This window comes from Ylistrum balloti, unplaced genomic scaffold (genome assembly GCF_031769215.1).
Source record: "Ylistrum balloti isolate Yb309-2 unplaced genomic scaffold, AGI_CSIRO_Ybal_v1 Utg370672, whole genome shotgun sequence".
Lineage (NCBI taxonomy): Eukaryota > Metazoa > Mollusca > Bivalvia > Pectinida > Pectinidae > Ylistrum > Ylistrum balloti.
In genome coordinates this window covers 61562-133650 of record NW_026782406.1, presented here as the reverse complement: position 1 = coordinate 133650, position 72089 = coordinate 61562, and the positions used below count along the sequence as shown (strand labels likewise).

At 34.0% G+C, this 72089-nt stretch overlaps 1 protein-coding gene across 2 annotated transcripts; it reads right to left on the bottom strand.

The window, feature by feature from the left end:
- Positions 1-13195: 13195 nt before the first annotated feature.
- LOC132557451 (phospholipid scramblase 2-like) lies at positions 13196-38140 on the bottom strand. Of its 2 annotated transcripts, none has more exons than XM_060221936.1 (11): positions 38063-38140; positions 36552-36728; positions 25999-26049; positions 22649-22801; positions 21853-21930; positions 20623-20699; positions 20232-20362; positions 18457-18571; positions 18027-18129; positions 16743-16801; positions 13196-14321 (listed from the first exon to the last, which is right to left on the bottom strand). In XM_060221936.1, the coding sequence occupies exons 2-11, from the start codon at positions 36712-36714 to the stop codon at positions 14280-14282; spliced, it is 972 nt and encodes a 323-aa protein (XP_060077919.1). In that variant the 5' UTR covers positions 36715-36728; positions 38063-38140; the 3' UTR covers positions 13196-14279. The 2 variants fall into 2 exon arrangements, with proteins under 2 accessions (XP_060077919.1, XP_060077920.1); XM_060221937.1 differs by lacking the exon at positions 38063-38140 and adding an exon at positions 37792-37846.
- Between the last annotated feature and the right edge of the window lie 33949 nt (positions 38141-72089).

The following is a 72089-nucleotide window of genomic DNA, read 5'->3' as shown; positions in this document are numbered from 1 at the left end:
AGCTTACAAGTATATCACACTATATAGCTTACAAGTATATCACACTTTATAGCTTACAAGTATATAACACGATATAGCTTACAAGTATATAACACTATATAGCTTACAAGTATATCACACTATATAGCTTACAAGTCTATAACACGATATAGCTTACAAGGCTATAACACGATATAGCTTACAAGTATATAACACGATATAGCTTACACGTATATAACACGATATAGCTTACAAGTATATAACACGATATAGCTTACAAGTATATCACACTATATAGCTTACAAGTATATAACACGATATAGCTTACAAGTATATAACACGATATAGCTTACAAGTATATAACACGATATAGCTTACAAGTATATCACACTATATAGCTTACAAGTCTATAACACGATATAGCTTACAAGTATATCACACTATATAGCTTACACGTATATAACACGATATAGCTTACAAGTCTATAACACGATATAGCTTACACGTATATAACACGATATAGCTTACAAGTATATAACACGATATAGCTTACAAGTATATAACACGATATAGCTTACAAGTATATAACACGATATAGCTTACAAGTATATAACACGATATAGCTTACAAGTATATAACACGATATAGCTTACAAGTATATAACACGATATAGCTTACAAGTATATAACACGATATAGCTTACAAGTATATAACACGATATAGCTTACACGTATATAACACGATATAGCTTACAAGTATATAACACGATATAGCTTTCAAGTATATCACACTATATAGCTTACACGTATATAACACGATATAGCTTACAAGTATATAACACGATATAGCTTACAAGTATATAACACGATATAGCTTACAAGTATATAACACGATATAGCTTACAAGTATATAACACGATATAGCTTACAAGTATATAACACGATATAGCTTACACGTATATAACACGATATAGCTTACAAGTATATAACACGTCGGTTTGATTACATCGAAGGCTGATGTATGGAGGTTTATAGAATATCCAGTGTATTAAAAAAAACTAATGTAATGTGTCTTGTCTCTATTTCGTAGATCCACAAGTTGGAACTGTTGTCAACTACACCTTTCCAGTGGGAAGCCGTATAGCCTTTGTAGACGGAGATACATTCGGATGGTGTGTATGTTCCCAATATACGGAGATACATTCGGATGGTGTGTATGTTCCCAATATACGGAGATACATTCGGATGGTGTGTCTGTTCCCATTATACGGAGATACATTCGGATGGTGTGTCTGTTCCCATTATACGGAGATACATTCGGATGGTGTGTCTGTTCCCATTATAAATAAATCAGGACAGTTCTATGAAACCATCAATGCTTTAGCACTTCTATCTTAATATAAGTGACACAACTTCAAAAGAAACAAGCTCAGAATTATTTGTTTTATGTGTTATAATTTATTTTATTCTTTATTTGATTAAACAGTGGTATAACGTATCATTCTATCATATCTGTGTCTTTCCCGTGTATTTAGTTGATATTTTCCATTTAAGAAACGTTGATAGTGATTGCTTATTAAACACAAAAGTAACAAGAATCCTCCGATATTTAAAGAAAATGTTTGACCAAACTGCTAAAATAAAGACTAGACTTAGACAGAATAAGAATAATGAGAATACCCAGACGTCCCAGGAGAATAGTCGGCCCCTGCATCACCGACAATACATTGTATATATATTATGTACAATCCTAGTAGGCAATGTCACGTTCTCAAATAACCACATCTCAGTCCATATCACAATCATATGATTCACAAATGACACACAGGTGTCACCTTTCTATATTTCAGATTTAGATACGGTACAGTCAAATAAAGAATTTAACTGAATCCTACTTTTATCCTTTAAGGACTCGTCACTAAGTTGTTGAAATCCTCCACCACGTAACAGGTGTATCTAACATCTTACGACAAGCACTTTGTTTTGGTTCCATAGGTATAGTAGCGGTGCAGTAAACCCAGCCTATGCACTGTGTGGGGATGCCGCCACGTGCCCAGGGTCCTATCTGAGAGATACAGTGACGTCACTTGAGCCAGGTGTGATGTCAGACTGGGGAAGCTCTAGTGTATCGGCGGTGTCTGGTCGTGTATATCACTTCCGAATACACTCAAGTAACAGTATGTATCAATGGTTTCGTATCAAATCTCCATGTTCTTCGTCACATATTGTTTTATTTGGATGTACTGTAAAATTACATACCTTAGCGGGCTCAAGTTTTCGTGGTTTTCAAAACAGTTCTCTTTCGTAGATAAATATAGCTCAATAAATCTACGTGGACATTCGTAGACATATGAAACTAAAGAAAATAAATCCCCACGAAAATTGATTATCTTACAGCACATCAAGTAAAGTTTATACTGAGGATGACACAAGTATTTAAACTGGATTTGAAACAAACGATGGATTTAAAAAATGATTAATAAAATGAAGAAGGAGAATTGTGAATGGGTTTCGCTATGTGTATCATATAGTTCAAACTGAAAGCAAGTCTCATACAACATATACGGGGTTAGGGTAGTTTTGAAAACACATTCTTTAAACATAGGAAATACACCTTGTTCATTAGATAATTTCTTTCACAACATTTTAGAATAATAATGTATGTCTTAAATGTCTGTAATGTGTATAATCAGATACATTGTTAAAGCCGATATTGTTTTGATTAAAACTACAACGACCTGATTCAACAGACTCGGCTCCATCACCTCCTCAGCAGACGACAGCACTCATTCCAGATCACCTCAAGGTTGATGACGTCGTGATGACGTACACACCAGATGATCCAGACAGGGCGGAGACCTTCACACATGTTCTAGATCATACGTACTTCTATTATGATATGTCTACAGGTTAGTAAACAAACTTGATGTCTAAACACGATTTAAGGTGTCTGAGCGGCTTTCAGCTAATATTTATCTGATTTCTAATTTACATTGAACACATGTTCTGATATGTTTCCTTTTGTCCACTGAGTTGAGATACATAATTGATTCAACATTCAGATTCGTTAAAGTGCCCTAGTTTATTTATTTATTTTTTTTAACTATTTTAGAATTATTACAGTTCATAATTTCTTGTTTTCATTTACTATCAGGTGAAATTAAAGTAAAATCCTCGCTACCCCGTTCTTATGCAAAATATCCGGTGATGATTTCATCCACGGACTCGTGTCAGCACACCTTAAATACAACAGTTACCATCACGACGTATAATTCAGTAAGTTTATGTAGAGAGAAGCACTCCGCAGTGTATGTTATTCCATTTGTTGCTTGACAATAAATCAGAACATAACAGTATGCATGCGTATTAAAAATATACCCTTCTGTGTCTTTTGTACAATAAGTTAGAGGTGGTAAACACTGCCGATGGACAATCGTTCCCAAGGTTTGCCATAACGATTATACCCAGTTTTAATTCATGTGAATAGCGGCATGGTTCAAAATATACATGTTACGTTATTTTAAAATGATTAAACATTGAAAAGTCATGAAATTTAATGAATTTTGTGGTTAATGTGCCACCATATCTCGTCTTCGACATTAAAAAAAAAATTAACGGTCACATCTTAGGTTTCATGGTTTAGGCCATTCACACCAACGCCAAGTCCTAGAATTAATTCATTAGTTGACTTTAATGTATCTAATTCTAAATCTAGATACATTGGTACTGCACACTCCTGTCTTTCGTACAGTCTCTAACTTTGAAAAATTTCCGCGTTCATTTTAGTTATTCTGTCATGATTTAGAGAAGGCGGGACAGATCAGCCTCGAGAGTCATTTTAGGCATTATCGAAATAATGAAACGGGCCCCGACTTTTCTAAATCATGACAGAATATTTGTAATCTTTTGTAAAACAACACATTGTATTTCTGAGGTAAAGAAACCAAAAGCGGAAGTTACTATAACACAAAATGTATTATTTTGGCGGTTCGTGCACCTCTCCATCAAGGCTTCAACAGTTTAGGCTCTTTGTATCGCTGTATGATACAACCGAATTCATTCTTTGGCTCTACCGTATCGTCTTCTAGATTTGTGAAAAAATATTTAATGTCCATACCTTATCAACCAATTTACATTGGAGTAGAACAAGTGTCTCACTGCCTCAACGACCACTGTAAAATTCTTCAAACATACCACCATACCATAGTATGTCCAGTGGTATTTTTGTTGTAAATCTTGATCTAATTTGGTAACATTACATCATTTCCCTAAATTGACCACTTGCATGGCAGATATAGTCAATAAAGCAGAAGACGTTTATCCTACCGGAACAATCGGTCTTATTTTCCCAGATTCCATGTAAATCTTTCTTTTGTTCATATTTTGTCCTAGTTTGATTGATCTGAGTTTAAATGAAGGTTGTGTCGATATGTTAGCATTTTCTTGATTCGCCTTTTTTATTTTCTTGCCCACTCTAGCCTCCCGTTCTCGAAAACCTGCCAACGGTGATATTTATTACCGACAATATCACTGAAGGAGAAACTGTTTTCAATCTACACCTTACCGACAAAAGTAATGATACTGTCTGCTGTCACCTTGCCGGTGTAAACCCTCCGTCTTCCAACTTCTATTTCGACATGACTAACGACAGTAAGTACCTAAAACTGTGTTATCTATATTCACCTCATGAGTTTCTGGTATCACTGAAGGACGAATCAGCCGTATGGTGCAGCTCATAGATACATTAAGTGTGTCTAATTTATACTGAAAGATGCTTACTATATATGTGTCTGTTGTAAAATACACGTATTTAAATGTGTCATTCGCCTGTGTCTTTTGTACAATTCGTGTATTTAAATGTGACATATGTCTTTTGTACAATTCCTGTATTTAAATGCGTCATGTTTCTTTGTACAATTCCCGTATTTAAATGCGTCAGGTGTCTTTTGTACAATTCCTGTATTAAAATATGTCACGTGTCTTTTGTACAATTCCTGTATTAAAATGTGTCATTGACTTGCGTCTTTTGTACAATTCCTGTATTTAAATGTGTCAGGTGTCTTTTGTACAATTCCTGTATTTAAATGTGTCATGTGTCTTTTGTACAATTCCTGTATTAAAATGTGTCATTGACTTGCGTCTTTTGTAACATTCCTGTATTTAAATGTGTCACGTGTGTCTTTTGTTCAATTCCTGTATTTAAATGTGTCATGTGTCTTTTGTACAATTCCTGTATTAAAATGTGTCATTGACGTGCGTCTTTTGTAACATTCCTGTATTTAAATGTGTCACGTGTGTCTTTTGTTCAATTCCTGTATTTAAATGTGTCAATGATGTGTGTCTTTTGTAAAATTCCTGTATTTAAATGCGTCACGTGTCTTTTGTTCAATTCCTGTATTTAAATGTGTCAATGACGTGTGTCTTTAGTACAATTCCTGTATTTAATTGTGCCTTTTACGTGTGTCTTTTGTACAATTCCTGTATTAAAATATGTCACGTGTTTTTTGTACAATTCCTGTATTAAAATATGTCACGTGTTTTTTGTACAATTCCTGTATTTAAATGTGCCTTTTACGTGTATCTTTTGTACAATTTCTGTATTAAAATGTGTTATTGACTTGCGTCTTTTGTAACATTCCTGTATTTAAATGTGTCACGTGTGTCTTTTGTTCAATTCCTGTATTTAAATGTGTCAATGATGTGTGTCTTTTGTAAAATTCCTGTATTTAAATGCGTCACGTGTCTTTTGTTCAATTCCTGTATTTAAATGTGTCAATGACGTGTGTCTTTAGTACAATTCCTGTATTTAAATGTGCCTTTTACGTGTGTCTTTTGTACAATTCCTGTATTAAAATATGTCACGTGTTTTTATTAAAATATGTACAATTCCTGTATTAAAATATGTCACGTGTTTTTTGTACAATTCCTGTATTAAAATATGTCACGTGTTTTTTGTACAATTCCTGTATTTAAATGTGCCTTTTACGTGTATCTTTTGTACAATTTCTGTATTAAAATGTGTTATTGACTTGCGTCTTTTGTAACATTCCTGTATTTAAATGTGTCACGTGTGTCTTTTGTTCAATTCCTGTATTTAAATGTGTCAATGATGTGTGTCTTTTGTAAAATTCCTGTATTTAAATGCGTCACGTGTCTTTTGTTCAATTCCTGTATTTAAATGTGTCAATGACGTGTGTCTTTAGTACAATTCCTGTATTTAAATGTGCCTTTTACGTGTGTCTTTTGTACAATTCCTGTATTAAAATATGTCACGTGTTTTTTGTACAATTCCTGTATTAAAATATGTCACGTGTTTTTTGTACAATTCCTGTATTTAAATGTGCCTTTTACGTGTATCTTTTGTTCAATTCCTGTATTTAAATGTGTCACGTGCGTCTTTTGTACAATTCATGTATCTAAATGTGTCACGTTTGTCTTTTGTACAATTCTGTATTTAAATGTGTCACGTGTCTTTTGTATAATTCCTGTATTTAAATGCGTCATATTCTTTTGTACAATTCCTGTATTTAAATGTGTCAATGATGTGTGTCTTTTGTACAATGCCTGTATTTAAATGTGTCATTGACGTCTGTCTTTTGTACAATTCCTGTATTTAAATGTGTCACGTGTCTTTTGTACAATTCCTGTATTTAAATGTGTAATTGACGTGTGTCTTTTGTACAATTCCTGTATTTAAATGTGTCATGTGTCTTTTGTACAATTCCTGTATTTGAATGTGCCATGTGTCTTTTGTACAATTCCTGTATTTAAATGTGTCACGTGTCTTTTGTACAATTCCTGTATTTAAATGTGTCACGTGTCTTTTGTACAATTCCTGTATTTAAATGTGTCACGTGTCTTTTGTACAATTCCTGTATTTAAATGTGTCACGTGTCTTTTGTACAATGCCTGTATTTAAATGTGTCATTGACGTGTGTCTTTTGTACAATTCCTGTATTTAAATGTGTCACGTGTCTTTTGTACAATTCCTGTATTTAAATGTGTCACGTTTGTCTTTTGTACAATTCCTGTATTTAAATGTGTCACGTGTCTTTTGTACAATGCCTGTATTTAAATGTGTCACGTGTCTTTTGTACAATGCCTGTATTTAAATGTGTCATTGACGTGTGTCTTTTGTACAATTCCTGTATTTAAATGTGTCACGTGTCTTTTGTACAATTCCTGTATTTAAATGTGTCACGTTTGTCTTTTGTACAATTCCTGTATTTAAATGTGTCACGTGTCTTTTGTACAATGCCTGTATTTAAATGTGTCACGTGTCTTTTGTACAGTTTTCTGATTTATTTACAATGATGTTAAATCTGCTGTGTTTCGACCTACAGATGACGTGTTTTATCTTACAGATCCGCGTGTTGTTATTGCTAATAATTCACAATTTGACAATCGTTTGATAAGCAACTACTACAAGCTGACAGTGTGTTGTTCTGATGGACTCATCGCTACACAAAACTATCTGGAAGTTTCTGTCAAAGCTGCCAAAAAGAAGAGTTCTTATGTACCACCAGGTGAGCTACTTATGTCGAAAACTTTTAAGCTATAATTACGACAGCTTATCAATTTCAAATCGACGAAGTATTTAATTTCTTTCTTCCTTCCGAAATGTTTTTGTACAAAAGATTGTAAATGTCTGCTGCGGTGTGTGATGAGTTCAGGTCCGTTGTCAATCTCTGACCCTGAACCCAGAATGACATGCAGAGTTTGAATTCACTCATATAGTATTATGACAATTTCACTTTGTAGGATGGTTTACAATAGCTGTTACCATGAGTATGCTCCCTATCTCAACACTTCTCATGTCTGCCTGCGTCATTATGGGCGTGACCTGCACGTGCGACAAAGAAGGACGGGTCTCCACGAAATCCAGGTCGAAATCAGAGACTTAACTTTTTTATAACATTTTATGCATCTAAATGATGTCAAGGTCACAAGGCGATTATCTGATATCTTTCTCACTCCTGTGTGATGATCCTGTTACCGTACTTCATGTATAAATGATAAATAAAAGATACAAGCTATGTGTTTACCGTCCATGACATGTTTTACATGTTTTAGAGTTAGTGATTGGTGCAGGAACGAAAAATAATTCCGCCACGTCGACCGAAAGATTTACAACCCTGAAAAATACACCAAAAAGACCAGGTGTTCCAGAAGAGTAAGATCCATCTCATCCATCAACCGCCATGTAAATCTTCGTCAATCCAAGAAATAAATATCATATTTCTTTCCTAATGAAATAAAGGTCAACAACGACGGAACCAGCCAGTGTGATAACAGGAACTAACATGTCCATCTTTACATGGAAACAGAATATTTCCAAATGAGATAATTTCGACGACCATAAAACTTTGCCAGATACAATGTTTTGTAAGGTTATCTGTCAGCTGTCATAACGGAAGTCTTGGTATCGGAACTGTCTATTGAATAACGAACCAGCTGTGAAAACTGTAGCTTGAAGAATCCCTCTATACTGTACTAGACATATAACCCTCGAAAGTTTAACGGTTTTGTTCACCGGTCCAAATTTACTGTTAAAATCGACTGTTGACCGCTTTACGGAAACATACGAGTACGCCCGAGTGAGAACGATGTTTTGTTTACATTAGAGTTATCTTCTCTCATCGTCTGCACAACAAAATGGCAACCAGTAGGCCCAGATTCGGTCTAGCATCGGAAATACAGCGAATCTTAGACGATCGTGACAGCAGAAATACCAAGAATGTTATAAAGACTGCCGAACATATCCTCAGCGATTTCTTGTCGACATTAAGGAGTTTCGGACAACAGATGATCTGTTGGACCCTCAGCAAACTGTTGCCCAAGGCCGAACAGTTTGCCTTCGGGTTCAACAGATCATCTGTTTCCCTCGACCTCAGTCAATAACTGTATACTGTTGTTATCTCCCTACACTGTACTAGACATATAACCCTGACTGTTGTTATCCCCCCTAAACTGTACTAGACATATAACCCTGACTGTTGTTATCCCCCCTACACTGTACTAGACATATAACCCTGACTGTTGTTATCACCCCCTACACTGTACTAGACATATAACCCTGACTGTTGTTATCCCCCCTACACTGTCCTAGACATATAACCCTGACTGTTGTTATCCCCTCTACACTGTACTAGACATATAACCCTGACTGTTGTTATCCCCCCTACACTGTACTAGACATATAACCCTGACTGTTGTTATCCCCCTACACTGTCCTAGACATATAACCCTGACTGTTGTTATCACCCCCTACACTGTACTAGACATATAACCCTGACTGTTGTTATCCCCCCTACACTGTCCTAGACATATAACCCTGACTGTTGTTATCCCCCCTACACTGTACTAGACATATAACCCTGACTGTTGTTATCCCCCCTACACTGTACTAGACATATAACCCCGACTGTTGTTATCCTCCTACACTGTCCTAGACATATAACCCTGACTGTTGTTATCCCCCCCTACACTGTACTAGACATATAACCCTGACTGTTGTTATCACCCCCTACACTGTCCTAGACATATAACCCTGACTGTTGTTATCCCCTCTACACTGTACTAGACATATAACCCTGACTGTTGTTATCCCCCCTACACTGTACTAGACATATAACCCTGACTGTTGTTATCCCCCTACACTGTCCTAGACATATAACCCTGACTGTTGTTATCACCCCCTACACTGTACTAGACATATAACCCTGACTGTTGTTATCCCCCCTACACTGTCCTAGACATATAACCCTGACTGTTGTTATCCCCCCTACACTGTACTAGACATATAACCCTGACTGTTGTTATCCCCCCTACACTGTACTAGACATATAACCCCGACTGTTGTTATCCTCCTACACTGTCCTAGACATATAACCCTGACTGTTGTTATCCCCCCCTACACTGTCCTAGACATATAACCCTGACTGTTGTTATCCCCCCTACACTGTACTAGACATATAACCCTGACTGTTGTTAACCCCCTACACTGTACTAGACGTATAACCCTGACTGTTGTTATCCCCCCTACACTGTACTAGACGTATAACCCTGACTGTTGTTATCCCCCCTACACTGTACTAGACATATAACCCTGACTGTTGTTATCCCCCCTACACTGTACTAGACATATAACCCTGACTGTTGTTATCCCCCCTACACTGTACTAGACATATAACCCTGACTGTTGTTATCCCCCCTACACTGTACTAGACATATAACCCTTACCGTTGTTATCCCCCTACACTGTACTAGACATATAACCCTGACTGTTGTTATCCCCCCTACACTGTACTAGACATATAACCCTGACTGTTGTTATCACCCCCTACACTGTACTAGACATATAACCCTGACTGTTGTTATCCCCCCTACACTGAACTAGACGTATAGCCCTGACTGTTGTTATCCCCCTACACTGTACTAGACATATAACCCTGACTGTTGTTATCCCCCCTACACTGAACTAGACGTATAACCCTTACTGTAGGGAGAAGGCACAAGATATGAAAGGCATCAGCATCAGAAATAAATTTGATGAATTTTAAGATAACTATAACAAATGTATAAATGGAGGGGGCCAAAGACAAGGAACGACACCATCATATGATTAGATTTTTTTTTAATGAATATGACAAGTGGTTACTTAATGTACAGATATGTTCTAAACATAGAACTGCATTGTAAAAGAATGCGGTTTAATTATGCTACAGCATAAATTAACAGAAAAAAGTTACATTTATTAATATCTTTGTTTGAATTTGAAGTTTTTCCTCAGATTCTGAATTATACTCACCCCCATTATAATTAGCTTTGACACAAGAAAAAAGAAAATGGAATGATCTACATACACTTCTGGTGACTGATTTTAAATATTTTAAGACAGAATCACATTTATAAAACTATAATAACATTTTGGTGATGGACGTCACTTTTCCATCACTGTTGTTTCCTACAGGGGTTAAATTCAGGTTTGATCATTTCTGTTCAAAATCTTTAAATGCATTTTGGTTTTTGTGCTATGCCTATCATTCCATTTTTTTTTCTATTTATTTCACTGTTTCTTTGAAGCATATAACTGTCCTTTGTTCTACAAATATCAAATTACATGATACATTTCATTTCTGCATTATATATCAAAGAACTGTCTTTTCATCAATCTAAAATAGATTTTATCTGATTCTGATGATTTCCTATTTTTAATTTTATTTTATTAATATGATTTTCTTGACTCCAAAAATGTATGAGTATGAGAGACATAAAAAAATAACGGAAATAACAAATAAACATCATGACAAATAGAAATGTGCCACACATGTAAATGTATTGTCATCACATACCAAATCAATAAATAAATAAAAACTGGGCCCAATTGAAACAGACTTTAAAAAAAAACGAATTGTTAAAAATTTTCATAACAAGATGTCTTTGATGCAGAGCACATATAAAAACTAGATATTTTTCACTAGGGACTTAATGTATCTGACTCGAATAAAATTCATAATTTACGAACTGATAATATTTTACTGATATTTACATTTCACAGGTTCTTAAAACTTCCATGCTAAAAAGCTGTTGATGTTGAACTACATCAATATAAAGTTTGATTCTGATGTTTTATATTTTATTGTCTTCAGTATGTCAACACCTTCACTGTACACATATAATAGAGAATAAAAAGATGTAGAATCACCAACCAAGACAAAGTAATGATCAGTCAGTAAAACGAGCAGTATCGAACCATCAACCTGATAAAGAAAGGTATCAAACATGAAATGATTGTCATGATAATTTCACACAACAAAGAAAAAGTGTAAGAAAGTTAAGTATCTAATTTCCTGAACAAACAGAAGATATTAATCTACTAATGCTGAAAATTCTGTCGCTCTATCAAATATTTCTACACGACACTTCAAAATGGAAACATTTATTTTCTACTCTATGAAAAATGAAATAATTAGTTTGCTTTATTTCAAATTATACTGCAAACCTGGTTGTGTGCTACAATGAATCCTGCACCATGGATTGTTGTTACAATAGGGGTTTTGTAAGAAATTGGATTTAGAAAGGACTGAGTTGTCTCCCTGACACCATCTATTGCTACTAGACTTAAAAAGCAAGGCATATGTTTGAAAGATATCTTTATGTGAGAGGAAGATTGTGCTATTGAATACATATTTAAAAAATTAATTTTCTTATAAACCATTAAAAAAACTGTTCACAACACTAATTTTCTTTTTCTTTTTGTTTCATGAACAATTTCAGATCAAATCTGAAAAATGTCTATGATAACATCTAGGATTGTATAACAAGGACACATGTAAATAGGTATTTTAACAGACATAATACCAAAATCATGTACAAAAAGAAGGTTAACACTGATATAAACAACTATAACAAATTCCGTTCATCATACATGAGTCATGGTGTAATAAATCAGCTGTGTGAAGAAACATCCAGTATATACAGCTGTGTGTAGACACGACTGTAATCTTACAGAAACTTCCAGTATATACAGCTGTGTGTAGACACGACTGTAATCTTACAGAAACTTCCAGTATATACAGCTGTGTGTAGACACGACTGTAATCTTACAGAAACTTCCAGTATATACAGCTGTGTGTAGACACGACTGTAATCTTACAGAAACTTCCAGTATATACAGCTGGATCAACACAGCCACCATCAAATACAAATGGTTTGTTTCTAGGTAACCCATCCTTTTTCAAAAGTTGATCTTTCTGCTACACACAGATGTGTAATGATGTCCCCTGTGTCTACTTCACTGGGGTTACACTAGAAACGTACATTGTTTTATAACGACAACAATATTCTGTGAGATAATATCCAATAAATATTATAAGTGATTTCTCATCATAAGTTTTTGATAAGAGATTTTGCATAAAGTCATAGTTACATCATAAAAACAAGCAACAGAAACATACTAAGGCATGTTACACTGTGGTCCCTGATATCATCAGTCATATTTTTGTACATTTGTTTTCTCCTACATCCAAGTTTTAGATTTTCCATAACAATCTTTTTTTAAAAAAATGTGAATAAAATAATTTAGGAAACTCTACAATCAGCATAACCAGGTTAAGTAACATATCAGAGAGGGGAACAAAAATCTATTTAACCAATGAGATCCTTGATATTAAAAATAGTTTTTAGGTAACCAAGTGTTTCATAACACTGGAGTAATTCCAAAACGATCATATTTTATTTATCAATGATTTTAAACAATGCTATTGTCCAAAGTTAAAAAAAAAAAAGAGTTCAAAATTTGAACCATATTATAATAAAATCTTTTTAATCTAACAATATAAAATTAGATGTACAATGACTCCCAATACTTCTGTCAGATTTATCAGGCAAACATCCATAATATATAAAAGTTTGTATTTAGTTCAACGAGTATGTTTATTTCATACATGAGACTGAATATCAGGACGAATACATACACAATACATATAAAAGTCCATTTCCAGAAGGTGTTTTGTTTCACCCAAGGCAAAGAAACAAATCACTTCTCAAACATATACTGTATATATTCATTATAAAGATATCAAAGCATTTTCTCCTGAATTGAATAAATATATATTTCTGAAATATAATCTTACAAATTAAAGCTTTTTGTTCTATTGTACACCAATTCTTGCTGCAGTAATCTTCTGAACCTAATGCCTCTGTAAATGTTTCCTTCCAATTGGTACACAATAATGTGCATGGGATTAGACTACTATTTACAAAGGTATACTGATAACCAGGTTATACATATATTTAAATAAAATGTAAAATATTTGTAAAAATTTGAGTTTAAGAACACTTTCATTGATTTTTTTCTCTGAATGTTAGGCCTCATAATTAACATGTCTCGGGCAAAGTTGATCTTTTGTCATGTTAGACTGACAGCCAGATATCTATCTAACAGCCAGATATCTATCTAACAGCCAGATATCTATAAAATGTATTTGGAACAGAGAAGAGAGGCACTATAGACTTATAACAATGAGAATGTTTTCACAGGTTTCTGTCTTTCATTAAGAGACTATTGTTTACACAATTCAAACTTGCGGACATTACTGATAACTGTTAATCTAAAGAGTTCTGAAATGGTCCTCACAACAACAAATGAGGTTTTGTTTTGTTTTTTATAAGGTTTGTAAGCTTTTGTGTTAATAATATCTTAGATACATTGACAATCGGCTGAGGATTCTTCACACTAATTCCTGGACTTTGTTATATACCACTGCCAAATCTATGATCCTCTCCAGAAACCAAGGCCTAATGGTGATTGTTCTGCTTCTGCTCGAAGAACATGAAATCCTGGGGAAAAGAGATTAAAATTTAACATTATATATATACATATATATACATTAAGTTGTACATCCTTATATTGTAGTCCAGAGGATCTTACATTAGTTTCCAATACATCTTTAAAAAAGTCGAAAAACTGCATATTATTGAGGTCTTTGGTAAGGTGAAATAAAAAATGTCTGGTGAGTTTTAGAAAGGTCATATGGAAACAAAAGTAAGACTTTGTTCATCACATAAGTTGGATACTTCTGCAAGGATTTTAGAAAACATCATGTTATAAAACTGATAGAAAACCTAAACAGGAGATATTCTTGCTCTGTATCACTTTCTATATTAAGGATACAAGGTCACTGATGGTAACCTTCAGCCATTCAAAGCTTAGCTAGGTGTTCAAACACAGCAATGTATGTGTGGTCTTAACAAAACAGACGGGATCACATGAAGACAGATGTCAAGGACACCAACAGACAGGGTCACATGAAGACAGATGTCAAGGACACCAACAGACAGGGTCACATGAGGACAGATGTCAAGGACACCAACAGACAGGGTCACATGAGGACAGATGTCAAGGACACCAACAGACAGGGTCACATGAGGACAGATGTCAAGGACACCAACAGACAGGGTCACATGAGGACAGATATCAAGGACACCAACAGACAGGGTCACATGAGGACAGATGTCAAGGACACCAGCAGACAGGGTCACATGAGGACAGATGTCAAGGACACCAGCAGACAGGGTCACATGAGGACAGATGTCAAAAGGGACACCAACAGACGGGGTCACATGAGGACAGGTGTCAAGAGGGACACCAACAGACAGGGTCACATGAGGATAGGTGTCAAGAAGGACACCAACAGACAGGGTCACATGAGGACAGATGTCAAGAAGGACACCAACAGACAGGTTCACATGAGGACAGATGTCAAGGACACCAACAGACAGGGTCACATGAGGACAGATGTCAAGAAGGACACCAACAGACAGGGTCACATGAGGACAGATGTCAAGGACACCAACAGACAGGGTCACATGAGGACAGATGTCAAGGACACCAACAGACAGGGTCACATGAGGACAGATGTCAAGAAGGACACCAACAGACAGGGTCACATGAGGACAGATGTCAAGGACACCAACAGACAGGGTCACATGAGGACAGATGTCAAGGACACCAGCAGACAGGGTCACATGAGGACAGATGTCAAGGACACCAGCAGACAGGGTCACATGAGGACAGATGTCAAAAGGGACACCAACAGACGGGGTCACATGAGGACAGGTGTCAAGAGGGACACCAACAGACAGAGTCACATGAGGATAGGTGTCAAGAAGGACACCAACAGACAGGGTCACATGAGGACAGATGTCAAGAAGGACACCAACAGACAGGGTCACATGAGGACAGATGTCAAGGACACCAACAGACAGGGTCACATGAGGACAGATGTCAAGAAGGACACCAACAGACAGGGTCACATGAGGACAGATGTCAAGGACACCAACAGACAGGGTCACATGAGGACAGATGTCAAGAAGGACACCAACAGACAGGGTCACATGAGGACAGATGTCAAGGACACCAACAGACAGGGTCACATGAGGATAGGTGTCAAGAAGGACACCAACAGACAGGGTCACATGAGGACAGATGTCAAGGACACCAACAGACAGGGTCACATGAGGATAGGTGTCAAGAAGGACACCAACAGACAGGGTCACATGAGGACAGATGTCAAGAAGGACACCAACAGACAGGGTCACATGAGGATAGGTGTCAAGAGGGACACCAACAGACAGGGTCACATGAGGACAGGTGTCAAGAGGGACACCAACAGACAGGGTCACATGAGGATAGGTGTCAAGAAGGACACCAACAGACAGGGTCACATGAGGACAGATGTCAAGAAGGACACCAACAGACAGGGTCACATGAGGACAGGTGTCAAGAGGGACACCAACAGACAGGGTCACATGAAGATAGGTGTCAAGAGGGACACCAACAGACAGGGTCACATGAAGATAGGTGTCAAGAGAGACACCAACAGACAGGGTCACATGACAACAGGTATGAAGAGAAAATAAAATACAAATAAAAAAATTTCGACAGGAAAGAAAGGAAAAGATGAAAATCTGAAGAGTTGTGGTGGGTACACCAAATCTATCTCTTCAACCTCTCCTTACTGAAGACACAGTAGAAAATCCCTGATTTAGCAATAGACCCATGTCATCTAGTATAAACAAAGAGTGATATACTATGAACCCTTTTCTTGGGTTCTCTGATGTCCTGTAAACTCAAGACATTGGAGAGACCCCTCACGATCTGCACCCCACAAGAGGTACCTTTTGCAATTATGCAGTGAGATACATCAAAAGGAATCTGGGTGATTTGAATAGTTTTATTTAAAGATGAAAAACACTTACAATGAGGAACACAGCGCCCAACATGACTGCCTTCAGCTTGACATCCAAATCCATGGGAACTGAAGACAACATTAAACATAAAAGTCAAAACACAAGGCTCAAACTTGAAAGGACAACAGGGCCATGGACCCTTACGGTCATCTGATCAAAAAAATATAGAGTGCATGTGCTCTTCACAAAATATTAAATGAAAACAAAAATCAGGAATCTTTGGGAATCTGTAAAGGTATAGGAGAGAATCATTTTATACTCTCGTTTTCCTAATTTCCGGTGACAGATCTCATTCCTGGCCCTCGGGAGTTAAAATACCTTCATTTATACTAATTATGATTGCCCCTTTCAAGTGATGATTCTGACCAATTTTGTTTGAAATTAATCAAAGAGAGGGATGAATAGCGTGGGACCCCAGACTGAAATCTATAAGGATTGAATCAACTTCATTTATACATATGTGAATACCTTCCCTAAATGATGTTTTGCGGGAAATGCTTGAAATCCATTGAAGCATTAAGGAGAAGCATTTAAACTTTTTGGCTGAATTCAACTTTTGGGGCCCTGTCCCAGGGAGATAACCCAGTTTAAAGACTTATATGACAGTAGGAAGATAACCCTGTTTAAACACTTATATGACAGTAGGGTGATAACCCAGTTTAAATACTTATATGACAGTAGGAAGATAACCCTGTTTAAAGACTTATATGACAGTAGGAAGATAACCCTGTTTAAAGACTTATATGGCAGCAGGGGGAGATAACCCTGTTTAAACACTTATGTGGCAGCAGGGGGAGATAACCCTGTTTAAACACTTATATGACAGTAGGGCGATAACACTGTTTAAACACTTATATGACAGTAGGAAGATACCCCTGTTTAAACACTTACATGACAGTAGGGGGAAATAACCCTGTTTAAAGACTTATATGGCAGCAGCGGGAGATAACCCTGTTTAAGCACTTATATGACAGTAGGAAGATAACCCTGTTTAAACACTTTCATGACAGTAGGAAGATAACCCTGTTTAAACACTTATATGACAGTAGGGTGATAACCCTGTTTAAAGACTTATATGGCAGCAGGGGGAGATAACCCTGTTTAAACACTTATATGACAGTAGGAAGATAACCCTGTTTAAAGACTTATATGACAGTAGGGTGATAACCCTGTTTAAAGACTTATATGACGGTAAGAAGATAATCCTGTTTAAAGACTAATATGACAGTAGGAAGATAACCCTGTTTAAAGACTTATATGGCAGCAGGGGGAGATAACCCTGTTTAAACTTACATGTAATTCCGAAGTTATCAGCATCAGTGAAATACTCTTTAGCAAATCCACTCCACTGTTTGCTGAGTTTGCCAACCTCTGCGGTCCAGTCTTTTGACCACACCTGTATTGGACAGAGCATCAATGTTCACCATTACATATGAACAACTGTTGTAGATGTACTTTATATGGTCACAATTTTGAAAGTCGAACTCACACAAAACTGTTTTCTGTTACAAGGATAGATTAAGTCAAACCCTTTCATTATACTAGATCTTTTACAATCTCTCTATACTTATTATACAATATGGTCTTTATAAAAATATTTCGTAACATGTTATCTCTCTATAATGTGAAACTATGTAGAAACTGACTAAATCAAGGTCAATGGGGTGGTGGATCTTAAACTCGACCCTTAACCTCTGACCCTTAATCTAACTGTATTACTTACAACAAACTCCTGATCCCAGCAACATCCATTCATCACACAGCATGGACCTTTGATATTGAGGACAGGCTCATGGTTGGCATCCCTGATACTATAGTGTGGAGTCCAGCAACTCTGCCTAGGAAAATTAAGAAGGAACAGTCAGTTAACTTACATTCAGGGAGTACTGGATATAGAGAAATATCCATCCAGTGTTTCTTTCTGCTGTCAGATTTAAACATTTTTACCAGCAGTAAACTCATCCTTACATAATCTAAACCCAAATATCCACTTTACCTTTAAACCTACCTGTTACTTTGGCCAAATGACCATAGAGAAGACAGGTGAAAGCTGCAGTGAATATCTATCAATATGCTTTGTCTTTTCTGCCAGTGTATCGTTTTGTAGTGATGGAATACAACAAAAACTTACTACAGGTCCCAATCAAATCAAGTAAATAAATTTCCCCTCAATCCATAATAATGTCAAATTAGTATTCAACATCAACTTTAAACAACCAGCCTCCTTAGCAACCTTTAACAACAAATGAGTGTAAACACAGTGTAATCAATCAGCCTCCTTAGCAACCTTTAACAACAAACCAGTGTAAACACAGTGTAATCAGTCAGCCTCCTTAGCAACCTTTAACAACCAGTGTAAACACAGTGTAATCAATCAGCCTCCTTAGCGACCTTTAACAAACCAGTGTAAACACAGTGTAATCAGTCATCCTCCTTAGCAACCTTTAACAACAAACCAGTGTAAACACAGTGTAAACAATCAGCCTCCTTAGCAACCTTTAACAACAAACCAGTGTAAACACAGTGTAATCAGTCAGCCTCCTTAGCAACCTTTAACAACAAACCAGTGTAAACACAGTGTAATCAGTCAGCCTCCTTAGCAACCTTTAACAAGAAACCAGTATAAACAGTGTAATCAGTCAGCCTCCTTAGCAACCTTTAACAAGAAACCAGTGTAAACACAGTGTAATCAATCAGCCTCCTTAGCAACCTTTAACAACAAACCAGTGTAAAAAGTGTCATCAATCAGCCTCCTTAGCAACCTTTAACAAGAAACCAGTGTAAACACAGTGTAATCAGTCAGCCTCCTTAGCAACCTTTAACAACAAACCAGTGTAAACATAGTGTAATCAGTCAGCCTCCTTAGCAACCTTTAACAACAAACCAGTGTAAACACAGTGTAATAAGTCAGCCTCCTTAGCAACCTTTAACAACAAACCAGTGTAAACACAGTGTAATCAGTCAGCCTCCTTAGCAACCTTTAACAAGAAACCAGTGTAAACACAGTGTAATTATTCAGCCTCCTAAACAAGAAACCAGTGTAAACACAGTGTAATCAGTCAGCCTCCTAAACAAGAAACCAGTGTAAACACAGTGTAATTATTCAGCCTCCTAAACAAGAAACCAGTGTAAACACAGTGTAATCAGTCAGCCTCCTAAACAAGAAACTAGTGTAAACACAGTGCAATCAATCAAGCATAAACACAATGAGGACAGAGAATGCAATGTGCCTCCCATCAGAGAACACAATGTACCTCCCATCAGAGAACACAATGTGCCTCTCGTCACAGAACACTATGTGCCTCTCGTCACAGAACACTATGTACCTTCCATCAGAGAACACAATGTACCTCCCATCAGAGAACACAATGTGCCTCTCGTCAGAGAACACAATGAGCCTCTCGTCAGAGAACACTATGTGCCTCTCATCAGAGAACACAATGTGTCTCCCATCATTCTATTAGGGGAGTCAAAGTGTAATTTCTAGAAAAAACTTACTCCTGCCTCACGTATCCCACGATGGTGCCTGGAGGGGACTCCACAGCGATTTCATGTGCACAGCCATCAGCATTGGCGCACCAGCAGCAACCCACACAGCACTTAAACTCACGAGTACATTTGATGATTTCCTACATAGAGACAAAAGGTATTAAATCAGACAAGACACATTAACCTCTGGACATTTAATGATTTAATGGGTTACAATCCAAAAATAATTATGTCTGAAAAAAATGTTGATACCTGCTCTGTGTCAACTGTCTACTGCACCTGCTAGCCATCTGTTAACATACCATTTAACTTACCAGCCCTGTGACAGCTGTCTATTATAACACCTGCTAACTTACCTACCCTGTGTCAACTGTCTGTAAGAAAAAAACCCTGAACTTACCTGTCCAGTGTTGTCAGTGATGTGAAGGTTGAAACCTCTGTTAGGTCCACAGCACTGTCGTTCACATGTATCAGATTCTGAAATATTAGGAACAAGATTCAGATAAGATTTTCTACATCTAATCACTCATCAGAAAATGGCACTCCATTCAAGATATGCTGGATGTCAGTAGAAGGAATAACTCCTAAATCATCCAATGCTCCTCAGCTCAGGTATGAATAAGATAAGATTAAAAACCAATGCTCTCAAAAAGAAGTGTGTTATTCATGAAGGCTAAGCAAACATGAAGGCTAAGCAAACATGAGGGCTAAGCAAACATGAGGGCTGAGCAAATATGAGGACTGAGCAAACATGAGGGCAAAGCAAACATGAAGGCTTAGCAAACATGACGGCTATGCAAACATGAAGGCTAAGCAAACAAGAGGGCTGAGCAAACATGAAGGCTGAGCAAACATGGAGGCTAAGCAAATATGAAGGCTAAGCAAATATGAGGGCTGAGCAAACATGAGGGCTGAGCAAACATGAAGGCTGAGCAAATATGATGGCTGAGCAAACATGAGGGCTAAGCAAACATGAGGGCTAAGTAAACATGAAGACTAAGCAAAGATGAGAGCTGAGCAAACATGAGGGCTAGGCAAACATGAGGGCAAAGGCACTCAACTGAAAGGCACTTATTGTAATACTTCACAGGTATAGGTGAACACTTTAGAGATCTCACTAGAGCAATACAAAATTTTGTTTTGTCTGGTAGCAAAAATAAAAGATTTTTTCTCCTTTTTTTAAAGGTCTGTAACTATGGCAAATGTTGATGGATTTTGACCAATATCCACCTCATCCAAGATCTTATTAGCATAAAGCAAAATGCCTTATCAAATAAGACTGAAATTTATAGGCATTTAAGGGAATAGCCATATACCATAAGAAAGAAAGAAAGAAAGAAAGAAAGAAAAAAAGAAAAAAAGAAAGAAAGGAGGAAGGAAGGAAGAAAGAGATTAAGAAAGAAAAAAAGTAGAACGAAAGAAAGTAAAAAAGAAAGCAGAAAGGAGAAAGGAAGGAAGGAAGACAAAGAAAAAGAAAAAGAAAGAAAGACAGCAAGCCCCTTAATCTTCAATCTCCAAGTCATAAAAAGTATCATTCAGAAGTGTACATCTTGCGTTGATTTCCCACTGTTTAACTGAAAATATGAAGGAGTTATCTCCCCTGCATCTTTAATGATCAATGTAGACTTACCTTCTGCAGCAAAGAAGACTTGCTGACCCTGGTTGTTGAGGACCTTGTATTTGTTGGCCATTTCCCAGCCAGTGAACACTGTATAATAATGACCATGAGATCAGTGATTCATGCTTTTATCATATTACTAGAGCAAGTGTACCATACATATTGGTGTACAGATTAGAAATGATACACGTATTAAATCTCATGTATCCTGAAACATTCTTATAGGACTGGATGATACAAACTGTGTAATATATCATAACAAGAGGCCCACGGGTCCTGCATAGCTCAACTTGCTAATTCAACAAAGAATTTCTAATATGACAAACAATTACTGAAATAATTTCCCTATTTGGTCCCAGCCTTTTGGTCAAACATAAATTGTTTCTGACCAAACTTGGATAATGTCTTTGTATGGAAGAAGGATTTTTAAGAACTTACATATCCCCTGTTTGGCCCAACCCTACCACCCAAGGGGGCCTGGATGTACTGTTTACACAGAACTGATAACGCTTCATCCAAGGATATGAGGTAAGCTGTTCAAGCACACACATAACATTAAATTCAATCAATGTAACCAACAATTTCAAGTTTGTGAATGAAATTCTAGCCAGGGATTTCCAGATTTCAAGTTTTGGTCCATTGACAGGACAGGACAGGACCACACAAGCATTACAGAATTGTTACAGAATGCTGTATGCATTTAGTGAAGAAACGCTATTAATCAGCAATCAGGCACAGGTTTTCTTCATCCCTTTGTTGTCATACCTTGAGAGATTTATGATTTTTGTAAAACATGTACAAAACTTACACTCTAGAATCTCAATCTGTTGTTTGATGAGAAGTTGATCAATCTGGGTGAGGTATTCAAGGCCAGGGGGACAGCCAGGTATAGCCTGGGGTCGAGCCATCCATTGGACCATTGGGGGCTGTCCAGGTATGTTCATTGCTACAGCTACTCCAGCTATATAAATAGTAACAATCATACATACAAATTAGGTATTCTCAATAAATTACATGTACAATTGTATTCATATTACCATAAATGGTAATTCAATTTTTTGCATTTTTCAGGATGGAGTAAAATTGTAAGATAATCAAAAACAAAGAAAAAATGTATCTTGAAATGAAAATTGACAAAGAAATCATAACATGTGTTACTCCCAGGAATAAGACATTGATATTATTATTACTTGTAGCCAGCCAAAAAACAACAACCTATGATAGCCATGCACAAGATATTTGCTAAATCAATCAATTAAACTCAATTAGCACTCCACTTCACTATTATGGTATTTTGACCCATGTTTCATTCACCAAACTTCACAATACCAAGCTATACCAAGAACAAAAAATTTTCCTCTTGAAATGTTTAAACTGTTAGAGGGTAAGTCTCTTCAACATATATCATGTATTTCATATTCTATCACTGATGTTATATATATTCTTTTTCATCTTTTCAGTGATGTGAATATATATTCTATTATCTGTCCAGTGATGTTAAAATATATATTCTAATATCTGTTCAGTGATGTGAAAATATATATTCTAATATCTGTTCAGTGCTGTGAAAATATATATTCTAATTTCTGTCCAGTGATGTGAATATATTCTATTATCTGTCCAGTGATGTGAAAATACATATTCTAATATCTGTCCAGTGATGTGAAAATATATATTCTATTATCTGTCCAGTGATGTGAAAATATATATTCTAATATCTGTTCAGTGATGTGAAAATATATATTCTAATATCTGTTCAGTGCTGTGAAAATATATATTCTAATTTCTGTCCAGTGATGTGAATATATATTCTATTATCTGTCCAGTGATGTGAAAATACATATTCTAATATCTGTCCAGTGATGTGAAAATATATATTCTAATATCTTTTCAGTGATGTGAAAATATATATTCTAATATCTGTTCAGAGACATGAAAATATATATTCTATTATCTGTCCAGTAATGAAAATACATATTCTAATATCTGTTCAGTGATGTGAAAATATATATTCTAATATCTGTCCAGTGATGAAAATATATATTCTATTATCTGTCCAGTGATGAAAATATATATTCTAATATCTGTTCAGTAATGTGAAAATATATTTTCTAATATCTGTTCAGTGATGTGAAAATATATATTCTATTATCTGTTCAGTGATGTGAAAATATATATTCTATTATCTGTCCAGTGATGTGAAAATATATATTCTATTATCTGTTCAGTGATGTGAAAATATATTTTCTAATATCTGTCCAGTGATGAGAATATATTTTCTATTATCTGTTCAGTGACATGAAAATATATATTCTATTATCTGTCCAGTGATGAAAATATATATTCTAATATCTGTTCAGTGATGTGAAAATATATATTCTATTATCTGTCCAGTGATGAAAATATATATTCTTTTATCTGTTCAGTGCTGTGTATCATAACATGATGATAGAGAAAATTAAATACTTCTCAAATGTATAACAATTTATCTACATAAAATGGTTGCTTGCAATTTTTTTCAAATTATTAATTATCCAGCCATGAAATAGTTTACAATTTAATTTTGCCCAGGGCATAGCTGTAGCGTATAACACAGACCTTTACCTCATTCTGATGACCTATAAAGGATGGTAAATAATCAGATTTGTAGCAGTTAAATGGGACCCCTTCGGTAGTGCCTCAGTATAATTCTACACCCTGACCTACTTTGTCATTTAAGTTTTCAGCAAAGTTTTGTACAGCCTATAGGTTTCCATTAGTCTTCATCTCAACAGACATCTCTGTTCATAACTGGAGCTTTGCTACATGTATGTCTTTTGTTGTACCCGAATGTCTGTGCTTGTGTATATCAAACATTTTTGTGTAACTAGGTTTTGCTCAGTGAAATCAAGCCTCAAAGTCTATAATGCATGCAAACATGCATTAGTCTCAGTAAGCCTCTGCACACTGATGGAGGTATGTCAGGTAAGCATACCTTTAGTCGTGATTGTGAGGTAATCTCTATTGGCTGTGTAAACAACAACCGAAAGTACCAGGGCAACCAAGTACTGGCCTGGGCCAAAAAATTTAACCGTTCACCTTGTGGATGATCAACCTGCCAATACGATCAGTCATAAGCCAAAACTGTCACTTTAATATAGTGTACAAATGTAAACAGCTTCTGTCTTCCTATTATAGTGTACAAATGTACATGTGGAAACACTTAAGGTATAAAGAATTTAAATAACATATCAAAATCAGCATATAAAAATGATTCAGTGAAGTTTGTTGTAATAATTCTAAATGAACTTAAAATTGTGTTGTTTTTTATTTCCACAACTGGACGAGACTATTGTTTACTTCCACAACTGGACAAGACTATTGTTTATCTCCACAACTGGACAAGACTATTGTTTATCTCCACAATTGGACAAGACTATTGTTTATCTCCACAACTGGACAAGACTATTGTTTATTTCCACAACTGGACAAGACTATTGTTTATTTCCACAACTGGACAAGACTATTGTTTATTTCCACAACTGGACAAGACTATTGTTTATTTTCACACCAGGACAAGACTATTGTTTATTTTCACACCTGTTTTTTAAGTTTTTTATTACAAAGCTTATCCAATTCAACATATCAACACAAACTTCATTGTCCATTTGATGAAGTAAAACAACAGGGAGCAGGGGCTCATATAGATATAGCCCTAATCCCTTATCTTCTTATTCTGACCTAAATCTATTGAGGGGTTAAGTGGTTCATTAGTTATCTTTAACACAAGCTTTTCATTACGAAAGTGGTCAAGACCTGTAACCTAGACGATGACCATGAAAATCTACCCAGGTAGGGTCATGCTACAGTGTGAATATGAACTTATGAAATATCTTATACACTATGATATCACCGACAAATGTACACACGAAAGCACAGTGATTACTATATACACATTTAACATCCCTTACCAAAGTGTGGGCAGAGAAAAAAATAAAGGCATTCCATCCTCATTCCTAATATTTTCTTCATTGTTGTCAAAAGGCACATCTAAACGAATATACCAAGAACTGGTAAAAATATTCCTGTATGCTTCACAATTTATATATATCTTAAGTTCATCTGTTCTAATCAGAATACACCTGACCATCCAAGAGATTCAAATGATGTTATACTTACGCTGGCCATACTGAGGCTGCATTGGCTGTCCATACTGAGGCTGTCCATAACCTTTGAAGTCAAATACAATTAGGGAGAGTTAATCTAAGGGAAGTAATCCACAAGTAAATATTATTAAATTGGAATTGATATTACATTTGTACAATATTTTAATATGAGATTGTATACCACTAAAATCCATATAGTTTTACTTTTTTACAAACAAATTTTAAAACTAAAGATCATAATTATGATTTTTCATATTACTGTGTATAACATTAAACCAAAACTTATCATGAAATACATTCTTGTAATTAATCATCATGTTATAATGAAATCAATCTCATCACAAAGATAATCATAAGATCTATGTTAATTCAAAACTAAAGAGAAATTTATGAAAATACTTTCAATATCTTCATCAAATTAAAATAACTTTTCCTGTAACCAGAATTTATTACCAGTGAACCTCCTTTGTCCAAGATTATGTCAAACCTAATCAACAATAGAGTTTTCAGAAAACAAGAAGATCCAGAAGCAGAATATTTCTTGATTTACAACATGACTTTGTTATTATGGACGGTTTTTTGTTTTGTTTTTGATGTGAATTCTTTAGAGAATGGAATTACTTCCCCTACCCCCTTCTCCCAAAACTAGAAAATACCTAAGACATACGTGTCCCAAATGCCAAGGCTTTGACCTTGTATTCCTGAAACTATCAAGGTCCAAAGTATACTCATCATTGATCTTTGTATAAAGTTTGACCAAACTCTGTGAAAGAATGAAGTCATAATGTGTGTAAATTGAACTTGTTATATTTTCTACATATAAAGCATCACTGACCTTGGCTTTGACCTTGGACCCCTGAACCACAATAATGTCCAAAGTACACTGGCACCTGGTAATTTCATAAAGTTTGACCACATCCCATAAAGGATGAAGTTCTTAAGTGTTTAACTGATTTATTTCCTAAATATAGCAAGGGTGACCTTGACCTTTGACCCTGAAACACAACAATGTCCAAGGCACACTCATAATTGACCTTTGCTTAAAGTTTGACCAAAATCTGTCAAAGAATGATGTTGCCAGGTGCTCATATTGAATTTGGATGGGACAAACATGAGCAACGCTATCTATAATGTTCCCCCCCCCTTCCCCAACACCACCTCTGAATTTCATGGCAAAAGCATTTTGGATAAATATTTGGACTAAGGAGGTCCTACTGTCTCTATAAATGATAATATCAGCAAGCAAACGTGAAACAGAAAACAGAAAAGTGAATCTTTAATTCAATCAGAGAGGAATTACAGGGAACGTTATACTATCAGAGATTAGCACTAAGGAACTGAAATAAAATAAGAACTTCATAAAAGAACAGGTGGAATAATGACAAAATGAGATCATTTTATAAACGAACACCCTATCTATTTTTGATCATATTACATCGTTCTGCATCATACACATAAAAATCAACACAGAAAACTAGTCTTGGAATCAAACACTCACACTCCACTTTATATATTATACATTTCATATATCAGTTCAGGGATGAACTGATAATACTTTTAATGTTAAAAAGTTTCCATGAACATAGAAAACATAATCTTATCATTTTTACATTACACTTTAAATCATCTTTTCACACATATATACTAAAAGGATAAAGAAACGCAGGGTGAACTTTAAACCAGAAATTGAGTATGATATCGGGCTTCATTTAAAACGAAATTTTGTATACTTACAGATAAATTAAAACTTAAAAATTTCCAAAGTCTGTATTTTGCATCTGACAATTGGTTTAGAGGTACTAATGATTAAATTGAATGGACCCATAGGTTTTGAAATTGAAATTGAACTGAGTCATCAATATCTTGTGTGTCCGTCGTTTGCTGTGGTCACGGCCCTTATTCTTCTGGTCATAGAGTTCAGGAGAGCGTTTATCCGTCTTATGGGGATGTTGTCCTACTCTTCAATTAGAGCTCTGGTCAACTGCTCTCAAGTAGCAGGGGGTGGCTGGCGCTTTCGAACCTGTCTATCCAACTGGTCCCAAAGATGCTCGATCGGGGACAAATCAGGGCTATATGGCGGCCAATCTAGTGGTTGAATGTTGTTGTTGGCTAGAAAGACTTGGCAAATCCTTGCTACGTGGGGCCTAGCATTATCCTGCTGGAGGGTTAGATTATGCTGCTTAAGAAAGGGATCACATGGGGTCGGAGGATCTCATCTCTATACTTAGCTGCTGTTGAATTGCCATCAATAACAACCAATTGTGATTTTAACCGGTGTGAGATTCCTCCCCACACCATTACTGAACCGCCCCCAAACCTATCCCTCTCTACAACGCAAGCGTCCGTAAAACATTCGCCACGACGTCGGTAGACACGTTGACGGCCGTCAGAACAATAAAGACAGAATCGAGACTCATCCGTGGAGAAAACTTGTCTCCACTGCCTCAGTGGAAACCGTTATGGAGCATGTGCAGTGACCCAGGCCATACGACGCTGACGTCAAGCAGGGATAAGGTGTGGACCTACGTGCTCTTACACTCTTACTCTTCTCATAATCGATTCCTTACAGTTTTTGAACTTACAGGACGCCCATGATTTCCACGAACATTAAGTGCACTCTCAACGGCAGTAAGGCGCCGATTACGCACATGAGAGATGACGATATAGTGATCCTGACGTCGTGACGTCACGTGCGGACGTCCTGACCTAGGTCGATCGGCCAATCGCCCAGTTTCCCGAAGACGTCTTTCAAGACGTTCTATGGTGGAAACATTAACACCAAAGTGCCTAGCAACCTGATTTTGCAGCTGTCCTTGCATCAGCATCTGAATGGCCTGACCCCTCTGAACTTCTGTGAGTCGTGCCATTCTTAAAACGAATCAAATTCTAAATTAATTTTAGGGAAGCAGTTGGTCTGTATAAAGACTAACGAAGAGTGACTTGACCAACGCTGCATGAGACCAGAACAACACGGTGCATGAGATTCTTGTTTTTTCTTTCCTCCATTTACCAGAGCTGCGCACTGTACCGTGACTAAATTTTCGATACATGGCAAGGTGTAATATGACCTAATTACTCAATCCACAAAGTTTCACTTTATTTGGAGAACGCGTTTTCAAAATATCGGAATAAATATTACCCTGCGTTTCTTTATCCTTTCAGTATATTTATATATATACCCAGAGATTTATCACCAACTCAGGTGTAGGAAGTTCAAAAATTAAGTCCCTATGTAAACCTTCAATCATTCAACTGTGTGTACAATAAGTATTAAGACTGCCTCTATAACATAGGATTATTATCATCATAATGTATATTATAATGTTAAACCTGTTTATAGGATCAATACCTAACACAGCCTGCAGATTTCTACTGGACCTGTACACGTTAATAATTCACATAGTTCAATTCACTATCTATTCAATACAGAGTGATATAGGACAAGGGTGGGACATTACCCATGAGAATAAATTTAGTATTATAATTGTTGATTTAAGCTTGGTTCAAATGCTTGAAACAAAAAGTATACCTGGTACATTTCTCACAAAAGTCATAAAACATGATTTCTCTACCAATAAAATTATATTATATTTTCAAGACTCCAATTTTTTACATTTGTTAATCAATTTTCAAAAATAGTGAAAAATAACAATTCTACATGTTAACTAAAACTTCAGAATAAAAAATACAATAAAATGAACACTTTTCAGAAAGGCTTACTCAACAAGCTGAAAGTTTATGCAATAATAATAATAGCTATATTATGAAACCAGCACATTATCTTCTTCACAAGAAAGAGGATCTATGGGACAGAAATCTTCTCTACTATGCAAATTAATTCAGCATTGTATCTATTAACTATTCTAAAGACATTAGTGAATTTGACCTCCTCAAACATGAACTCACTATAAGTCTTTATTTCATGAAGTCACTTTGCCATACCAATGAATCATTTTATGATTTTCTATAAATAGCAATGGTGACCTTGACATTGGAATCCTGAACTAACTCTATTTTTCATAAATAATTTTTGAATTATCAAAATCACCAGGAAAATTCATGATCCTGCTACATTGGGACAGGACAGCTGCAGAATGAATTTCGGGTAACACTCTTCCTAATCCCCCCTCATTATCCCTCCTCTATCCCCCCTCTCTTCCTTATCCCCCTCTCACTACCATGCTCTATCCCTTCTCTCTTCCTAATACCCCCTCACTACCACCCTCTATCCCCACTCTCTTCCTTATCCCCCCTCTATCCCTCCTCTCCCACCAATGCCCCCTCACTACCCCCCATCTCTTCCTAATCCCAACTCACTATTCCTCCTCTATCCCCCCTCTCTTCCTAATTCCCCCTCACCACCACCCTCTATCCCCGCTCTATTCCTAATCCCTCCTTACTATACCCAATCTACCCCCTCTCTTCCTAATCCCCCCTCACTACCACCCTCTCTTCCTAATCCCCCCTCGCTACCACCTTCTATCCCCCTCTCTTCTCAATACCCCCTCACTACCACCCTCTATCCTCCCTCTCTTCCTAATCCCCCCTCACTATCCTTCCTCTATCCCCCTCTCTTCCTTATCCCCCCTCACTACCACCTGCTATCCCCCTCTCTTCCTAATCCCCTGTCACTACCACCCTCTATCCCCCCTCTTTTCCTTATTCCCCCTCTATCCCTCCTCTCCCACCAATGCCCCCTCACTACCCCCCCCCTCTCTTCCTAATCCCAACTCACTATCCCTCCTCTATCCCCCCTCTCTTCCTAATCCCCCCTCACCACCACCCTCTATCCCCGCTCTATTCCTAATCCCTCCTTACTATACCCAATCTACCCCCTCTCTTCCTGATCCCCCCACACTACCACCCTCTCTTCCTAATCCCCCCTCACTACCCCCCTCTCTTCTCAATACCCCCTCACTACCACCCTCTATCCTCCCTGTCTTCCTAATCCCCCTCACTATCCCTCCTCTATCCCCCTCTCTTCCTTATCCCCCCTCACTACCACCCGCTATCCCCCCTCTCTTCCTAATCCCCTGTCACTACCACCCTCTATCCCCCCTCTCTTCCTAATCCCCCCTTACTACCCCACTCTACACATCTAACTTCCTAATACCCCCTCACTACCACCCTCTCTTCCTTATCACCCCTCACTACCACCCTCTATCCTTGCTCTATTCCTAATCCCTCCTCTCTTTCCCCCCTCTTCACACCTCTCTTCCTAATCCCCCCTCACTACCACCCTCTATCCCCCCTCTCTTTTTAATCCTTCCTCACTACCACCCTCTATCCTCCCTCTCTTCCTAATCCCCCCTCACTACCCCCTCTATCCCCCCTCTCTTCCTAATCCCCCCTCACTTCCCCCTCTCTTCCTAATCCCCCCTCACTACTCCCCTCTTTCCCCCCTTTCTTCCTAATCCCCCCTCACTACCCCCCTCTTTTCCTAATCCACCCTCACTACCCCCCTCTCTTCCTAATCCCCCCTCACTACCCCCCTCTTTTCCTAATCCACCCTCACTACCCACCTCTATCCCATGGTATAAAATGGTGGAGATACAGGGATGAACATATTACATACAATATGAAACACACACAAGGAATAATGAAGTGTCAACATGGCCTCAGGACAAAAGAATCCCGTCTGTCAATATATTGACTTTACTATGAGAGACTATGGTATATTGAGACAGGCATAACGTGTTTTAACACTGGACTACAATGTACCTAAAATACAGTAAATCCTATACAGAGGTTCTGTCTCATGGCCATTCCTCAGTCTATCACATGTAATGCTAAGACAAATTCTTTATAAGGTTTGAAGTAAGAATTATACTACCATACAGCATATGAATACTTAGACAAACTAATCCATTGTTCTGTCAACATTTGTCTCATACTTCTATTGGAATGTGTTGTAAATTTTTTTAACATGAACAAGTTTTTGAAGGTCTTTACAATCAAACTTTAGATAGCAAGCCCAACATATGTATGGCGTAATACCTATGTAAGGTCTATATATACCAAGGTAATCCTACAGCTGATATCATAAACTAGCAAAATCATGTCCTGATTTCCTGCCATTTTGCAGTTGAATGCCAAGAACCTTTTTAATCTAAAGTAAATAAAAATCCTAGGTGTGTTATTTGCAACCATAATGTAACATGGTAGAATCTGTCTTACACTAAAGTATCAAATACTGAAAAATTGTTTGTCTTCAATATCAATAAATTGGTATTCAAGACCTAAGGTCACACCAGACACACCTGATAAAATACAACAGAGTTAAGATCTTACAATGGCTGTACTGATATATCAACCATAGTAAATACTGACAGCGTTATCTGATGACTGATTGCATTTCTGTCTAAAAATAACCAAAAAATACTATTTCGTAATCGTTCTGTCAAGCCCTCCTTTAAGACAAACATTACAGGTTTTACATTCTGAATTTAATGCAAAATAATTCAGGTTATACATTATGTTTATATGCACAATGATTATTTCCTGTAAAACAAAATTTTCCTAAACTATCGATGGTTAAACATAGATGATGGAAGTAATCTCGACAAACCCTCCAAAAACAAGTTAAATAAAGTAATTCAGGGAAAGACAACTCATATCAGGATAATAAATCCTGTAACTTTATACAGATCAGAAACTGAGGGAGAGGATCTCTGGACAAGGTTGCTGTAATCAGCAATGTATAAAACACAGTTCCATTTATCATACCTGGGATATGAATTATAAAAAAACATTACGAGCTAAATCAATGGACATTAAAAACTAGGAGTGATAATTATACATATATCCTCATCTGACCATTGTCTATACTGTATATCCTCATCTAGCCATTGTTTATACTGTATATCCTCATCTAGCCATTGTTTATACTGTATATCTTCATCAAATATGCCAGTCTGGAAACAGCTGTTAATAGGTATTTCAAATCAATCGTGACAATCAAGTAGACATGTCTGTACAAAGTGGATTGATGTCTCTGATAAAGGTTAAAACAATGAAAATAAAGTTTGGTTATGAACAATGCAAGGGCAGATTGGTCCTTTTCAACATGACTAACATTCACTTAATTGAATCCCTTAATTTCCCTTTGCATTCTTTTTTCCCCAATATCAAAAAAATATTCAGCATACACATACACAGGTAATGGATATCTAATACACATGAGCCAGCTTCCATACGTTTACCAGAAAGTTCACATCTTCAGAAAATTCTAGTGAAACAGTTCAATGTATGCCAATCAATGTAGATGAATAGACAAGGTCTGTGCTGGGCCTATTGTGATGGCGCCAGACAAATACACTACAGCAATGATTGTACCTAAAGAGAACAAGGAACAGATCAATATACACAACCAGGATACTGTTACACTACAGCTACACTACGGACATCTGTAGGTATGTACACCACTAATTTTAGGCCATAAAATATCTTTATTGCTGACAAAAAAATTGAAATAGAATGAAATGTGAACATTTAAATCTGCTTCTTTCTCTTTAGCAGATAGCTTTTCTGTATTTTATCTATCTTTTTTAATGAATGAAGAGTTTCAGAAATTTCTAAAACCTGTCAGTGGAGAAAAATGTTCTGTGAAGAAGCAAAAATCTAAAAAAAAAAAAAAAAGTGAAAGACTTTGACTCCAGAAGAAATATATGAACAAATGATCAGAAACTGCCTCTTAACATTCTGTTTAGATTATTTGTTTTACAAATCTGGTCCTATTTGGTGTGAATTTGACAGTTCACACTTAATGTAAATACAACCATTCCTAATTACCATGACAATTAAATCAACAGATGAGCAGAATGCTATATTCGTTTGTCTTTTCTGAAATGGACACACCTATCAATATATTCTTTATTTACAGACAAACATACTTATCACATGTGTATCCATGTGTACATAGAGCTATATAACAATGTCAAATGTTTCCTGTGGGGACAATGCCCAATGCAGAGTCAGGGAGACGAAAAACCATCATCATCATCTTTCCCATGGGTTGATGAATCTAATGACAATTTCCAGTTAGTTGCTACCTTTAATGTCTTTAATTCAGATTGACAGGTCAAAACCAGATATACTCGACAGGGAGTTTTACATGGAGGAGAATATCAAAAATGTCTCTATCAGAGTATTTTATTTCTCAACAGGAACAGAGCTTAAAGTTGTCCCCAGTGATTTTTGGCACTCTGATATCTGAGTTCTGGACTCATGATTTTTCTGTTGGACTCCAATCAAAATTTGAGGACTCACTATATTGCTTAATATTGGAACTCGCTCATCAAAATTTTGAAAATGGAGTTCTGGACCGACCAGAAAAAACTGTACAAAAATGACTGTGTGCTAAAATTGATACAAATCATATCATGTGAAAAGATGCAATCCACCTTGGCAAACTACATATAGCACAAACAGGAAGTAGACTACACCAGTAGTAGGTCACTAGGTCAAGTATTAGTCAAGGACTAAAGCTAGTTGTTTAATAGGAATTCAGAAGAAGGTAATTAATTATATTAACATAACGTTAATTAAAAAGCTATTAGGAGAAACTTTATAGCTGGTGGATTAAGTGAGACTTAGTAAGTCGTGCTCTAGAAAGTCTCAAGAGTGATATAGTAGGTACTGTACTTATCCCAGGCAAGCCCTGCCATCTCACATCTCAGCATCCTCAGTTTTAATGACTGGTCATACCAGTAATCTACTCTAGACAAAGCTTATAATATTTGATTATTTCCTGTTTTAGTCCCACTCATCAGCGTTCTAAACATCCTGATTACAAGGCTTTGTTCATCCTGTGTTTATCTAACATTCTCTGTTTAATCTGTGTTTAACATATTTTACCCGTTTGATATAATCTCTAAAGACACCATTTAAATAACCCTGCTGTCACTACCATTATAGACAGACTGAATTCTTTCCCTATACATATTTTTCATGCTGGATATTATTTCACTTCAAAACTATTACAAACAACACTTCCGATTAAATACCAGTATGCTAATGACAACAGGTCACATACCTAGAGTATATTTAGGTTATCACTTCATCTGTACACCCCTGCTATTTACACCCTATCATTATGGTATGTGTGAGATACATGTATTATAAACAGATTATGTCATATGACAGTGTTAAGTAGCAATGAAACATTAATTTCTTTGCCCTATATACAGGTATAGGGAAATATTGACTAATTCATTATGAAGCAGTTGTGTAATGGATTATTGCTAACCAAACTATGTCTTGGTTTTCACAGCCTTTCAAATTTGATGTGACTCACCTGTGTAAATATAGTGTGATATAGGTTCATGGAATGGCCTAATTTTCTTCTGTTTTACGCTTCTTTACAAAATAAATTTCTTTGTATTATGGTATACTATACTACAGTGATGTTCTTGTCTTCCCTGCTTTTGTATAAATTTGATAAGAAGAGGTGACTAATGTGGAGCCCGTGAAGTTATATTCTCCTGTGTTAAAGTTCACAGGATATTCAAAGCAACTAAATGTTTACAGCCTGCTGTAACAGTCAGAATATGGTCTTCCTTTTCTGATATTTATCATTCAGATACTCAACTATTTAAGGACTACACTAATACCCTCAACATCTATAACTATTCTGTATACATGATGTACATACGGTAGATATCAAAGAATGAACCTGATCAGGAGGATTTTATTTTAACCGATCATGCGTGACTTCATTGATCTTTTATTTGTCAATAATTAACTGACTATCACTCATATCTCTCTTTAGAAAGTCAATGCCAAATGCCTAAAATGTTCTTACAATGAATTTTTCACAAAATAACTATTTTCAGTGACATTTCTAAAATTTACAAGTTAGATACATAGAGTTTAAGTTGCTGACACATTTCCTAGCTTTCTCAACAAGGCCGACAACTGTGGTCAATAGATAACCAGATTTTCATTTTTTCTTTTCTATTTTTTTTTCATTTTGAATATTTTTGTATAAAACACGAAATAATATCTTTCAATTGCCCTTAAAAGCATTCACATTGATTTTTTATTTTTTCGGCATCTCTTATACAATAATGTTATAAAAATATTTCAGTTTCAACCTATACAGAAGTTTTACTTGTAATTTGTGTTAAGATATACAAAAAATACAAACTTACAATTATCAACTAAATCTAACAAGTGGTTGTGTTTGTACCCAAATAAAAAACCTCAATCTATGTGAATGTTTACGATAAGATATGTTCCTATAAATACACAGCATAGTGATGATACACACATGCAAAATTTCATTCTCATTTAGTATGTTTACATGTTTATTATTTACATTTTTGATTATAGCAGCAAAGCATATGACATTGTACAAGTAATTAGTCAATGCATACAAATATATATCATTATAAGCATGCTTCTATCCCATTTGAGGATAGTGTCTCATCTGTTCAAAGACAGTAAAATCATGACAGCAAACGTAAAGCCTGATAAATAAATTTGTGAATAACATTCACTTTGAAATCATGTTCACATGAAGCTTGTGTTCGGAGGGCTTGACTACAGATAGGATGACTACAGTACCTGGAGGCTGGGCTCCTGGAGGAGGAGCCTGACCATAGTTGTAGTGAGGCATAGGCTGGCCAGGTGGTCCAGCTGGAGGCTGACCAGGTGGTCCAGCAAGAGGCTGACCAGGTGGTGCTGGTTGTTGTCCAGGTTGTTGTGTAACTGGTGCTTGGTCTGCCATATTGGTAGGTGTTGCTGGAAATCAATAGACATAAAACACACTGATAAATATAGATACATTACAAATCATTTAGTTATTTGTTCTTGAATTTTTGTTTTGTATGTTGTTTTTTTTCATTATTGTTATTTTGAATCACTTCATCCAGCTCTATTGATGAGGTAGCTTATCATCTAAGTGACGGATAAAAACTCTTAGATTCATCTTTGTTGAATAAGATAGAACTTTGCAAGAATTTCATCAAGCCCAGGACTTTTACTTATACGTGTACTTGGGTGGTCAGGTGGCACAGCGGTTATGCACTCACCTTTCCCATAGATCTACATATTGGTTTCAATTCACCTTGAGCACATGTGATTTTTACATTGAACATCTGATATTTCATATTTATATTATTGTCAAACCTCCACAAAAACATCCAAACATTATAGATTAATCAAGAATTCGGTGAATATTACCCATTGCAGAATAATGGTCCAAATTTGAGTAATTTCTGAACAGCCCTTTTGGCCAGAATTTAAAAGAGGGATGGAGATCAAAATATATGACATACCATGCATATTACATGAAATAAACCGATTAGTTCTTTCTTGTTTACAGTTCATTTTTTTTTTACTAGGAATTTAATTATATTCAGACAAGAAAACATACCACTTGGGGAACACTATCCTACTTTTTCGGCAGTAAAATTTGTCTATATTTAATATCTGAACATTAATGTAAAAAATTATGATATAAATCTTCAATGGTATATATTCACCTGTCTGTGTATACTTATATTAAAATGGTACCTAACTCACTGACAACATCTTCATCGAACACTGGAATACAGTTTAGACTGTAAGTGTGTAGATTGCTCAAGTCAGCATACAAACACTGGTTAAATAATCAAATCAACAATAGAACGATGACAGAAAGCTTTCACAACGTACCTTACCTCTTCGCCTCACGTTCATAATTTGTACTCAACTATACATTTACGTATACTGCTTGTTACAAACATATCAAGCTACTTAATATAATATTTGGTGATTCAGGACTCCTATGAAGACTTACTGATGAAATTTTTTTGATACTTACATTGATGTACGTCACTAGTAAAAGCAGAAGCAATATAAGAATTGGTCTTCAAATCGAAAATCAACACGTAGCTTATACTATCAACTGCTATAGTTTCTATATATATAATACAGCCGGGGTTATTTCGAAATTGACTGGGTGGGTCATCTTGATCAGGACGACAAAGATTTTAATTCTGCAATCGTGCTAAGTGATATGTCAAATTAAAAATAAACGAATGCTACCAACGCCATCTTAAAATATTTTAGAACGCATTGCGGGAAAAGCTCACCTTTAAACAGGATCCCAATTTCTTCGTACAAATAACTTTAGATCAAGCCCGGGTAATGTTCATTCAACCGAAGAAGGTCGCTCGGGGTTACTCGAACCCTTGTTTCCCCCACCTTTTACAAGCGCTGAACAGATATGCAAAGTTTACATCGGGTAGCAGTACACAGTTTCTCGGTGTGGCCATGGGTGATTTTTTTGCTCATTAGATTACCCCATTATAAAGGTTTTAATTAAAAATGAAAAAAAAAATCCTTGCTAAAATTGGTCCTGTCATGTTAAAGTGGACAATGTGGGGTTTCATTTTTTTCAGGATAATATTTTAGCTTTGTGTTGGAGATTACTATTTGGGCAGTCTCGAATCTGTGTCTACGCACCAAAAACTAGCTTTACAGGAAGTGAAATTGTACTTTGTTACCACGACAGTGTTGTTGATTGTAAGATAGGTGATTAGAATTAAATTTCTCCTAGAAAGTTGTAGTGTTGGATTGGAATTAGCAGTATTTTTGCATTTTTAGCATTTTTTCAGTAGGTAACCATGACAATCAAATGTCAGAAATCAGAGGAATTTTTTTTTTTACACAAATTTCATCTCTCTACTGTTAATGTAATTGTTATACAGTTTATAAATATATATACATGTAATGATGTATTTTTCATAACCAATCTGCTATACCTGTATATCTCAAACATGACAAATAATTTCAGGAAAAATGCAAATTAACTGTTTACTGCTACCTTATAGCACATTAAAAAAAATTAATCTATTTAAAATGTGCTTTACTATGTTTAATTAAGTTTAATCCTTTCCATAATTGCTATAAATACATAAAAAACACACTGAAACTTGTTCATAATGATTTTATTTTAATTTCATCAGGGGTGCATAAAGGGAGGTAATTTGGGTGCTCTTGTGGGTGAGAATTTCAGCTGTTTTCAAAAGGCTTGGTATCAGTTTGAAAACTGTTCTACAGTAGGTAACAGGTATGAAATAAGTCAGTAACAACCTTAGAATGTATTTAGACTGCATTATAGGGCAATTCCAATAGTTTAAGGTGTGGTATCCATGGTAACTAAGAAGGAAAGTATGAGTTTTTGAATTTTGGATAAATTCTCTGTTTTGATGATTTTTACTCAATAATGTGTGTGTATTTCTCATAGATTGGGCATACAATCATGTTAATATTGTCATAAAATTACATTTCCATAGTTACTGCTGTAAAAAAGACTATTTTTCGAACAATATTGCAATGTAATAGGGTTTCTAATATTACACTTGAAGAAGGGTGGGGGGCAGTAAGCATAGGTGTTTGTGATGTCATACACATGACATTTAAGAATATCTTATGTCATATCACTGTTAATTACTTTCGAGAAATGTGTCAGATGCTAATTTGAAGTTTTTGTTGGATTTCTAGCCTTCACTATGACATCACAGTGCATTGGTGAAGCCATCATTAGCAATTGATGACGTCATAGTACTGATGACATCAGCTGTTACCATGACGTCATAACATAAGACTTTATATATGTAGTATCAATCTGCTTTTCAGTTATCTAAATTCACAGAAGCACAAACTACTTGATTCAGTTTCAATTGCAACTTTATTCAAGTAAATTTAAGACTTATTGAGGTTTTAATTTTTCAAATTACCTCCCTTTCTTCCTAATTTGAGAGCAGAATTGGTCAAAACACACCATGCGGGAAAATCCATATTACTCGATAGCTATTCAAGATACACAGTAAAGCGATATATTGTTTTGTTCGTGTGATCATTTTCTAGACACTCAGAGGGATTTTAATGAAATTAAAAAAACTAATTGTGATGTATAAGGTAGCAGTACACAGTTTCTCGGTGTGGCCATGGGTGATTTTTTTGCTCATTAGATTACCCCATTATAAAGGTTTTAATTAAAAATGAAAAAAAAAATCCTTGCTAAAATTGGTCCTGTCATGTTAAAGTGGACAATGTGGGGTTTCATTTTTTTCAGGATAATATTTTAGCTTTGTGTTGGAGATTACTATTTGGGCAGTCTCGAATCTGTGTCTACGCACCAAAAACTAGCTTTACAGGAAGTGAAATTTTCATAGTGTTTACATGTGGTCATGTTATGAAGAATTTCCGAGTTGGAATTTGCTGAAATGTAAGTACTTTGTTACCACGACAGTGTTGTTGATTGTAAGATAGGTGATTAGAATTAAATTTCTCCTAGAAAGTTGTAGTGTTGGATTGGAATTAGCAGTATTTTTGCATTTTTAGCATTTTTTCAGTAGGTAACCATGACAATCAAATGTCAGAAATCAGAGGAATTTTTTTTTTTACACAAATTTCATCTCTCTACTGTTAATGTAATTGTTATACAGTTTATAAATATATATACATGTAATGATGTATTTTTCATAACCAATCTGCTATACCTGTATATCTCAAACATGACAAATAATTTCAGGAAAAATGCAAATTAACTGTTTACTGCTACCTTATAGCACATTAAAAAAAATTAATCTATTTAAAATGTGCTTTACTATGTTTAATTAAGTTTAATCCTTTCCATAATTGCTATAAATACATAAAAAACACACTGAAACTTGTTCATAATGATTTTATTTTAATTTCATCAGGGGTGCATAAAGGGAGGTAATTTGGGTGCTCTTGTGGGTGAGAATTTCAGCTGTTTTCAAAAGGCTTGGTATCAGTTTGAAAACTGTTCTACAGTAGGTAACAGGTATGAAATAAGTCAGTAACAACCTTAGAATGTATTTAGACTGCATTATAGGGCAATTCCAATAGTTTAAGGTGTGGTATCCATGGTAACTAAGAAGGAAAGTATGAGTTTTTGAATTTTGGATAAATTCTCTGTTTTGATGATTTTTACTCAATAATGTGTGTGTATTTCTCATAGATTGGGCATACAATCATGTTAATATTGTCATAAAATTACATTTCCATAGTTACTGCTGTAAAAAAGACTATTTTTCGAACAATATTGCAATGTAATAGGGTTTCTAATATTACACTTGAAGAAGGGTGGGGGGCAGTAAGCATAGGTGTTTGTGATGTCATACACATGACATTTAAGAATATCTTATGTCATATCACTGTTAATTACTTTCGAGAAATGTGTCAGATGCTAATTTGAAGTTTTTGTTGGATTTCTAGCCTTCACTATGACATCACAGTGCATTGGTGAAGCCATCATTAGCAATTGATGACGTCATAGTACTGATGACATCAGCTGTTACCATGACGTCATAACATAAGACTTTATATATGTAGTATCAATCTGCTTTTCAGTTATCTAAATTCACAGAAGCACAAACTACTTGATTCAGTTTCAATTGCAACTTTATTCAAGTAAATTTAAGACTTATTGAGGTTTTAATTTTTCAAATTACCTCCCTTTCTTCCTAATTTGAGAGCAGAATTGGTCAAAACACACCATGCGGGAAAATCCATATTACTCGATAGCTATTCAAGATACACAGTAAAGCGATATATTGTTTTGTTCGTGTGATCATTTTCTAGACACTCAGAGGGATTTTAATGAAATTAAAAAAACTAATTGTGATGTATAAGGTAGCAGTACACAGTTTCTCGGTGTGGCCATGGGTGATTTTTTTGCTCATTAGATTACCCCATTATAAAGGTTTTAATTAAAAATGAAAAAAAAAATCCTTGCTAAAATTGGTCCTGTCATGTTAAAGTGGACAATGTGGGGTTTCATTTTTTTCAGGATAATATTTTAGCTTTGTGTTGGAGATTACTATTTGGGCAGTCTCGAATCTGTGTCTACGCACCAAAAACTAGCTTTACAGGAAGTGAAATTTTCATAGTGTTTACATGTGGTCATGTTATGAAGAATTTCCGAGTTGGAATTTGCTGAAATGTAAGTACTTTGTTACCACGACAGTGTTGTTGATTGTAAGATAGGTGATTAGAATTAAATTTCTCCTAGAAAGTTGTAGTGTTGGATTGGAATTAGCAGTATTTTTGCATTTTTAGCATTTTTTCAGTAGGTAACCATGACAATCAAATGTCAGAAATCAGAGGAATTTTTTTTTTTACACAAATTTCATCTCTCTACTGTTAATGTAATTGTTATACAGTTTATAAATATATATACATGTAATGATGTATTTTTCATAACCAATCTGCTATACCTGTATATCTCAAACATGACAAATAATTTCAGGAAAAATGCAAATTAACTGTTTACTGCTACCTTATAGCACATTAAAAAAAATTAATCTATTTAAAATGTGCTTTACTATGTTTAATTAAGTTTAATCCTTTCCATAATTGCTATAAATACATAAAAAACACACTGAAACTTGTTCATAATGATTTTATTTTAATTTCATCAGGGGTGCATAAAGGGAGGTAATTTGGGTGCTCTTGTGGGTGAGAATTTCAGCTGTTTTCAAAAGGCTTGGTATCAGTTTGAAAACTGTTCTACAGTAGGTAACAGGTATGAAATAAGTCAGTAACAACCTTAGAATGTATTTAGACTGCATTATAGGGCAATTCCAATAGTTTAAGGTGTGGTATCCATGGTAACTAAGAAGGAAAGTATGAGTTTTTGAATTTTGGATAAATTCTCTGTTTTGATGATTTTTACTCAATAATGTGTGTGTATTTCTCATAGATTGGGCATACAATCATGTTAATATTGTCATAAAATTACATTTCCATAGTTACTGCTGTAAAAAAGACTATTTTTCGAACAATATTGCAATGTAATAGGGTTTCTAATATTACACTTGAAGAAGGGTGGGGGGCAGTAAGCATAGGTGTTTGTGATGTCATACACATGACATTTAAGAATATCTTATGTCATATCACTGTTAATTACTTTCGAGAAATGTGTCAGATGCTAATTTGAAGTTTTTGTTGGATTTCTAGCCTTCACTATGACATCACAGTGCATTGGTGAAGCCATCATTAGCAATTGATGACGTCATAGTACTGATGACATCAGCTGTTACCATGACGTCATAACATAAGACTTTATATATGTAGTATCAATCTGCTTTTCAGTTATCTAAATTCACAGAAGCACAAACTACTTGATTCAGTTTCAATTGCAACTTTATTCAAGTAAATTTAAGACTTATTGAGGTTTTAATTTTTCAAATTACCTCCCTTTCTTCCTAATTTGAGAGCAGAATTGGTCAAAACACACCATGCGGGAAAATCCATATTACTCGATAGCTATTCAAGATACACAGTAAAGCGATATATTGTTTTGTTCGTGTGATCATTTTCTAGACACTCAGAGGGATTTTAATGAAATTAAAAAAACTAATTGTGATGTATAAGGTAGCAGTACACAGTTTCTCGGTGTGGCCATGGGTGATTTTTTTGCTCATTAGATTACCCCATTATAAAGGTTTTAATTAAAAATGAAAAAAAAATCCTTGCTAAAATTGGTCCTGTCATGTTAAAGTGGACAATGTGGGGTTTCATTTTTTTCAGGATAATATTTTAGCTTTGTGTTGGAGATTACTATTTGGGCAGTCTCGAATCTGTGTCTACGCACCAAAAACTAGCTTTACAGGAAGTGAAATTTTCATAGTGTTTACATGTGGTCATGTTATGAAGAATTTCCGAGTTGGAATTTGCTGAAATGTAAGTACTTTGTTACCACGACAGTGTTGTTGATTGTAAGATAGGTGATTAGAATTAAATTTCTCCTAGAAAGTTGTAGTGTTGGATTGGAATTAGCAGTATTTTTGCATTTTTAGCATTTTTTCAGTAGGTAACCATGACAATCAAATGTCAGAAATCAGAGGAATTTTTTTTTTTACACAAATTTCATCTCTCTACTGTTAATGTAATTGTTATACAGTTTATAAATATATATACATGTAATGATGTATTTTTCATAACCAATCTGCTATACCTGTATATCTCAAACATGACAAATAATTTCAGGAAAAATGCAAATTAACTGTTTACTGCTACCTTATAGCACATTAAAAAAAATTAATCTATTTAAAATGTGCTTTACTATGTTTAATTAAGTTTAATCCTTTCCATAATTGCTATAAATACATAAAAAACACACTGAAACTTGTTCATAATGATTTTATTTTAATTTCATCAGGGGTGCATAAAGGGAGGTAATTTGGGTGCTCTTGTGGGTGAGAATTTCAGCTGTTTTCAAAAGGCTTGGTATCAGTTTGAAAACTGTTCTACAGTAGGTAACAGGTATGAAATAAGTCAGTAACAACCTTAGAATGTATTTAGACTGCATTATAGGGCAATTCCAATAGTTTAAGGTGTGGTATCCATGGTAACTAAGAAGGAAAGTATGAGTTTTTGAATTTTGGATAAATTCTCTGTTTTGATGATTTTTACTCAATAATGTGTGTGTATTTCTCATAGATTGGGCATACAATCATGTTAATATTGTCATAAAATTACATTTCCATAGTTACTGCTGTAAAAAAGACTATTTTTCGAACAATATTGCAATGTAATAGGGTTTCTAATATTACACTTGAAGAAGGGTGGGGGGCAGTAAGCATAGGTGTTTGTGATGTCATACACATGACATTTAAGAATATCTTATGTCATATCACTGTTAATTACTTTCGAGAAATGTGTCAGATGCTAATTTGAAGTTTTTGTTGGATTTCTAGCCTTCACTATGACATCACAGTGCATTGGTGAAGCCATCATTAGCAATTGATGACGTCATAGTACTGATGACATCAGCTGTTACCATGACGTCATAACATAAGACTTTATATATGTAGTATCAATCTGCTTTTCAGTTATCTAAATTCACAGAAGCACAAACTACTTGATTCAGTTTCAATTGCAACTTTATTCAAGTAAATTTAAGACTTATTGAGGTTTTAATTTTTCAAATTACCTCCCTTTCTTCCTAATTTGAGAGCAGAATTGGTCAAAACACACCATGCGGGAAAATCCATATTACTCGATAGCTATTCAAGATACACAGTAAAGCGATATATTGTTTTGTTCGTGTGATCATTTTCTAGACACTCAGAGGGATTTTAATGAAATTAAAAAAACTAATTGTGATGTATAAGGTAGCAGTACACAGTTTCTCGGTGTGGCCATGGGTGATTTTTTTGCTCATTAGATTACCCCATTATAAAGGTTTTAATTAAAAATGAAAAAAAAAATCCTTGCTAAAATTGGTCCTGTCATGTTAAAGTGGACAATGTGGGGTTTCATTTTTTTCAGGATAATATTTTAGCTTTGTGTTGGAGATTACTATTTGGGCAGTCTCGAATCTGTGTCTACGCACCAAAAACTAGCTTTACAGGAAGTGAAATTTTCATAGTGTTTACATGTGGTCATGTTATGAAGAATTTCCGAGTTGGAATTTGCTGAAATGTAAGTACTTTGTTACCACGACAGTGTTGTTGATTGTAAGATAGGTGATTAGAATTAAATTTCTCCTAGAAAGTTGTAGTGTTGGATTGGAATTAGCAGTATTTTTGCATTTTTAGCATTTTTTCAGTAGGTAACCATGACAATCAAATGTCAGAAATCAGAGGAATTTTTTTTTTTACACAAATTTCATCTCTCTACTGTTAATGTAATTGTTATACAGTTTATAAATATATATACATGTAATGATGTATTTTTCATAACCAATCTGCTATACCTGTATATCTCAAACATGACAAATAATTTCAGGAAAAATGCAAATTAACTGTTTACTGCTACCTTATAGCACATTAAAAAAAATTAATCTATTTAAAATGTGCTTTACTATGTTTAATTAAGTTTAATCCTTTCCATAATTGCTATAAATACATAAAAAACACACTGAAACTTGTTCATAATGATTTTATTTTATTTTCATCAGGGGTGCATAAAGGGAGGTAATTTGGGTGCTCTTGTGGGTGAGAATTTCAGCTGTTTTCAAAAGGCTTGGTATCAGTTTGAAAACTGTTCTACAGTAGGTAACAGGTATGAAATAAGTCAGTAACAACCTTAGAATGTATTTAGACTGCATTATAGGGCAATTCCAATAGTTTAAGGTGTGGTATCCATGGTAACTAAGAAGGAAAGTATGAGTTTTTGAATTTTGGATAAATTCTCTGTTTTGATGATTTTTACTCAATAATGTGTGTGTATTTCTCATAGATTGGGCATACAATCATGTTAATATTGTCATAAAATTACATTTCCATAGTTACTGCTGTAAAAAAGACTATTTTTCGAACAATATTGCAATGTAATAGGGTTTCTAATATTACACTTGAAGAAGGGTGGGGGGCAGTAAGCATAGGTGTTTGTGATGTCATACACATGACATTTAAGAATATCTTATGTCATATCACTGTTAATTACTTTCGAGAAATGTGTCAGATGCTAATTTGAAGTTTTTGTTGGATTTCTAGCCTTCACTATGACATCACAGTGCATTGGTGAAGCCATCATTAGCAATTGATGACGTCATAGTACTGATGACATCAGCTGTTACCATGACGTCATAACATAAGACTTTATATATGTAGTATCAATCTGCTTTTCAGTTATCTAAATTCACAGAAGCACAAACTACTTGATTCAGTTTCAATTGCAACTTTATTCAAGTAAATTTAAGACTTATTGAGGTTTTAATTTTTCAAATTACCTCCCTTTCTTCCTAATTTGAGAGCAGAATTGGTCAAAACACACCATGCGGGAAAATCCATATTACTCGATAGCTATTCAAGATACACAGTAAAGCGATATATTGTTTTGTTCGTGTGATCATTTTCTAGACACTCAGAGGGATTTTAATGAAATTAAAAAAACTAATTGTGATGTATAAGGTAGCAGTACACAGTTTCTCGGTGTGGCCATGGGTGATTTTTTTGCTCATTAGATTACCCCATTATAAAGGTTTTAATTAAAAATGAAAAAAAAAATCCTTGCTAAAATTGGTCCTGTCATGTTAAAGTGGACAATGTGGGGTTTCATTTTTTTCAGGATAATATTTTAGCTTTGTGTTGGAGATTACTATTTGGGCAGTCTCGAATCTGTGTCTACGCACCAAAAACTAGCTTTACAGGAAGTGAAATTTTCATAGTGTTTACATGTGGTCATGTTATGAAGAATTTCCGAGTTGGAATTTGCTGAAATGTAAGTACTTTGTTACCACGACAGTGTTGTTGATTGTAAGATAGGTGATTAGAATTAAATTTCTCCTAGAAAGTTGTAGTGTTGGATTGGAATTAGCAGTATTTTTGCATTTTTAGCATTTTTTCAGTAGGTAACCATGACAATCAAATGTCAGAAATCAGAGGAATTTTTTTTTTTACACAAATTTCATCTCTCTACTGTTAATGTAATTGTTATACAGTTTATAAATATATATACATGTAATGATGTATTTTTCATAACCAATCTGCTATACCTGTATATCTCAAACATGACAAATAATTTCAGGAAAAATGCAAATTAACTGTTTACTGCTACCTTATAGCACATTAAAAAAAATTAATCTATTTAAAATGTGCTTTACTATGTTTAATTAAGTTTAATCCTTTCCATAATTGCTATAAATACATAAAAAACACACTGAAACTTGTTCATAATGATTTTATTTTAATTTCATCAGGGGTGCATAAAGGGAGGTAATTTGGGTGCTCTTGTGGGTGAGAATTTCAGCTGTTTTCAAAAGGCTTGGTATCAGTTTGAAAACTGTTCTACAGTAGGTAACAGGTATGAAATAAGTCAGTAACAACCTTAGAATGTATTTAGACTGCATTATAGGGCAATTCCAATAGTTTAAGGTGTGGTATCCATGGTAACTAAGAAGGAAAGTATGAGTTTTTGAATTTTGGATAAATTCTCTGTTTTGATGATTTTTACTCAATAATGTGTGTGTATTTCTCATAGATTGGGCATACAATCATGTTAATATTGTCATAAAATTACATTTCCATAGTTACTGCTGTAAAAAAGACTATTTTTCGAACAATATTGCAATGTAATAGGGTTTCTAATATTACACTTGAAGAAGGGTGGGGGGCAGTAAGCATAGGTGTTTGTGATGTCATACACATGACATTTAAGAATATCTTATGTCATATCACTGTTAATTACTTTCGAGAAATGTGTCAGATGCTAATTTGAAGTTTTTGTTGGATTTCTAGCCTTCACTATGACATCACAGTGCATTGGTGAAGCCATCATTAGCAATTGATGACGTCATAGTACTGATGACATCAGCTGTTACCATGACGTCATAACATAAGACTTTATATATGTAGTATCAATCTGCTTTTCAGTTATCTAAATTCACAGAAGCACAAACTACTTGATTCAGTTTCAATTGCAACTTTATTCAAGTAAATTTAAGACTTATTGAGGTTTTAATTTTTCAAATTACCTCCCTTTCTTCCTAATTTGAGAGCAGAATTGGTCAAAACACACCATGCGGGAAAATCCATATTACTCGATAGCTATTCAAGATACACAGTAAAGCGATATATTGTTTTGTTCGTGTGATCATTTTCTAGACACTCAGAGGGATTTTAATGAAATTAAAAAAACTAATTGTGATGTATAAGGTAGCAGTACACAGTTTCTCGGTGTGGCCATGGGTGATTTTTTTGCTCATTAGATTACCCCATTATAAAGGTTTTAATTAAAAATGAAAAAAAAAATCCTTGCTAAAATTGGTCCTGTCATGTTAAAGTGGACAATGTGGGGTTTCATTTTTTTCAGGATAATATTTTAGCTTTGTGTTGGAGATTACTATTTGGGCAGTCTCGAATCTGTGTCTACGCACCAAAAACTAGCTTTACAGGAAGTGAAATTTTCATAGTGTTTACATGTGGTCATGTTATGAAGAATTTCCGAGTTGGAATTTGCTGAAATGTAAGTACTTTGTTACCACGACAGTGTTGTTGATTGTAAGATAGGTGATTAGAATTAAATTTCTCCTAGAAAGTTGTAGTGTTGGATTGGAATTAGCAGTATTTTTGCATTTTTAGCATTTTTTCAGTAGGTAACCATGACAATCAAATGTCAGAAATCAGAGGAATTTTTTTTTTTACACAAATTTCATCTCTCTACTGTTAATGTAATTGTTATACAGTTTATAAATATATATACATGTAATGATGTATTTTTCATAACCAATCTGCTATACCTGTATATCTCAAACATGACAAATAATTTCAGGAAAAATGCAAATTAACTGTTTACTGCTACCTTATAGCACATTAAAAAAAATTAATCTATTTAAAATGTGCTTTACTATGTTTAATTAAGTTTAATCCTTTCCATAATTGCTATAAATACATAAAAAACACACTGAAACTTGTTCATAATGATTTTATTTTAATTTCATCAGGGGTGCATAAAGGGAGGTAATTTGGGTGCTCTTGTGGGTGAGAATTTCAGCTGTTTTCAAAAGGCTTGGTATCAGTTTGAAAACTGTTCTACAGTAGGTAACAGGTATGAAATAAGTCAGTAACAACCTTAGAATGTATTTAGACTGCATTATAGGGCAATTCCAATAGTTTAAGGTGTGGTATCCATGGTAACTAAGAAGGAAAGTATGAGTTTTTGAATTTTGGATAAATTCTCTGTTTTGATGATTTTTACTCAATAATGTGTGTGTATTTCTCATAGATTGGGCATACAATCATGTTAATATTGTCATAAAATTACATTTCCATAGTTACTGCTGTAAAAAAGACTATTTTTCGAACAATATTGCAATGTAATAGGGTTTCTAATATTACACTTGAAGAAGGGTGGGGGGCAGTAAGCATAGGTGTTTGTGATGTCATACACATGACATTTAAGAATATCTTATGTCATATCACTGTTAATTACTTTCGAGAAATGTGTCAGATGCTAATTTGAAGTTTTTGTTGGATTTCTAGCCTTCACTATGACATCACAGTGCATTGGTGAAGCCATCATTAGCAATTGATGACGTCATAGTACTGATGACATCAGCTGTTACCATGACGTCATAACATAAGACTTTATATATGTAGTATCAATCTGCTTTTCAGTTATCTAAATTCACAGAAGCACAAACTACTTGATTCAGTTTCAATTGCAACTTTATTCAAGTAAATTTAAGACTTATTGAGGTTTTAATTTTTCAAATTACCTCCCTTTCTTCCTAATTTGAGAGCAGAATTGGTCAAAACACACCATGCGGGAAAATCCATATTACTCGATAGCTATTCAAGATACACAGTAAAGCGATATATTGTTTTGTTCGTGTGATCATTTTCTAGACACTCAGAGGGATTTTAATGAAATTAAAAAAACTAATTGTGATGTATAAGGTAGCAGTACACAGTTTCTCGGTGTGGCCATGGGTGATTTTTTTGCTCATTAGATTACCCCATTATAAAGGTTTTAATTAAAAATGAAAAAAAAAATCCTTGCTAAAATTGGTCCTGTCATGTTAAAGTGGACAATGTGGGGTTTCATTTTTTTCAGGATAATATTTTAGCTTTGTGTTGGAGATTACTATTTGGGCAGTCTCGAATCTGTGTCTACGCACCAAAAACTAGCTTTACAGGAAGTGAAATTTTCATAGTGTTTACATGTGGTCATGTTATGAAGAATTTCCGAGTTGGAATTTGCTGAAATGTAAGTACTTTGTTACCACGACAGTGTTGTTGATTGTAAGATAGGTGATTAGAATTAAATTTCTCCTAGAAAGTTGTAGTGTTGGATTGGAATTAGCAGTATTTTTGCATTTTTAGCATTTTTTCAGTAGGTAACCATGACAATCAAATGTCAGAAATCAGAGGAATTTTTTTTTTTACACAAATTTCATCTCTCTACTGTTAATGTAATTGTTATACAGTTTATAAATATATATACATGTAATGATGTATTTTTCATAACCAATCTGCTATACCTGTATATCTCAAACATGACAAATAATTTCAGGAAAAATGCAAATTAACTGTTTACTGCTACCTTATAGCACATTAAAAAAAATTAATCTATTTAAAATGTGCTTTACTATGTTTAATTAAGTTTAATCCTTTCCATAATTGCTATAAATACATAAAAAACACACTGAAACTTGTTCATAATGATTTTATTTTAATTTCATCAGGGGTGCATAAAGGGAGGTAATTTGGGTGCTCTTGTGGGTGAGAATTTCAGCTGTTTTCAAAAGGCTTGGTATCAGTTTGAAAACTGTTCTACAGTAGGTAACAGGTATGAAATAAGTCAGTAACAACCTTAGAATGTATTTAGACTGCATTATAGGGCAATTCCAATAGTTTAAGGTGTGGTATCCATGGTAACTAAGAAGGAAAGTATGAGTTTTTGAATTTTGGATAAATTCTCTGTTTTGATGATTTTTACTCAATAATGTGTGTGTATTTCTCATAGATTGGGCATACAATCATGTTAATATTGTCATAAAATTACATTTCCATAGTTACTGCTGTAAAAAAGACTATTTTTCGAACAATATTGCAATGTAATAGGGTTTCTAATATTACACTTGAAGAAGGGTGGGGGGCAGTAAGCATAGGTGTTTGTGATGTCATACACATGACATTTAAGAATATCTTATGTCATATCACTGTTAATTACTTTCGAGAAATGTGTCAGATGCTAATTTGAAGTTTTTGTTGGATTTCTAGCCTTCACTATGACATCACAGTGCATTGGTGAAGCCATCATTAGCAATTGATGACGTCATAGTACTGATGACATCAGCTGTTACCATGACGTCATAACATAAGACTTTATATATGTAGTATCAATCTGCTTTTCAGTTATCTAAATTCACAGAAGCACAAACTACTTGATTCAGTTTCAATTGCAACTTTATTCAAGTAAATTTAAGACTTATTGAGGTTTTAATTTTTCAAATTACCTCCCTTTCTTCCTAATTTGAGAGCAGAATTGGTCAAAACACACCATGCGGGAAAATCCATATTACTCGATAGCTATTCAAGATACACAGTAAAGCGATATATTGTTTTGTTCGTGTGATCATTTTCTAGACACTCAGAGGGATTTTAATGAAATTAAAAAAACTAATTGTGATGTATAAGGTAGCAGTACACAGTTTCTCGGTGTGGCCATGGGTGATTTTTTTGCTCATTAGATTACCCCATTATAAAGGTTTTAATTAAAAATGAAAAAAAAAATCCTTGCTAAAATTGGTCCTGTCATGTTAAAGTGGACAATGTGGGGTTTCATTTTTTTCAGGATAATATTTTAGCTTTGTGTTGGAGATTACTATTTGGGCAGTCTCGAATCTGTGTCTACGCACCAAAAACTAGCTTTACAGGAAGTGAAATTTTCATAGTGTTTACATGTGGTCATGTTATGAAGAATTTCCGAGTTGGAATTTGCTGAAATGTAAGTACTTTGTTACCACGACAGTGTTGTTGATTGTAAGATAGGTGATTAGAATTAAATTTCTCCTAGAAAGTTGTAGTGTTGGATTGGAATTAGCAGTATTTTTGCATTTTTAGCATTTTTTCAGTAGGTAACCATGACAATCAAATGTCAGAAATCAGAGGAATTTTTTTTTTACACAAATTTCATCTCTCTACTGTTAATGTAATTGTTATACAGTTTATAAATATATATACATGTAATGATGTATTTTTCATAACCAATCTGCTATACCTGTATATCTCAAACATGACAAATAATTTCAGGAAAAATGCAAATTAACTGTTTACTGCTACCTTATAGCACATTAAAAAAAATTAATCTATTTAAAATGTGCTTTACTATGTTTAATTAAGTTTAATCCTTTCCATAATTGCTATAAATACATAAAAAACACACTGAAACTTGTTCATAATGATTTTATTTTAATTTCATCAGGGGTGCATAAAGGGAGGGAATTTGGGTGCTCTTGTGGGTGAGAATTTCAGCTGTTTTCAAAAGGCTTGGTATCAGTTTGAAAACTGTTCTACAGTAGGTAACAGGTATGAAATAAGTCAGTAACAACCTTAGAATGTATTTAGACTGCATTATAGGGCAATTCCAATAGTTTAAGGTGTGGTATCCATGGTAACTAAGAAGGAAAGTATGAGTTTTTGAATTTTGGATAAATTCTCTGTTTTGATGATTTTTACTCAATAATGTGTGTGTATTTCTCATAGATTGGGCATACAATCATGTTAATATTGTCATAAAATTACATTTCCATAGTTACTGCTGTAAAAAAGACTATTTTTCGAACAATATTGCAATGTAATAGGGTTTCTAATATTACACTTGAAGAAGGGTGGGGGGCAGTAAGCATAGGTGTTTGTGATGTCATACACATGACATTTAAGAATATCTTATGTCATATCACTGTTAATTACTTTCGAGAAATGTGTCAGATGCTAATTTGAAGTTTTTGTTGGATTTCTAGCCTTCACTATGACATCACAGTGCATTGGTGAAGCCATCATTAGCAATTGATGACGTCATAGTACTGATGACATCAGCTGTTACCATGACGTCATAACATAAGACTTTATATATGTAGTATCAATCTGCTTTTCAGTTATCTAAATTCACAGAAGCACAAACTACTTGATTCAGTTTCAATTGCAACTTTATTCAAGTAAATTTAAGACTTATTGAGGTTTTAATTTTTCAAATTACCTCCCTTTCTTCCTAATTTGAGAGCAGAATTGGTCAAAACACACCATGCGGGAAAATCCATATTACTCGATAGCTATTCAAGATACACAGTAAAGCGATATATTGTTTTGTTCGTGTGATCATTTTCTAGACACTCAGAGGGATTTTAATGAAATTAAAAAAACTAATTGTGATGTATAAGGTAGCAGTACACAGTTTCTCGGTGTGGCCATGGGTGATTTTTTTGCTCATTAGATTACCCCATTATAAAGGTTTTAATTAAAAATGAAAAAAAAAATCCTTGCTAAAATTGGTCCTGTCATGTTAAAGTGGACAATGTGGGGTTTCATTTTTTTCAGGATAATATTTTAGCTTTGTGTTGGAGATTACTATTTGGGCAGTCTCGAATCTGTGTCTACGCACCAAAAACTAGCTTTACAGGAAGTGAAATTTTCATAGTGTTTACATGTGGTCATGTTATGAAGAATTTCCGAGTTGGAATTTGCTGAAATGTAAGTACTTTGTTACCACGACAGTGTTGTTGATTGTAAGATAGGTGATTAGAATTAAATTTCTCCTAGAAAGTTGTAGTGTTGGATTGGAATTAGCAGTATTTTTGCATTTTTAGCATTTTTTCAGTAGGTAACCATGACAATCAAATGTCAGAAATCAGAGGAATTTTTTTTTTACACAAATTTCATCTCTCTACTGTTAATGTAATTGTTATACAGTTTATAAATATATATACATGTAATGATGTATTTTTCATAACCAATCTGCTATACCTGTATATCTCAAACATGACAAATAATTTCAGGAAAAATGCAAATTAACTGTTTACTGCTACCTTATAGCACATTAAAAAAAATTAATCTATTTAAAATGTGCTTTACTATGTTTAATTAAGTTTAATCCTTTCCATAATTGCTATAAATACATAAAAAACACACTGAAACTTGTTCATAATGATTTTATTTTAATTTCATCAGGGGTGCATAAAGGGAGGTAATTTGGGTGCTCTTGTGGGTGAGAATTTCAGCTGTTTTCAAAAGGCTTGGTATCAGTTTGAAAACTGTTCTACAGTAGGTAACAGGTATGAAATAAGTCAGTAACAACCTTAGAATGTATTTAGACTGCATTATAGGGCAATTCCAATAGTTTAAGGTGTGGTATCCATGGTAACTAAGAAGGAAAGTATGAGTTTTTGAATTTTGGATAAATTCTCTGTTTTGATGATTTTTACTCAATAATGTGTGTGTATTTCTCATAGATTGGGCATACAATCATGTTAATATTGTCATAAAATTACATTTCCATAGTTACTGCTGTAAAAAAGACTATTTTTCGAACAATATTGCAATGTAATAGGGTTTCTAATATTACACTTGAAGAAGGGTGGGGGGCAGTAAGCATAGGTGTTTGTGATGTCATACACATGACATTTAAGAATATCTTATGTCATATCACTGTTAATTACTTTCGAGAAATGTGTCAGATGCTAATTTGAAGTTTTTGTTGGATTTCTAGCCTTCACTATGACATCACAGTGCATTGGTGAAGCCATCATTAGCAATTGATGACGTCATAGTACTGATGACATCAGCTGTTACCATGACGTCATAACATAAGACTTTATATATGTAGTATCAATCTGCTTTTCAGTTATCTAAATTCACAGAAGCACAAACTACTTGATTCAGTTTCAATTGCAACTTTATTCAAGTAAATTTAAGACTTATTGAGGTTTTAATTTTTCAAATTACCTCCCTTTCTTCCTAATTTGAGAGCAGAATTGGTCAAAACACACCATGCGGGAAAATCCATATTACTCGATAGCTATTCAAGATACACAGTAAAGCGATATATTGTTTTGTTCGTGTGATCATTTTCTAGACACTCAGAGGGATTTTAATGAAATTAAAAAAACTAATTGTGATGTATAAGGTAGCAGTACACAGTTTCTCGGTGTGGCCATGGGTGATTTTTTTGCTCATTAGATTACCCCATTATAAAGGTTTTAATTAAAAATGAAAAAAAAAATCCTTGCTAAAATTGGTCCTGTCATGTTAAAGTGGACAATGTGGGGTTTCATTTTTTTCAGGATAATATTTTAGCTTTGTGTTGGAGATTACTATTTGGGCAGTCTCGAATCTGTGTCTACGCACCAAAAACTAGCTTTACAGGAAGTGAAATTTTCATAGTGTTTACATGTGGTCATGTTATGAAGAATTTCCGAGTTGGAATTTGCTGAAATGTAAGTACTTTGTTACCACGACAGTGTTGTTGATTGTAAGATAGGTGATTAGAATTAAATTTCTCCTAGAAAGTTGTAGTGTTGGATTGGAATTAGCAGTATTTTTGCATTTTTAGCATTTTTTCAGTAGGTAACCATGACAATCAAATGTCAGAAATCAGAGGAATTTTTTTTTTTACACAAATTTCATCTCTCTACTGTTAATGTAATTGTTATACAGTTTATAAATATATATACATGTAATGATGTATTTTTCATAACCAATCTGCTATACCTGTATATCTCAAACATGACAAATAATTTCAGGAAAAATGCAAATTAACTGTTTACTGCTACCTTATAGCACATTAAAAAAAATTAATCTATTTAAAATGTGCTTTACTATGTTTAATTAAGTTTAATCCTTTCCATAATTGCTATAAATACATAAAAAACACACTGAAACTTGTTCATAATGATTTTATTTTAATTTCATCAGGGGTGCATAAAGGGAGGTAATTTGGGTGCTCTTGTGGGTGAGAATTTCAGCTGTTTTCAAAAGGCTTGGTATCAGTTTGAAAACTGTTCTACAGTAGGTAACAGGTATGAAATAAGTCAGTAACAACCTTAGAATGTATTTAGACTGCATTATAGGGCAATTCCAATAGTTTAAGGTGTGGTATCCATGGTAACTAAGAAGGAAAGTATGAGTTTTTGAATTTTGGATAAATTCTCTGTTTTGATGATTTTTACTCAATAATGTGTGTGTATTTCTCATAGATTGGGCATACAATCATGTTAATATTGTCATAAAATTACATTTCCATAGTTACTGCTGTAAAAAAGACTATTTTTCGAACAATATTGCAATGTAATAGGGTTTCTAATATTACACTTGAAGAAGGGTGGGGGGCAGTAAGCATAGGTGTTTGTGATGTCATACACATGACATTTAAGAATATCTTATGTCATATCACTGTTAATTACTTTCGAGAAATGTGTCAGATGCTAATTTGAAGTTTTTGTTGGATTTCTAGCCTTCACTATGACATCACAGTGCATTGGTGAAGCCATCATTAGCAATTGATGACGTCATAGTACTGATGACATCAGCTGTTACCATGACGTCATAACATAAGACTTTATATATGTAGTATCAATCTGCTTTTCAGTTATCTAAATTCACAGAAGCACAAACTACTTGATTCAGTTTCAATTGCAACTTTATTCAAGTAAATTTAAGACTTATTGAGGTTTTAATTTTTCAAATTACCTCCCTTTCTTCCTAATTTGAGAGCAGAATTGGTCAAAACACACCATGCGGGAAAATCCATATTACTCGATAGCTATTCAAGATACACAGTAAAGCGATATATTGTTTTGTTCGTGTGATCATTTTCTAGACACTCAGAGGGATTTTAATGAAATTAAAAAAACTAATTGTGATGTATAAGGTAGCAGTACACAGTTTCTCGGTGTGGCCATGGGTGATTTTTTTGCTCATTAGATTACCCCATTATAAAGGTTTTAATTAAAAATGAAAAAAAAAATCCTTGCTAAAATTGGTCCTGTCATGTTAAAGTGGACAATGTGGGGTTTCATTTTTTTCAGGATAATATTTTAGCTTTGTGTTGGAGATTACTATTTGGGCAGTCTCGAATCTGTGTCTACGCACCAAAAACTAGCTTTACAGGAAGTGAAATTTTCATAGTGTTTACATGTGGTCATGTTATGAAGAATTTCCGAGTTGGAATTTGCTGAAATGTAAGTACTTTGTTACCACGACAGTGTTGTTGATTGTAAGATAGGTGATTAGAATTAAATTTCTCCTAGAAAGTTGTAGTGTTGGATTGGAATTAGCAGTATTTTTGCATTTTTAGCATTTTTTCAGTAGGTAACCATGACAATCAAATGTCAGAAATCAGAGGAATTTTTTTTTTTACACAAATTTCATCTCTCTACTGTTAATGTAATTGTTATACAGTTTATAAATATATATACATGTAATGATGTATTTTTCATAACCAATCTGCTATACCTGTATATCTCAAACATGACAAATAATTTCAGGAAAAATGCAAATTAACTGTTTACTGCTACCTTATAGCACATTAAAAAAAATTAATCTATTTAAAATGTGCTTTACTATGTTTAATTAAGTTTAATCCTTTCCATAATTGCTATAAATACATAAAAAACACACTGAAACTTGTTCATAATGATTTTATTTTAATTTCATCAGGGGTGCATAAAGGGAGGTAATTTGGGTGCTCTTGTGGGTGAGAATTTCAGCTGTTTTCAAAAGGCTTGGTATCAGTTTGAAAACTGTTCTACAGTAGGTAACAGGTATGAAATAAGTCAGTAACAACCTTAGAATGTATTTAGACTGCATTATAGGGCAATTCCAATAGTTTAAGGTGTGGTATCCATGGTAACTAAGAAGGAAAGTATGAGTTTTTGAATTTTGGATAAATTCTCTGTTTTGATGATTTTTACTCAATAATGTGTGTGTATTTCTCATAGATTGGGCATACAATCATGTTAATATTGTCATAAAATTACATTTCCATAGTTACTGCTGTAAAAAAGACTATTTTTCGAACAATATTGCAATGTAATAGGGTTTCTAATATTACACTTGAAGAAGGGTGGGGGGCAGTAAGCATAGGTGTTTGTGATGTCATACACATGACATTTAAGAATATCTTATGTCATATCACTGTTAATTACTTTCGAGAAATGTGTCAGATGCTAATTTGAAGTTTTTGTTGGATTTCTAGCCTTCACTATGACATCACAGTGCATTGGTGAAGCCATCATTAGCAATTGATGACGTCATAGTACTGATGACATCAGCTGTTACCATGACGTCATAACATAAGACTTTATATATGTAGTATCAATCTGCTTTTCAGTTATCTAAATTCACAGAAGCACAAACTACTTGATTCAGTTTCAATTGCAACTTTATTCAAGTAAATTTAAGACTTATTGAGGTTTTAATTTTTCAAATTACCTCCCTTTCTTCCTAATTTGAGAGCAGAATTGGTCAAAACACACCATGCGGGAAAATCCATATTACTCGATAGCTATTCAAGATACACAGTAAAGCGATATATTGTTTTGTTCGTGTGATCATTTTCTAGACACTCAGAGGGATTTTAATGAAATTAAAAAAACTAATTGTGATGTATAAGGTAGCAGTACACAGTTTCTCGGTGTGGCCATGGGTGATTTTTTTGCTCATTAGATTACCCCATTATAAAGGTTTTAATTAAAAATGAAAAAAAAAATCCTTGCTAAAATTGGTCCTGTCATGTTAAAGTGGACAATGTGGGGTTTCATTTTTTTCAGGATAATATTTTAGCTTTGTGTTGGAGATTACTATTTGGGCAGTCTCGAATCTGTGTCTACGCACCAAAAACTAGCTTTACAGGAAGTGAAATTTTCATAGTGTTTACATGTGGTCATGTTATGAAGAATTTCCGAGTTGGAATTTGCTGAAATGTAAGTACTTTGTTACCACGACAGTGTTGTTGATTGTAAGATAGGTGATTAGAATTAAATTTCTCCTAGAAAGTTGTAGTGTTGGATTGGAATTAGCAGTATTTTTGCATTTTTAGCATTTTTTCAGTAGGTAACCATGACAATCAAATGTCAGAAATCAGAGGAATTTTTTTTTTTACACAAATTTCATCTCTCTACTGTTAATGTAATTGTTATACAGTTTATAAATATATATACATGTAATGATGTATTTTTCATAACCAATCTGCTATACCTGTATATCTCAAACATGACAAATAATTTCAGGAAAAATGCAAATTAACTGTTTACTGCTACCTTATAGCACATTAAAAAAAATTAATCTATTTAAAATGTGCTTTACTATGTTTAATTAAGTTTAATCCTTTCCATAATTGCTATAAATACATAAAAAACACACTGAAACTTGTTCATAATGATTTTATTTTAATTTCATCAGGGGTGCATAAAGGGAGGTAATTTGGGTGCTCTTGTGGGTGAGAATTTCAGCTGTTTTCAAAAGGCTTGGTATCAGTTTGAAAACTGTTCTACAGTAGGTAACAGGTATGAAATAAGTCAGTAACAACCTTAGAATGTATTTAGACTGCATTATAGGGCAATTCCAATAGTTTAAGGTGTGGTATCCATGGTAACTAAGAAGGAAAGTATGAGTTTTTGAATTTTGGATAAATTCTCTGTTTTGATGATTTTTACTCAATAATGTGTGTGTATTTCTCATAGATTGGGCATACAATCATGTTAATATTGTCATAAAATTACATTTCCATAGTTACTGCTGTAAAAAAGACTATTTTTCGAACAATATTGCAATGTAATAGGGTTTCTAATATTACACTTGAAGAAGGGTGGGGGGCAGTAAGCATAGGTGTTTGTGATGTCATACACATGACATTTAAGAATATCTTATGTCATATCACTGTTAATTACTTTCGAGAAATGTGTCAGATGCTAATTTGAAGTTTTTGTTGGATTTCTAGCCTTCACTATGACATCACAGTGCATTGGTGAAGCCATCATTAGCAATTGATGACGTCATAGTACTGATGACATCAGCTGTTACCATGACGTCATAACATAAGACTTTATATATGTAGTATCAATCTGCTTTTCAGTTATCTAAATTCACAGAAGCACAAACTACTTGATTCAGTTTCAATTGCAACTTTATTCAAGTAAATTTAAGACTTATTGAGGTTTTAATTTTTCAAATTACCTCCCTTTCTTCCTAATTTGAGAGCAGAATTGGTCAAAACACACCATGCGGGAAAATCCATATTACTCGATAGCTATTCAAGATACACAGTAAAGCGATATATTGTTTTGTTCGTGTGATCATTTTCTAGACACTCAGAGGGATTTTAATGAAATTAAAAAAACTAATTGTGATGTATAAGGTAGCAGTACACAGTTTCTCGGTGTGGCCATGGGTGATTTTTTTGCTCATTAGATTACCCCATTATAAAGGTTTTAATTAAAAATGAAAAAAAAAAATCCTTGCTAAAATTGGTCCTGTCATGTTAAAGTGGACAATGTGGGGTTTCATTTTTTTCAGGATAATATTTTAGCTTTGTGTTGGAGATTACTATTTGGGCAGTCTCGAATCTGTGTCTACGCACCAAAAACTAGCTTTACAGGAAGTGAAATTTTCATAGTGTTTACATGTGGTCATGTTATGAAGAATTTCCGAGTTGGAATTTGCTGAAATGTAAGTACTTTGTTACCACGACAGTGTTGTTGATTGTAAGATAGGTGATTAGAATTAAATTTCTCCTAGAAAGTTGTAGTGTTGGATTGGAATTAGCAGTATTTTTGCATTTTTAGCATTTTTTCAGTAGGTAACCATGACAATCAAATGTCAGAAATCAGAGGAATTTTTTTTTTTACACAAATTTCATCTCTCTACTGTTAATGTAATTGTTATACAGTTTATAAATATATATACATGTAATGATGTATTTTTCATAACCAATCTGCTATACCTGTATATCTCAAACATGACAAATAATTTCAGGAAAAATGCAAATTAACTGTTTACTGCTACCTTATAGCACATTAAAAAAAATTAATCTATTTAAAATGTGCTTTACTATGTTTAATTAAGTTTAATCCTTTCCATAATTGCTATAAATACATAAAAAACACACTGAAACTTGTTCATAATGATTTTATTTTAATTTCATCAGGGGTGCATAAAGGGAGGTAATTTGGGTGCTCTTGTGGGTGAGAATTTCAGCTGTTTTCAAAAGGCTTGGTATCAGTTTGAAAACTGTTCTACAGTAGGTAACAGGTATGAAATAAGTCAGTAACAACCTTAGAATGTATTTAGACTGCATTATAGGGCAATTCCAATAGTTTAAGGTGTGGTATCCATGGTAACTAAGAAGGAAAGTATGAGTTTTTGAATTTTGGATAAATTCTCTGTTTTGATGATTTTTACTCAATAATGTGTGTGTATTTCTCATAGATTGGGCATACAATCATGTTAATATTGTCATAAAATTACATTTCCATAGTTACTGCTGTAAAAAAGACTATTTTTCGAACAATATTGCAATGTAATAGGGTTTCTAATATTACACTTGAAGAAGGGTGGGGGGCAGTAAGCATAGGTGTTTGTGATGTCATACACATGACATTTAAGAATATCTTATGTCATATCACTGTTAATTACTTTCGAGAAATGTGTCAGATGCTAATTTGAAGTTTTTGTTGGATTTCTAGCCTTCACTATGACATCACAGTGCATTGGTGAAGCCATCATTAGCAATTGATGACGTCATAGTACTGATGACATCAGCTGTTACCATGACGTCATAACATAAGACTTTATATATGTAGTATCAATCTGCTTTTCAGTTATCTAAATTCACAGAAGCACAAACTACTTGATTCAGTTTCAATTGCAACTTTATTCAAGTAAATTTAAGACTTATTGAGGTTTTAATTTTTCAAATTACCTCCCTTTCTTCCTAATTTGAGAGCAGAATTGGTCAAAACACACCATGCGGGAAAATCCATATTACTCGATAGCTATTCAAGATACACAGTAAAGCGATATATTGTTTTGTTCGTGTGATCATTTTCTAGACACTCAGAGGGATTTTAATGAAATTAAAAAAACTAATTGTGATGTATAAGGTAGCAGTACACAGTTTCTCGGTGTGGCCATGGGTGATTTTTTTGCTCATTAGATTACCCCATTATAAAGGTTTTAATTAAAAATGAAAAAAAAAATCCTTGCTAAAATTGGTCCTGTCATGTTAAAGTGGACAATGTGGGGTTTCATTTTTTTCAGGATAATATTTTAGCTTTGTGTTGGAGATTACTATTTGGGCAGTCTCGAATCTGTGTCTACGCACCAAAAACTAGCTTTACAGGAAGTGAAATTTTCATAGTGTTTACATGTGGTCATGTTATGAAGAATTTCCGAGTTGGAATTTGCTGAAATGTAAGTACTTTGTTACCACGACAGTGTTGTTGATTGTAAGATAGGTGATTAGAATTAAATTTCTCCTAGAAAGTTGTAGTGTTGGATTGGAATTAGCAGTATTTTTGCATTTTTAGCATTTTTTCAGTAGGTAACCATGACAATCAAATGTCAGAAATCAGAGGAATTTTTTTTTTTACACAAATTTCATCTCTCTACTGTTAATGTAATTGTTATACAGTTTATAAATATATATACATGTAATGATGTATTTTTCATAACCAATCTGCTATACCTGTATATCTCAAACATGACAAATAATTTCAGGAAAAATGCAAATTAACTGTTTACTGCTACCTTATAGCACATTAAAAAAAATTAATCTATTTAAAATGTGCTTTACTATGTTTAATTAAGTTTAATCCTTTCCATAATTGCTATAAATACATAAAAAACACACTGAAACTTGTTCATAATGATTTTATTTTAATTTCATCAGGGGTGCATAAAGGGAGGTAATTTGGGTGCTCTTGTGGGTGAGAATTTCAGCTGTTTTCAAAAGGCTTGGTATCAGTTTGAAAACTGTTCTACAGTAGGTAACAGGTATGAAATAAGTCAGTAACAACCTTAGAATGTATTTAGACTGCATTATAGGGCAATTCCAATAGTTTAAGGTGTGGTATCCATGGTAACTAAGAAGGAAAGTATGAGTTTTTGAATTTTGGATAAATTCTCTGTTTTGATGATTTTTACTCAATAATGTGTGTGTATTTCTCATAGATTGGGCATACAATCATGTTAATATTGTCATAAAATTACATTTCCATAGTTACTGCTGTAAAAAAGACTATTTTTCGAACAATATTGCAATGTAATAGGGTTTCTAATATTACACTTGAAGAAGGGTGGGGGGCAGTAAGCATAGGTGTTTGTGATGTCATACACATGACATTTAAGAATATCTTATGTCATATCACTGTTAATTACTTTCGAGAAATGTGTCAGATGCTAATTTGAAGTTTTTGTTGGATTTCTAGCCTTCACTATGACATCACAGTGCATTGGTGAAGCCATCATTAGCAATTGATGACGTCATAGTACTGATGACATCAGCTGTTACCATGACGTCATAACATAAGACTTTATATATGTAGTATCAATCTGCTTTTCAGTTATCTAAATTCACAGAAGCACAAACTACTTGATTCAGTTTCAATTGCAACTTTATTCAAGTAAATTTAAGACTTATTGAGGTTTTAATTTTTCAAATTACCTCCCTTTCTTCCTAATTTGAGAGCAGAATTGGTCAAAACACACCATGCGGGAAAATCCATATTACTCGATAGCTATTCAAGATACACAGTAAAGCGATATATTGTTTTGTTCGTGTGATCATTTTCTAGACACTCAGAGGGATTTTAATGAAATTAAAAAAACTAATTGTGATGTATAAGGTAGCAGTACACAGTTTCTCGGTGTGGCCATGGGTGATTTTTTTGCTCATTAGATTACCCCATTATAAAGGTTTTAATTAAAAATGAAAAAAAAAATCCTTGCTAAAATTGGTCCTGTCATGTTAAAGTGGACAATGTGGGGTTTCATTTTTTTCAGGATAATATTTTAGCTTTGTGTTGGAGATTACTATTTGGGCAGTCTCGAATCTGTGTCTACGCACCAAAAACTAGCTTTACAGGAAGTGAAATTTTCATAGTGTTTACATGTGGTCATGTTATGAAGAATTTCCGAGTTGGAATTTGCTGAAATGTAAGTACTTTGTTACCACGACAGTGTTGTTGATTGTAAGATAGGTGATTAGAATTAAATTTCTCCTAGAAAGTTGTAGTGTTGGATTGGAATTAGCAGTATTTTTGCATTTTTAGCATTTTTTCAGTAGGTAACCATGACAATCAAATGTCAGAAATCAGAGGAATTTTTTTTTTTACACAAATTTCATCTCTCTACTGTTAATGTAATTGTTATACAGTTTATAAATATATATACATGTAATGATGTATTTTTCATAACCAATCTGCTATACCTGTATATCTCAAACATGACAAATAATTTCAGGAAAAATGCAAATTAACTGTTTACTGCTACCTTATAGCACATTAAAAAAAATTAATCTATTTAAAATGTGCTTTACTATGTTTAATTAAGTTTAATCCTTTCCATAATTGCTATAAATACATAAAAAACACACTGAAACTTGTTCATAATGATTTTATTTTAATTTCATCAGGGGTGCATAAAGGGAGGTAATTTGGGTGCTCTTGTGGGTGAGAATTTCAGCTGTTTTCAAAAGGCTTGGTATCAGTTTGAAAACTGTTCTACAGTAGGTAACAGGTATGAAATAAGTCAGTAACAACCTTAGAATGTATTTAGACTGCATTATAGGGCAATTCCAATAGTTTAAGGTGTGGTATCCATGGTAACTAAGAAGGAAAGTATGAGTTTTTGAATTTTGGATAAATTCTCTGTTTTGATGATTTTTACTCAATAATGTGTGTGTATTTCTCATAGATTGGGCATACAATCATGTTAATATTGTCATAAAATTACATTTCCATAGTTACTGCTGTAAAAAAGACTATTTTTCGAACAATATTGCAATGTAATAGGGTTTCTAATATTACACTTGAAGAAGGGTGGGGGGCAGTAAGCATAGGTGTTTGTGATGTCATACACATGACATTTAAGAATATCTTATGTCATATCACTGTTAATTACTTTCGAGAAATGTGTCAGATGCTAATTTGAAGTTTTTGTTGGATTTCTAGCCTTCACTATGACATCACAGTGCATTGGTGAAGCCATCATTAGCAATTGATGACGTCATAGTACTGATGACATCAGCTGTTACCATGACGTCATAACATAAGACTTTATATATGTAGTATCAATCTGCTTTTCAGTTATCTAAATTCACAGAAGCACAAACTACTTGATTCAGTTTCAATTGCAACTTTATTCAAGTAAATTTAAGACTTATTGAGGTTTTAATTTTTCAAATTACCTCCCTTTCTTCCTAATTTGAGAGCAGAATTGGTCAAAACACACCATGCGGGAAAATCCATATTACTCGATAGCTATTCAAGATACACAGTAAAGCGATATATTGTTTTGTTCGTGTGATCATTTTCTAGACACTCAGAGGGATTTTAATGAAATTAAAAAAACTAATTGTGATGTATAAGGTAGCAGTACACAGTTTCTCGGTGTGGCCATGGGTGATTTTTTTGCTCATTAGATTACCCCATTATAAAGGTTTTAATTAAAAATGAAAAAAAAAATCCTTGCTAAAATTGGTCCTGTCATGTTAAAGTGGACAATGTGGGGTTTCATTTTTTTCAGGATAATATTTTAGCTTTGTGTTGGAGATTACTATTTGGGCAGTCTCGAATCTGTGTCTACGCACCAAAAACTAGCTTTACAGGAAGTGAAATTTTCATAGTGTTTACATGTGGTCATGTTATGAAGAATTTCCGAGTTGGAATTTGCTGAAATGTAAGTACTTTGTTACCACGACAGTGTTGTTGATTGTAAGATAGGTGATTAGAATTAAATTTTCTCCTAGAAAGTTGTAGTGTTGGATTGGAATTAGCAGTATTTTTGCATTTTTAGCATTTTTTCAGTAGGTAACCATGACAATCAAATGTCAGAAATCAGAGGAATTTTTTTTTTTACACAAATTTCATCTCTCTACTGTTAATGTAATTGTTATACAGTTTATAAATATATATACATGTAATGATGTATTTTTCATAACCAATCTGCTATACCTGTATATCTCAAACATGACAAATAATTTCAGGAAAAATGCAAATTAACTGTTTACTGCTACCTTATAGCACATTAAAAAAAATTAATCTATTTAAAATGTGCTTTACTATGTTTAATTAAGTTTAATCCTTTCCATAATTGCTATAAATACATAAAAAACACACTGAAACTTGTTCATAATGATTTTATTTTAATTTCATCAGGGGTGCATAAAGGGAGGTAATTTGGGTGCTCTTGTGGGTGAGAATTTCAGCTGTTTTCAAAAGGCTTGGTATCAGTTTGAAAACTGTTCTACAGTAGGTAACAGGTATGAAATAAGTCAGTAACAACCTTAGAATGTATTTAGACTGCATTATAGGGCAATTCCAATAGTTTAAGGTGTGGTATCCATGGTAACTAAGAAGGAAAGTATGAGTTTTTGAATTTTGGATAAATTCTCTGTTTTGATGATTTTTACTCAATAATGTGTGTGTATTTCTCATAGATTGGGCATACAATCATGTTAATATTGTCATAAAATTACATTTCCATAGTTACTGCTGTAAAAAAGACTATTTTTCGAACAATATTGCAATGTAATAGGGTTTCTAATATTACACTTGAAGAAGGGTGGGGGGCAGTAAGCATAGGTGTTTGTGATGTCATACACATGACATTTAAGAATATCTTATGTCATATCACTGTTAATTACTTTCGAGAAATGTGTCAGATGCTAATTTGAAGTTTTTGTTGGATTTCTAGCCTTCACTATGACATCACAGTGCATTGGTGAAGCCATCATTAGCAATTGATGACGTCATAGTACTGATGACATCAGCTGTTACCATGACGTCATAACATAAGACTTTATATATGTAGTATCAATCTGCTTTTCAGTTATCTAAATTCACAGAAGCACAAACTACTTGATTCAGTTTCAATTGCAACTTTATTCAAGTAAATTTAAGACTTATTGAGGTTTTAATTTTTCAAATTACCTCCCTTTCTTCCTAATTTGAGAGCAGAATTGGTCAAAACACACCATGCGGGAAAATCCATATTACTCGATAGCTATTCAAGATACACAGTAAAGCGATATATTGTTTTGTTCGTGTGATCATTTTCTAGACACTCAGAGGGATTTTAATGAAATTAAAAAAACTAATTGTGATGTATAAGGTAGCAGTACACAGTTTCTCGGTGTGGCCATGGGTGATTTTTTTGCTCATTAGATTACCCCATTATAAAGGTTTTAATTAAAAATGAAAAAAAAAATCCTTGCTAAAATTGGTCCTGTCATGTTAAAGTGGACAATGTGGGGTTTCATTTTTTTCAGGATAATATTTTAGCTTTGTGTTGGAGATTACTATTTGGGCAGTCTCGAATCTGTGTCTACGCACCAAAAACTAGCTTTACAGGAAGTGAAATTTTCATAGTGTTTACATGTGGTCATGTTATGAAGAATTTCCGAGTTGGAATTTGCTGAAATGTAAGTACTTTGTTACCACGACAGTGTTGTTGATTGTAAGATAGGTGATTAGAATTAAATTTCTCCTAGAAAGTTGTAGTGTTGGATTGGAATTAGCAGTATTTTTGCATTTTTAGCATTTTTTCAGTAGGTAACCATGACAATCAAATGTCAGAAATCAGAGGAATTTTTTTTTTTACACAAATTTCATCTCTCTACTGTTAATGTAATTGTTATACAGTTTATAAATATATATACATGTAATGATGTATTTTTCATAACCAATCTGCTATACCTGTATATCTCAAACATGACAAATAATTTCAGGAAAAATGCAAATTAACTGTTTACTGCTACCTTATAGCACATTAAAAAAAATTAATCTATTTAAAATGTGCTTTACTATGTTTAATTAAGTTTAATCCTTTCCATAATTGCTATAAATACATAAAAAACACACTGAAACTTGTTCATAATGATTTTATTTTAATTTCATCAGGGGTGCATAAAGGGAGGTAATTTGGGTGCTCTTGTGGGTGAGAATTTCAGCTGTTTTCAAAAGGCTTGGTATCAGTTTGAAAACTGTTCTACAGTAGGTAACAGGTATGAAATAAGTCAGTAACAACCTTAGAATGTATTTAGACTGCATTATAGGGCAATTCCAATAGTTTAAGGTGTGGTATCCATGGTAACTAAGAAGGAAAGTATGAGTTTTTGAATTTTGGATAAATTCTCTGTTTTGATGATTTTTACTCAATAATGTGTGTGTATTTCTCATAGATTGGGCATACAATCATGTTAATATTGTCATAAAATTACATTTCCATAGTTACTGCTGTAAAAAAGACTATTTTTCGAACAATATTGCAATGTAATAGGGTTTCTAATATTACACTTGAAGAAGGGTGGGGGGCAGTAAGCATAGGTGTTTGTGATGTCATACACATGACATTTAAGAATATCTTATGTCATATCACTGTTAATTACTTTCGAGAAATGTGTCAGATGCTAATTTGAAGTTTTTGTTGGATTTCTAGCCTTCACTATGACATCACAGTGCATTGGTGAAGCCATCATTAGCAATTGATGACGTCATAGTACTGATGACATCAGCTGTTACCATGACGTCATAACATAAGACTTTATATATGTAGTATCAATCTGCTTTTCAGTTATCTAAATTCACAGAAGCACAAACTACTTGATTCAGTTTCAATTGCAACTTTATTCAAGTAAATTTAAGACTTATTGAGGTTTTAATTTTTCAAATTACCTCCCTTTCTTCCTAATTTGAGAGCAGAATTGGTCAAAACACACCATGCGGGAAAATCCATATTACTCGATAGCTATTCAAGATACACAGTAAAGCGATATATTGTTTTGTTCGTGTGATCATTTTCTAGACACTCAGAGGGATTTTAATGAAATTAAAAAAACTAATTGTGATGTATAAGGTAGCAGTACACAGTTTCTCGGTGTGGCCATGGGTGATTTTTTTGCTCATTAGATTACCCCATTATAAAGGTTTTAATTAAAAATGAAAAAAAAAATCCTTGCTAAAATTGGTCCTGTCATGTTAAAGTGGACAATGTGGGGTTTCATTTTTTTCAGGATAATATTTTAGCTTTGTGTTGGAGATTACTATTTGGGCAGTCTCGAATCTGTGTCTACGCACCAAAAACTAGCTTTACAGGAAGTGAAATTTTCATAGTGTTTACATGTGGTCATGTTATGAAGAATTTCCGAGTTGGAATTTGCTGAAATGTAAGTACTTTGTTACCACGACAGTGTTGTTGATTGTAAGATAGGTGATTAGAATTAAATTTCTTAGAAAGTTGTAGTGTTGGATTGGAATTAGCAGTATTTTTGCATTTTTAGCATTTTTTCAGTAGGTAACCATGACAATCAAATGTCAGAAATCAGAGGAATTTTTTTTTTTACACAAATTTCATCTCTCTACTGTTAATGTAATTGTTATACAGTTTATAAATATATATACATGTAATGATGTATTTTTCATAACCAATCTGCTATACCTGTATATCTCAAACATGACAAATAATTTCAGGAAAAATGCAAATTAACTGTTTACTGCTACCTTATAGCACATTAAAAAAAATTAATCTATTTAAAATGTGCTTTACTATGTTTAATTAAGTTTAATCCTTTCCATAATTGCTATAAATACATAAAAAACACACTGAAACTTGTTCATAATGATTTTATTTTAATTTCATCAGGGGTGCATAAAGGGAGGTAATTTGGGTGCTCTTGTGGGTGAGAATTTCAGCTGTTTTCAAAAGGCTTGGTATCAGTTTGAAAACTGTTCTACAGTAGGTAACAGGTATGAAATAAGTCAGTAACAACCTTAGAATGTATTTAGACTGCATTATAGGGCAATTCCAATAGTTTAAGGTGTGGTATCCATGGTAACTAAGAAGGAAAGTATGAGTTTTTGAATTTTGGATAAATTCTCTGTTTTGATGATTTTTACTCAATAATGTGTGTGTATTTCTCATAGATTGGGCATACAATCATGTTAATATTGTCATAAAATTACATTTCCATAGTTACTGCTGTAAAAAAGACTATTTTTCGAACAATATTGCAATGTAATAGGGTTTCTAATATTACACTTGAAGAAGGGTGGGGGGCAGTAAGCATAGGTGTTTGTGATGTCATACACATGACATTTAAGAATATCTTATGTCATATCACTGTTAATTACTTTCGAGAAATGTGTCAGATGCTAATTTGAAGTTTTTGTTGGATTTCTAGCCTTCACTATGACATCACAGTGCATTGGTGAAGCCATCATTAGCAATTGATGACGTCATAGTACTGATGACATCAGCTGTTACCATGACGTCATAACATAAGACTTTATATATGTAGTATCAATCTGCTTTTCAGTTATCTAAATTCACAGAAGCACAAACTACTTGATTCAGTTTCAATTGCAACTTTATTCAAGTAAATTTAAGACTTATTGAGGTTTTAATTTTTCAAATTACCTCCCTTTCTTCCTAATTTGAGAGCAGAATTGGTCAAAACACACCATGCGGGAAAATCCATATTACTCGATAGCTATTCAAGATACACAGTAAAGCGATATATTGTTTTGTTCGTGTGATCATTTTCTAGACACTCAGAGGGATTTTAATGAAATTAAAAAAACTAATTGTGATGTATAAGGTAGCAGTACACAGTTTCTCGGTGTGGCCATGGGTGATTTTTTTGCTCATTAGATTACCCCATTATAAAGGTTTTAATTAAAAATGAAAAAAAAATCCTTGCTAAAATTGGTCCTGTCATGTTAAAGTGGACAATGTGGGGTTTCATTTTTTTCAGGATAATATTTTAGCTTTGTGTTGGAGATTACTATTTGGGCAGTCTCGAATCTGTGTCTACGCACCAAAAACTAGCTTTACAGGAAGTGAAATTTTCATAGTGTTTACATGTGGTCATGTTATGAAGAATTTCCGAGTTGGAATTTGCTGAAATGTAAGTACTTTGTTACCACGACAGTGTTGTTGATTGTAAGATAGGTGATTAGAATTAAATTTCTCCTAGAAAGTTGTAGTGTTGGATTGGAATTAGCAGTATTTTTGCATTTTTAGCATTTTTTCAGTAGGTAACCATGACAATCAAATGTCAGAAATCAGAGGAATTTTTTTTTTTACACAAATTTCATCTCTCTACTGTTAATGTAATTGTTATACAGTTTATAAATATATATACATGTAATGATGTATTTTTCATAACCAATCTGCTATACCTGTATATCTCAAACATGACAAATAATTTCAGGAAAAATGCAAATTAACTGTTTACTGCTACCTTATAGCACATTAAAAAAAATTAATCTATTTAAAATGTGCTTTACTATGTTTAATTAAGTTTAATCCTTTCCATAATTGCTATAAATACATAAAAAACACACTGAAACTTGTTCATAATGATTTTATTTTAATTTCATCAGGGGTGCATAAAGGGAGGTAATTTGGGTGCTCTTGTGGG

What these genes read in the sequence shown, in the direction of transcription:
- LOC132557451 (XM_060221936.1), bottom strand. Translation starts at nt 36,714, where the DNA reads ATGGCAGACCAAGCACCAGTTACACAACAACCTGGACAACAACCAGCA. An exon ending in AGTCTTCTTTGCTGCAGAAG is followed by an intron (nt 20,700 to 21,852) that starts GTAAGTCTACAT and finishes CTAATATTTCAG; the next exon opens with AATCTGATACATGTGAACGA. An exon ending in GCTGGGATCAGGAGTTTGTT is followed by an intron (nt 18,130 to 18,456) that starts GTAAGTAATACA and finishes TGTCCAATACAG; the next exon opens with GTGTGGTCAAAAGACTGGAC.